The 72,089-nt window shown below is 32.8% G+C and overlaps 2 protein-coding genes across 3 annotated transcripts; one reads left to right on the plus strand and one right to left on the minus strand.

Moving 5' to 3' along the window:
• The first annotated feature begins 5,619 nt into the window (after positions 1–5,619).
• LOC127737053 (protein-glucosylgalactosylhydroxylysine glucosidase-like) lies at positions 5,620–21,598 on the plus strand. Its single transcript, XM_052247586.1, is given in 10 exon segments — positions 5,620–5,628; positions 8,037–8,282; positions 10,530–10,680; positions 11,903–12,142; positions 12,539–12,748; positions 13,271–13,382; positions 13,861–13,979; positions 16,144–16,241; positions 20,057–20,188; positions 21,116–21,598. Coding segments are annotated over 10 exon segments (1,800 nt in total).
• A 28,188-nt stretch (positions 21,599–49,786) lies between these two features.
• On the minus strand, positions 49,787–64,413 carry LOC127698700 (ras-related protein Rab-1A). Of its 2 annotated transcripts, none has more exons than XM_052202326.1 (7): positions 64,240–64,413; positions 61,924–61,996; positions 58,213–58,260; positions 56,848–56,895; positions 53,963–54,058; positions 53,188–53,319; positions 49,787–52,177 (listed from the first exon to the last, which is right to left on the minus strand). In XM_052202326.1, the coding sequence occupies exons 1-7, from the start codon at positions 64,260–64,262 to the stop codon at positions 51,980–51,982; spliced, it is 618 nt and encodes a 205-aa protein (XP_052058286.1). In that variant the 5' UTR covers positions 64,263–64,413; the 3' UTR covers positions 49,787–51,979. The 2 variants fall into 2 exon arrangements, with proteins under 2 accessions (XP_052058286.1, XP_052058287.1); XM_052202327.1 differs by lacking the exon at positions 64,240–64,413 and adding an exon at positions 63,481–63,560.
• Positions 64,414–72,089: the final 7,676 nt, after the last annotated feature.

A 72,089-nucleotide genomic window follows, 5' to 3' on the forward strand; every position in this document is an offset into this window, starting at 1 on the left:
GGTCGGTTATGTCGAGTAAAGTTATTTTATTGGAAATCTCTATTATGAAATGATATCAAACTTTAAGCATTGCAAAATAACTGCTGTAAAGTATGTAGGATGGACTTTGAATATATTTGGTTATTTGTGTTGTTGTCTTATTGACGGCTGCTCTACATTTCTTTGTATTCATGTTCAATTATATAGTTGTTTATAAAACTCTTGCAATCTTAGTAAAGAAAAGGAATTTTGCTAACATAGGATATTGTCGTACTTTATAGAAAGGCGAAAAATACCAAAGGGACAATCAAACTCATAAGTCGAAAAGGGGGCCTCGGTGGCCGAGTGGTCTAAGTAGTTACTACTGTAATCACTAGTCAGTCAACACTGAGGTTGTGAGTTCAAACCCCGCTCGTGCGGGTGCCCCCGACTCCAATCTTAATTGATTAGGATTGTCAGTTTTCCTATCGAAGGTCGGTGGTTTTCTCCGGGCACTCTGGCTTCCTCCACCAATAAAAACTGGTGCTCTGGAAGGGTAAGCACATCCTGTTCCAATTGATTTTACATTAGTTTCATCAGCTTTTAACTACTTGATTTCTTTGTTTCCTTGTAAGTATTCATCTTACAGCTGACTTTATTCAAATTGATGTTCTTTCAGCAAACGATTACGATTTTATTTCAAGTTTTGGTAATACTTTTGAGCTTTTTTGTAAGGTAAATAAACTCTAAATGTTAACAATTTCGCCCTGTCAAACTTTGGGCTATACTATAGCTGCTTAAAATATAACCTAGCTTGTACTTACTCTGAAGTACGACAATAGAAAAGGTCACACAATACGCTACATTTTTAACTATTGGTCAGAGACAACAATTATTATAGTTTACCGATGTTTAAAAATTGTAAAACCATTTTGGCCTATTTATTTTTTTTGTTTCGAGCATCACTTATGAATCTTTTGTAGTATGGCGTACAAAATTTTAATCCTGTTATCTATGATGATTTTTTCTAATGTACCAACCAAGAGGGGCACAACACACAGCGAAATCGCATTTCTCAAAACTATGCAAGTGTAAGTGTCTAATCCTATGCATTCATTACCCACAATGTAAATCCAGCCTCTGTCAAAAGGTCAAAATAGGGAATAGAACACAATTGGTATAAATTTCAAACAGAACGACTAAACTTATGTTGGGGATGCTCACACATCGTATCGGTGTACACAATGATGAAGACCGTAAAACGTAGGTAGCGTCTTCCTTGTAATATAACAAAAAGATGTTGTATGCTATGGCATGGTATTGGTTGCATAAATTTGATATTTTTCATTTAAATGCAATATTTCTTATTTAATTGGTATATTTCTTCATTTAAATGCAATATTTTTTTATTTGAATGGTATATTTTTTCATTTAAATGCAATATTTTTTATTCAGATGGTATAATTTTTCATTCAAATGGTATAATTTTTCATTCAAATGGTATAATTTTCGTTCAAATGCAATATATTTTATTCAATTGGTATAACTTGTCATTTGAATGCAATATTTTTTATTCAATTGGTATAGTATTTTTTTTTATTTATATGCAATAATTGCATTATGGGAAATTCTTTGACGTCATAAGGTCAAATTTGCAACAACGTTTGTGATTGGTCGGAAATTGTTTGGATTTCTCCCCTTTCTTTCTAAACATTGGTGACCAAGAATTAAAAAACGCGTTAGAATATCGCCCCTCTAACTAAATCTAACGTTCGTGCGAGTCCTGCACTGGCTGTTAAAATCTTGTGGTCATAACTAGTATTTCTATTGCAAAATTTCGATGGTCAAAACGTTCGGTCCACTTTTCAAGAAATTTTTTTGAATGAAAAATTATACCATTTGAATGAAAAATTATACCATCTGAATAAAAACTATTGCATTTAAATGAAAAATATATACCATTCAAATAAAAAAATATTGCATTTAAATGAAGAAATATACCAATTAAATAAGAAATATTGCATTTAAATGAAAAATATCAAATTTTTGCAACCAATACCATGCCATAGTATGCTTTACAATGAGATAACTTTCCACCAAAGACCAAAAAACGTTTAAGTTAGAAACTATATGTCGTCGTATGGCTTTAAACAATGAGAAAAAATCCTACCGCATAGCAAGCAATATCTATACTACTAAAGGAAGCATTGAGCAGCAACTCCTCTGAAACGACACAAAGTCGGAAATATTTGTGATATGACGTATAAATGTAGTGTTTTGTACTAAATTTGTCTTTAAAACAATCTTTTTTTTCCACAGAAAACGCCAATTTTTGAGAAAATATCCAAATTTGGTGACCGTTATCTTTCGCGAATGCTCAGTCGACGTACTGCCCGCGAAATCCAAGTGTTGTTCACATATTTGCATATACAGATTGTTTATTTTAATGGAGGTTTTTTTTTATTGCTAATAAGATTCTGCAACTTGAGTATGTCAGCAGATTTGGAGTAGCGTCAACGGTTTCTGAGATACAAGAGGGGTTGATGAACCTCCGTTGATTACTGATGAAGTGTCTTAGAGTTTATATTTCATCCGATTTAGATGGGATTTTTTACATTGTGTTACTAAATTTGATTCCTTTCGGTAATGTCAACGGATTTTACGTAGCTCATACGGTTATTGAGTTAAAAGGGTAAAAAACTACTGAAAATCACACTTTGCCACACTTTTCTTAGGGTATTTAATATTCTTATTTTCCAACCGAGATGAATGGGGTCTTTTGCATTATGTTCCCCATTTTCATCTCTTTAAAGAAATAGAATTAAATACTTTAACCGTATCCAAATCCTTACTGTGTCCACCTTATTACTGTGTCCACACTCTTTCTTTCAACACTTGCCCAATTGTACCGCGATTTCGCGGGCATCTTCTAGTATTATTAGTATTGAATAAATACAACATCGCATGCAGTTTTGTGAGTATAAAACATGTATTTTCATCTTTTATTAGATAATTTTTTTACTCAGGTAAATAAATCAATGATGGATTTCTCTTAGAAGAAATTCAAAGGTCCCAATGAAAAAACTACACAGAGAACAATAGATATTGTATTTATTCAATGTGACAATAGAACTGACAAAAGTTTAAATAGATTGACCAATAGGAGATGAATCTGTGGAAAAGTTTCATTTGGTTCGCAATAAATGTTAGCATGTTTAGCGCACACCCCGATAATTAAATCCGTATATTAATTGAAAATGGACGCGCTTAACTTAATTTCAGTTGAGATATGTAAACGCCATATGATAATATAACATAGTCGGGTACATGGTTAACGTATTAATCTTTGAGACATAGTAATATATTTCAATAATTAGCAGTCGATATTTTACAATCCGACAGAAAAATTTAAGTTGTATCCTTAGTTACATATAGTAGGAAGATGTACTCTTACCTTTAATCAGTTAATTCCTATAATTTGAACAGACTAATATTAACTACAAATTCAGCTTAGACATTACAGTCAATAGATAATAATACATAGTGTCAGCCGATTGCTTTACCGTTGTCTAACTGTTAGCATAAGAGCTGATTTCAACAACTATGTCAATACAGAATAAAAATAACGTCCAGTTTGAAGATTGGCAAAGCTCTTATTAACAAACTATTGTGACAACCGATATGTAAGTTAACATATCATATTTTGCAAGACTTATAGAAGATTGTGGCATGTGTAACCTTATTGTGTGATTATTAAATTTCTCTTAATGGAATTAAATAATCTGTTGCTGGATTACAAAATAGATTTGAGGATTCTATCTAGTAAAATCTATCAAAATCCAGACATATCGATAACGAGAATGGATAACAAGAGTCAGAAGTTACAATGCAATGTATAAAAAAATCTTATAAAAAGTGTGCAAATAGGACCCTCCTGTTAGACGCGCATTATTATTTTTATTATTATTATAATAAGTATTATTATTGTTATTATTATTGTTGTTATTATTGTTATTATTATTATTGATCCATCTGTCTAATTACATGTAAAAAATAAACTTTGCCTCTAGAACGTAATGCTGCTTTCACTTTCACAACTGGTGTACCTTATATGTGATTCATTTGCTTCAAATATTTTGTTGCTTTTGAGGTCTAATTTTCGAACCGAAACTGTTTAAATGGTTACTTTGAATTTTATCTCCATAACAATACCAAACTCCAAGGCAAATTCAAAAAGGGAAAGTCCATAAAAACTGACAAAATCAAACGCTATCAATCAATGGAACGAGTAAAAAAAAAAACTGACAAATTCCTGACTTGTTACGGGTAATTTTTTATTGTATGTCTGTAACGCTTATAGCGTTTCTGGGTAATCGATTTGCTGACGTTAGTCGTCGTTATAAATTTGATTTCGCATGTTGAATATGCCTATGATCTCCATGCCCCTCTCTTATCCTCTATCTTACTAAAACCTGCTTATATTTGGACATACATAGGGGCCTTGACAATTCCTCTACCAAAAACGCTGGCCATATTTTTTATAATATTTTCCACATTGAGTATAGTCTAGTTACTATAAATAACAGTTAACACAGCTTTTACTTTATTCTCAAACGAAAGCCAGTTCAAAAAGTTTCCAATACTATTTTGTGTACTTTTGCGGACTTTTATTACATCAAAATTACAGTATTTACTTTTACATAACGTTTTAGATTTATTTTCCATTAACTTACATTTGCATAAATTTTCTAACCATTGGACTGATTTCCTGCTCCTAGTCGTTTAACTAATTTCAGACAAAAAAAAGTTTTGAGAAAAATCCAAAACCCATAAATCAAAGGATAACATATCATGCCTCAGAATAAGACAATAGGGCACATACTGTATGTTTGGTACCATTATACAAGAATTCATACTTGTAGGCATTCATCTGGCAGGTATCATGCAAGTTCTTCATGAGCTATGGTTCAAATTTCCTATTGCTTTTTATGAAAATAATGTGATTTTATCAATTTTGTTTTTATATCTCACCTTATCACGCCAGATCCAGAAAATCTTTGCATTACAGTGTATTGTGATTAGTACTGCTTAGTGTGTAATGGGGGAGTCAGGTGACATTTAAGTGAAAATTGTTTGAATGCAAACTGAAAATTACGGATGACATTGTGCCTTTCACATATCTAAGTCCGCGTTTTTGAAGAATGTATGCACTCAAAACATTGATAAACATAAATCTTGCTATTATTACATAGTTCTACTACAGGGATAGGACCTACTAAACAAACAGAACAAAGAGACTGGAAATTTTCCCTGCATAAAAAAATCAGGTTCGTTCCTTCAAATATGACAACTTGTAAACAGTAATTATCTTATCGAAAAGTTGTTCATATTTAAATGAGGATTCTGTTATCAATTTGTTGTTGGAATTTGTTTATTTTTGACATAAAGACAAAATACATTAAGCTTTACACGTGTATAGTTTCAAGTATGGTTTTTACGATATTTCCTTTAACATGTATTCTTTTTCATCAACTCCAAATAACAAAAATATAAAATGATGTAACTATAATTTTTGTATCAATTATGCAATATTTAAATCACCGAGGACATATATTCTGTTATCACTTGGAGTCCAAGAAATTTATTCAGTATAGATACACAATGGGAGAGGTAAATATTTTAACAATCTTTGACTTAACTTTTATTTAAACCGTGAATCTTTGGAGATAATTTAAAATTTTCTTTATATAGGTTTTAGCAATACCTTTTCAAGTCTGAGACGAATAACTAATGATTTATTTTTTTTATATCAAAGCAACTCTTAATGTGAATAATGAAAAAAACAGAATAAAATGATTAAAGGTTATTGGGCAAGTAAAACAATTAAACATTATTACAGGGGATCACAACATATCAATATAACATCTGATTTATTTTGATAGTTGCAGGGCTACAACCTAAATCAAAGCAATGTTGATTAATTAAAATCATGATAATTACAAAACTTAATTCGCCGTTTCAAAATCTAATGCATTTCGGGTAATATTTTCAAAAGCGTACACCAAGACGCTGTGGTTGTCTTACAACTTCCAAAACAATTGAAATTCAACCAATGACGTGACGTTGTTTTCATTTTGGGGTACGAACAATGAGATTACCCATGGTCTTTTAGATTCTGAAACGGCGAATTGGCTGTAACAAAATGTAAGACGGCATGACTTGCTTTTGTAAATGCAAGTTTAAAAAATGTCAGTTTCGTTATTTGCAGTTTGTGCTTACCATTTGCTTCTACTTGTTTCAATGTCTGATTGTTGTTGGTTCTTCAAGCTATTCACCATGTGACAGTGACGATGTTTGGTGCCTGGTATCAAGTAGGTATGACATCGGTAATTGCATTAGCATAAATAAATTTAAAAAATCACCTATCCTACAAAAATATCTGCAACAACACATGCATTAATAATTTCATCTTTCACATTATATTAATCGGCTATCCCAAAAGTCCCAACAGTACATATAAAAATATGTCTCTGAACTTTTAAGAACGGGATTACATATTTTCCTTGGTCTTCTAAGTTATTAATTCTTTGCTGTCTTTTTTTTCCAATAAAAATAATCAATCAAATTTTAAACTCTGGTCTTGTCTGCAGTAGTGATATTTATGTCTATTTAGGATTATATATATACCTATTGATAATGTATAATATGTTTGATAGTCAGTGTTGAATAAATCGAAGTTTGTCTAATGTCGGGGCGATTAAAAGCTCGCAATATAGCGTGGGTGCTTGTCCAACATGAAAAATCGTATGGCTAATGTAGAAATCTAATCATCATGTTGTTTACTTACTGTTCATTGCTTTATTGCTGTTTTAGGTACCCTATAGCTACATTCTTCATATTAATGGTTTTGATAACCATTTTATTTTGTATCCTTTACCTACTATCAATTGTTTTCACATCTTCACAATTTACCGTTTCAGAATCTAAAGGATTGTGGGTAATTTCATTGTTCGTATCCAACAATGAAAATTACGTCACGTCATTGGTTGAAATCATATTGTTTAGGACGTTGTAAGCCAATCACGCTTTTGAAAATACTACCCAGAGTTCATTAGATTCTAAAACTGCGAATTAATACCTTTCCGTACAAATCATAGTGTTATATATAGATACAAAAATAAATGTAAATACGAATTGGTATTTTTTATTCGAAAAAAAGTATATATAAAAGAGGCGAAAGATACCAAAGGGATATTCAAACTTATAATTTGAAAATACACTGACAATGCCATGACAAAAAACAAAAAACGACGAAAAGACAAACATATCGAATAAAAATGATTCTATTATTTGTGTCTTCTATAACTTTGATAAATAAGTAATCACCATATCATGTTGACCATTCAGGACAATAGATTTGTAATGTTGTAAAATATAAAGAGAATTTTTAGTGAAACATGAAAATAAAAAGTTTTTACCGCAAAATTGAACTGTGTATCAAGCACACATAGAGCAACACCTACTAGCCACATTCTTGATTTGGTACATGCTCATTAAAATGTTGCGGAGTTAAACTAGTTTTGAGCACTTTATTCACTTCCTTATTATCTCGATTCTTAGAGAAACAAGAGATACAGAAACTATTCTATAACGTGTTACTAACTATGTAGTTACTGCAGTAAACTGAAAGAACGATGTCTTTTCTGAATGATGTCTAACGTGTTACTCACTGTGTAGTTACTGATGTAAACTGAATGAACGATATCTTTTCTGAATGACGTCTAACGTATTACTCACTGTGTAGTTACTGCAGTAAACTGAAAGAACGATATCTTTTCTGAATGACGTCTAACGTATTACTCACTGTGTAGTTACTGTGTTCTGAAAGAACGATGTCTTTTCTGAATGAAAGTGCAATGAAACTGTTAGTAAAAAGTTTTAACATAGAAAGTTAAACAATTGAGTATTGACCTTTGATATTTCTTATTGGATAGTCTATATCATGATCTTTTGTTTGTAAATTTTATCAATATGAAACAAATTTGAATCACTTTGTTGAGTCTAACATTAAACTGTAGTATAATACTAATACCTTTGAACTTATATACCTCAGTTTACCAGATGAGAAATTTATGCCACCTATCGGTAATGGCCATATTGCTACAAATGTCTTGAGTGATACCATATACATGAATGGATTTTACAATGGTTACAGAGAAGATAGCCACAGAGCCAGATTGCAAGCCACTTCAGCTGTTGATGTTCAGTTTGATGACGGTCGTGATTCTAGATATTACGCCCTGGATGTGTTAAATGGTAAACAAGTAGTTATTTTTAGAAGCTATCTTTAATTTTCAGTTATATCAGTATTTATCATAAGTGCCATCAAATAGAGTCAAATATAGCTTTAAACAAAAGTTCGAATGATTTTCTTAGGTTTCTCTAAAATAGTCATTGGTTTTTGAGTTGTGGACAGACGATTTAATGGGTAAGAAAATGATAAAATACGACCATCATAACACTACCTGTCGAACCTAGAGTATATACAGTACTTGAATTCCTTGATGATTAAAATAGTCATAATAACTGGCAAGGTTAACTGGGTTTTTATTATTTATAAAACTTTGATCTTGTACATGTAAGCAAAAGTCAATTTTCAAAATCATTAATTAAATCATCATTTTTTAAAGACTTTTCCACGTGTTTTAATGTTCTCTTTTTTCAAATGAACAGAATTTCGAATTACACGAAAAAAAACTGTTCCTTTTTTATATAATCAAAAGAAGTCTTCTTATTTCATTTCGATATTTCTATTTTTCAGGCATTTTCTATCAGAAAATTTACCACCCAACACAAAATACAAGTATAACCATCATGTATTTTGCTCACCGAAAATATGATACTCTAATGGTTACTCATGTCTCCGTTCAGCAGATTTTACCAACCAATATTAGTTTTATATGCCAAAAAGGTGGTTTCAGCCAGGACGTCGGCAACTTTTCAGAGGTCAAAATTGATAATTCAACCACGTATGTAAGAAATAAAGGATTATGTGATTGTTTGTTTGTTTTTTTTTTTTTCGTTTTCATTTAATTAAATAATGAAACAATGTAGGTATATGTTCAGCTATTTAAAAAGATGAAACAATTTTTACATCTCAAAATGAATATTGATTTAGAGGTATTCCCGTAACAGTGTGGACAACCGTAGTACTTTTGTTATTAATACTACTGAATCATTTACCTTTAACTTGTTTGTCGTCGAATATCGATAACAATGATTTTACGCTCACGCAGTCTGACAGAGGACCTCCAGTGGGGATTTAGATAAACACTTGTTACACATTTCGATACATAAAATGAAATTGTTGATCAAAACATAAAAAAACGCAAGTAAAGAACGTTTAAGTATTCAATATTAATCAAAACACAAAGGTTATTCCTGTACTAGTTTTTCGAATTATTTGAGTCAGGCGTTGAGAACCTTTGGTGACCCCACAGTTTAAATGTCTATAATAAATACGACGTGATAAGTGGGCGTTACAGACGAACGTTCACCTAATTTAACCCAGTTAATGGGAGACTTGAGCGCGCCAAAAAATGGTCTCGTCCACACTGTTAGGAAAACGATACTATAAACGCACACTGTCTACAACATTTTTTAACATGTAAATAGTCACCAAAGCTCTCAGTGTATACTTACATATAGACTGTATTCAAAGCATTTTTTTTTATTTTGTTTTTAAGGAACACTTCCAACTGAAAAATACTTACGTGTTTTAAATTGCGTCGATTGAAACATTTCGAACTTTAGCTTATAGTTCTGAGTAAATACGTAAATGTCGATGTATGCGTGTTAATGAACCCATAGATGTATGGGTTTATACATCTATGATAAGCATAACAATTTACCACTAGCACGGAGATGCAACACTAATAAAAATGCATTGAATTGGCGGAAAATTATATGAAATCGAGTTGAGAAACAAGATATTCCAAATATCTTAACAAAATGAATCACCTAAACGAAAACTCGATGCACTTATTTTATTTGGTTTTGTAGATATTTCACTGTCAACTGTATGAACATGATTATTTATTCAAAGGTAAATCAATAACTTGCATTATGCTTTAAATTTATTCTTTAATATTATACAATTGCATGATAGTTATTGGTCAGGTGAAAACAAAAGACCGGAGACAGATGACTTAGATCCAATGAGATTCCATCATGTTTGGACTAAAAAAGTCAATTTATTAGAGGAACTCATCAATGGTTCATATAGATCAAGCTGGATTTCGATTTCATCTATTGGTAATAATAAAGAGGAAGTGTTCTCATTGTACACAAAGGCCATGGGAATGAGATATGATGATCTGGTCGAACAACATAAACAGGTGAAGAAAGCGATTATTCTTTTTGTCCGCCTTTTAAACATCCATGCAAGTCACGTTTTAGCAGAACCATTTCTTCATTGCATTGTTACGATAATTAAATTCATGCATAATTATTAAGTATAACGTGTTTTTCTATTTTTTCCCATTTTTAGAATAAACTGTAAATTCTTTTAGGAATGGAACAGAATTTGGAAGAATGGCCATATAGAAATCCATGGTGATAATAAAGAGCTCCAAAGGAATATTCATGCAGCCTTCTATAACATATTATCTTCTTTACCACAAAAACAAAATGATCACAATCCGTTTATAGGATTAAGCCCAGGTAAGCAGTAGATATGCTGTGAAGCGCTTTCATATCATAGTGGTTAGGATATTGCAGTCAATAGATTTGCTTTATTTTAGTAGCAGAGGCACTGGAAAAACATAGGGACGATCCAAAGACGATCTTAATCTTCATCAATTTTACTTTGACGCCAACAAATCTTGAATTAATGCCCACTAGCAGACGAGACCTTCTTTATTTTCATGAACAAATAAAGGCAACAGTAGTATACCGGTGTTCAAAAGTCATAAATCGATTGAGAGAAAACAAATCCGGGTTACAAACTAAAACCGAGGGAAACACATCAACTATAAGAGGAAAACAAAGGAACAACAGGAACACTGAAGTGCAACAAAAACAAACGCCAACATACATAGATAGAAACGAACTATTTGATAATAACTGCCATATTCCTGACTTGGTACAGGACATTTTAAGAAAACTTTGTGGGTTGAACCTGAATTTATGGTTAGCCAAACCTCCCGCTTTATGACAATATTAAAAAAAAATATCGCTAAAATGACAACACTACGTGAAAGAAATACAGCACAAACACACGCAAGAACATTCATCACAGAGAAACGCACAAACAAATAATATAATAGTCGACATAACATGCAAACCGCAGAACAACAACGAACATATTCCATCAACGACAAACACCACAGGATATCAAAAACAGTGACGCGCTTACGTAACTAACATTCCAAAAAGAGATGCCATTGAGACAGCAATTTTGAATACCACAAAAAAAAAGAACAGAAAAAAGAGCCAAAATACAGTTATCAACAATAGGTAGGTGCATATACGGTATGACAAGAGTTAAATCGTCCCGTGTCTATAAAAAATGTGAATAAATTTAACAGAGACTATCAAAGATCTGCACTCAAAACCAAATTTCACAGAACACAGAAACGTCAGGACAAAGGCATCAGACCCGGAATAGACACACGAACAAACGGAAGGGCTAAACCATCCTCTAGATATATATATCAACCTTCATCTTCCAATATCGATCAGTGGAACGACAAATGGTACACACGAGAACACACTACAAAAATCTGCACCGGAATAACAGTCAACTGTATACTCAATGGTAACAATAAAATACATAACAAAAAGCACAAGCAAATCAATAATGAACAATTCATTATTTAGCCATGATCAAGTTTATAACGTACCATTCGATAACTTCTCGACTAATATTTTTTTCTAATTTCAGGTGGATTATCTCGTGGTGGTAAAATCAACCCCAATATAACTGGGGGTCCTTCAAATGACTATGCAGGTCACGTGTACTGGGATATGGATACGTGGATAATGCCACCAATTATGATGTTTCATCCAAATTTAGCTCGCTTGATTATAAATTCTAGGATTCGAGTGCTAGATACAGCAAAGGAAAACGCCAAAGGAACTAGGTACTTGGGAGCCCGATTCCCATGGGAACAAGCTGTTACTGGTATTCATAATACACTTAACATTAACAAATAGACATAAGGTTTGATTGCCAAATTTTGTAATGTTCATATATTGTTCCAATATCATAAAAAAAGTTAATTTATGTTAAACCGTAACTACCAGGATAGACAACGTCATGACCAAAAGACAAACAAGACTAAGGAACAAACATTGCTTCACAGATTATTACACAGGGAATTAAAAATTAAGCACAAGAACAATAGTTAAAACAGTAGATGGTATCGTGTGCTTTTATTTATATTACTAACATGTCACGTTTTTCAATTAATCTATTTCCGTACAGAGTTCTTTGCAACTATTGTTTTTAAATGATGCATTAATTGTTGAACCGGAGAATTGAATACAATCATTGAAAATCACTCATGTCATTTAACAGGTATAGAGACGTGTCCATGGGATTTAGCATCAAAATATCAAGTACATGTGACAGCTGATGTTTCATATGCTCTACGACAATATCTTTACGTATCATCTAAAGATGACGCAACTGATATTTTGACCAACGGTTGATCGTCACTTGCCTTAGAGATTGCAAAATTTTGGGAAAGTCGTGTTAATAAAACTGATGACGGGAATGACATATTAGGTGAATAAATGTTCTTGTTTGTTTTAATAGTAAAATATACCCCCGCTATATATTGTAATGTTACATGTATACATGTGCTTCTAGGTTCGAAGTCACAAAACTATTAGAACTTACTAAATTGGTCTCTCTCATGTTCATAAACATCTGGTTTTCTATAGTGAAATCAAAATTCAATTATATGAAGAAAAAACAGACGATGTTTATCATATTTTTCACAGATAAGGTAAAGGCAAAAATCAATGTAAATATGTTTTTTGCCACTATATGTAGGGCAAATTTTCATTATAAAAGATAAGTATGACCAATTTTATATCTTTGATCCATTAAAAATTTCCCAACTCAAAATAGAAATAAGCATGTCAAAGCAAAATCACTAACTACTGGGATTGTAGTATATAAATAGATAACCATATTTTTCCGTTAAAAGTTAAAAATTGGATGTATCAAATACTTTTGTTTATTTCATTTCTTCCACGGGAAAACAAAACTTGTTTATACTAAATTGCTTTTTTATCTTTGCAGGTGTAATGGGACCGGACGAATACCATTACAACATTAACAATTCAGTATTTACTAACTACAACGCAAAGTTAAGTTTGATGCTGCCTTCATTTCTAGACGACAGTTATAAAGGGTAATGTTTACGATTTTGAACTGTCCAGAACATCAACAATAAAAATATTAACTAGCAGGAGTAGGATTAAAAAGTTGTAAAAATGTTCCTATATTGACAGACAGATTGTCATATATAGACATCTTTATGGGGTTGAACCATTTTCATTTATTCTGTTTCCAAGTATTATTCTCACTGCTATATTCAGGTTTCCAAGTATTATTCTCACTGATATATTTTCGTATCCAAGTATTATACTCATTGATATATTCACGTTTCCACGTACTATTCTCGGTGATGTATTCTCATGTCCAAATTGATTCTCACTGATATATTACGTTTCGAAGTATTATTCTCACTGGTATATTACGTTTCGAAGTATTATTCTCACTGATATATCTCGATATTTTCAAAATTGTATGGCTAAATATTAAGTATTCAATCGGTTTTTAGATTTAAAAATGCAATAGATTTAATGCAGTTGTTTAAAATATTTCAGTATTGACTCGAAGCAAAAGAATGAAATTGCAAAGTATAAGGAAACTGCAAGTAAACTCAAAATACTCTTTGACGAGCATGAAAGATTTCATCCTCAGTTTGAGGGATTCAGATTAAAAGGTTTGTAAATTTTATACGAAGATTTTTGTCTCGCCTACTACGAAAGTCGCATAGCGATGCTAATTCAGTGGTGGCAACATCGTTAACTCTTTGCATTAAGCTTTATATGTCAGAAGAGTCATACCTTTTATAAAGATGCCTTATTTTTCGAAGTTTCAGTCTGCCATATGCCTATTATCCTTGATCTAACTTTAAAGGTTCAGTGGCTTCTTGAAAGAAATTTGTGTTTTGTTTTTTTTTTTGGTCCCGTGAATTTCTCTCCTATTATGAGTAATATGATAACTATATTTGGTATATGGGATCCTGCACGATCAACATGTACGCCAACCGTACCCCCTTACTTTGACCTAATTTCATGGATAATCAGAAATCAAAGTTAAAAAGAACAGAGAATGGAAACGGGGAATATGTCAATGGACAACAACTCGACCAAAGAGCAGAAAACAGCCCAAGGCAACAAAAGAGTCTAGATCAATACCGTATCTCAGATAATATAACCAATAGGTCAACTATAATTGATGTATGGAAACACTGTAGGATGTACATGTTGGGCTGGCAGGTTTCATCTGGCATTGACTTCAATTTCATGGTTCTTCGTGGTTTGGTCATTTTCTCGTATACTATGAGGAATAGGACAACTATATTTGGTGTATGCAATGATTGTAGGGTGTACATGTCCGCCTGGTAGCCTTCATCTGACCTTGACTTCATTTTCATGGTGAATATGTCAATGTTTTGTTTTTGTGGCTATTTCTGATTCACAGACTATCTAAGCAATAGGTCAACTATGTTTGACATATGGAATGATTTTCATGTGAACATGTAAGTCTGTCAGAGTCTGACCTTCACCTCATTATTGATAATTCATTGATGAAATACATGTTAAGATTTCATGGTTTGATCTTTTTTTCTCAGATACCATAAATAAAGGCAACAGTAGTATACCGCTGTTCAATAGTCATAATTAGATTAAGCAAAAACAAATCCGGGTAACAAACTAAAACCGAGGGAAACACATCAACTATAAGAGGAAAACAACGGAACAACAGAAACACTGAACTACAACAAAAGCAAACGCCAACATACATAGAAACGGACTATCTGGAAACAACTGCCATTTTCCTGACTTGATACAGGACATTTTAAGAAAAAATGGTGGGTTGAACCTGGTTTTATGGCTAGCCAAACCTCCGGCTAATATGACAATGTTACAAATACCGCTAAAATGACAAAACTACGTGACAGGAATACAGCACAAACAAACGCAAGAACACTCAGAACAGACAAATACATAAATAAATAATATAGTAGTACATAACAACATGTAAACCGCAGGATAACAACGAACACCTGCCATGAATTTACAACAGCACACCAGGACACCACAAACGAAATATAAACTGTGCGTCACATGAATGGATCAATGTCACAAAAAGTGACGTATTTTATGTGACATTTATATTATCACAGGTAAATGGAATTATAGCAAGGTGTACATGGCTGTTTGGCAACTTCATCTGACTTTGACCTCATTTTCATGGTTGTTTTGGTCAACATAAAGTTTTCTTGTTTATGTCTGCTTCTCAGATACTATACGCAGTAGGTCATCTACATTTGGTGTTTGGAATGACTGTATTATATTCATGTCTGTCTGGCTGGTTAATCTGACCTTGGCCTCATTTTAATACTTCATTTATATCCATTAATCTTTCGTGGTTATGTCTGTTTCTCATACACTATAAACAGTTATGGGTTGTCTTAATTTGGTGTACGGAATGATTTTATGACGGATAGGTCTATCTGGCAGGGTTCCTTTGACCTTATTTACATGAATCATTGACCATGTTACGTTTATACGATACTTATAGCAAAACTTTTATCTTAAAGAACTTCAATATAAATTCAATTATGATCAGTAAAGAAGGCAGTGCATTTCAGTGTACGTGTGTACTCTTGTTATAAATTCATTAAATAATTTGATTAAATTCGATAATATAGCAACATTCTTTTTGAAGGTCATGTTGAACAAGTTGATTTAAATTGTTATGTTTTCCCGGAACATTATTTTCATGTGAATTATCTCAAAACAGTCTTCGTTGAACTTATTGATTGTTTGCGTAACAATTTATAAAAAAAATATGTCAAGCTGTTTTTCTTACTTTAGATAAAATAAAGCAATCTGATGTCGTTCTCCTGGGATTTCCGTTGTTAATGCCAATGGACCCTGAAATAAGACAAAACGACCTGGTAGTATATGAAAAAGTAAGATATCTAAAAGGATAATAACTGGAAAGAGCCACAAATTGTTTAATACGTTATAAAAGTATAACAATAAAAATACAATGTAGCAACAAAGTTTAACCAAAACAATTGAAGTAAGACAACACTTTGATTAATATGAGTCAATGGGGTAAAACTTTCAAGACTTCATGTTTTCAAAATACCTGTTATTAGCTAGTTGTATGTATCTTTCCCGCTCAACCGACTCCAAGAAGTTATTTAACTTGGTTAACCCCAGAATCTCGTTCTTATAAAGAAAAGTCCGCAATAACAATATATAAGAAAGGATGTGTAAAAATTTCATTAAATACCAATCAATGGTTGAGAAGGAGTTGCAGATTTGCATAAACGGCAAAGTTCATGTTTTGCAATGGATACACTTTTAAAAAGGTACGAAAAGAAAATGGATTTTCTATTCCAGGAATAGATTATCTTATCTGTATTTTACAAAAAGAATTTTGGTCCGTTGCTCTTCAACTTCGTACTTTATTAAGCCTTTTAACATTTTTAATTCGAGCGTTACTGATAAGTCTTTTGTAGACGAAAATCGCGTCTGGTGTACAAACTTATAAGCCTGTTTGGTACCTTTGGTTTTTTTAGTGTTGTTTAGGTTTTTTTTTTGTTACCGTGACTTGACTTTAGGTGTTGCTGTATACCTTTAACTATTATTCAACCATATTGTAAAATTGAAAATACAATTGGGACATTTAAATTGACCAGTTGGTATTGTTAGAGTTAATAGATAATCACTCGTGCATTTAGAGTCTACCTTGATGCTGGCTCATCACTTGTTCGATTGTAATTGTTGTAGTGTAACTGACATAGGTCTTTCAAAAGTTATCCATGTGTGGCATTAAGGCTTCAATATTGTCTTTGTTAAATAACATAACATGCATACAGTTTGAATTAGTATATATGGTATGAATAAAGCTAGAGTATGACTGCAAGATGCAATTTTATTTCATGTTCTAATATGTGCTAAAACCTGCTGATTAAAAAAAAATTCATTTCCCCATGATTTTATTAGAAAATCCTAAAATAAGTAACTTAAGGTGGTACCAAACACATTGACTCAAATTAATTCGGCTTGTTTGATTTTCATAACATATTTACTTTGACCCTTAGACAAAAATATAAAAATTTCAAAAAACTTGAACCACACACTTTATCGGAAAATTTCATTGGATATGTATCAGTTTAACAAACACTAATTTTGATCATTGAGAAGCTTAATATTTCCTTAACAATAGAACGTGATTAAAACGTTCAGCTGATTTTTACAGAGTTATCTCCCTGTAGTGTTATGTACCACCTTAAAGGAAATACACATTGTAATTGCAATCTTTTTTTCATTGAAATGAATTTATTCCTTGTAATTGGCCATACAATTGTCAAAGAAGCACAACGATTACAAGGAATAAGAAAGATTTTTCTATTACTGCTATTTCAAATTTTAAGATTAAGCAAGCCAGAACAGGAATGTATGTTTTTTTTATTGCAGAGTATTTAAATGCATGTCGTATAATGCACGATATTTCCTCATAATGTTTTTATAGCAAAATACTATGAGTGATAGGATTTCTTTCATATTGTTGAAAAGACATCTTTTATCTCTTTGGCTTTTTCTAATGGGAGATAACTCAAAATATTTTTTTACTCTTGTGGAAATCTTAATTATTTCATAATTTCCATAATTTCCCACAGTTAAATAACACCAGAACAAATGTGTACATTCCCTCCATTTGACATTTGTTCAATACTTATTGACATGAGCCTTGTACAAAGTATTTTTTCATAGTGAAATATCAAAATAATATTTATGAATAAACAATTTTATTTATTTATTGACACTGATATTTGATATCCCATCCAGTTTCACTATTTGAAATAATTTTAAAATATTTTCCTAATTTCATAAACTGTTTGGAATACTTTCATATATTTTTTACTATATCACTAGATTTTTTTCTATATTCACAGTATTCTGTTTAATTTCCCATGATATATATCCCAATTAAACAGGTGCATTTTTTATATTAGATCCAGAAAGTTTGTAATTTTTTTTATTATTTACCAATATCACTTTCCAAATAATTATTCTCACTTTACAAATTTTTTAGAATATTTTATTTATGTTTTTCACTTTTCACTTGATTTTACTATATCCAAAGTATTCAGTTTTGTAATTCATATCCCATGATATATGTCACAGTAAGTTAATATTAGAACCAGCATTTTATAATGATTATTTCCAATATCACATTCAAAATTGTTATCCTCACGTTATGATTTTTTTGGAGAATTTCACTTTTATTTTTCACTTAATTATATTTTTTTCACTTGATTTGACTATATCCACTGTATTCACAATGTATTCGATTCGATTTCCATGATATATATCCCATTTAAACAGATAAATTATCTTCATATTAAATCCAGAATTTTATAATGATTATTATCAAAATCATATTTAAAGCCACAGAAACATGTTGGATGAACTTATTTCTCCTACTTGCATTTCAGTTTTGAAATTTGTTTACCTTTTATATCTAACTAAATCCAATCTTATATAAAGTGAATTCCCTCGAGTGAACATAGAATTTTATGCACAAAAATCCTAGTAGATTTCAAAGAAAAACACTAAAAGGTTTGCTCCAAAATTATTTCAAATTTTACATGTACATCATCATGTGAAAGTCACACACAACACATTTTGAATGAATTATTTCCTCCTTGATACATTCATGACAATCCATTCTTGAAAAAAACAAGTAAGATTTAAAGAAGCAAAATTAAATGGTATCTAAGAAGTGAATTCAAATTAAATTAATTCCCAATAGATTATAATGCACATTGAATCCAATAGATTTCAAACACTGCGAATAATACTAAGACGATAAATTTGAAGGGATATATGAAGAAAAGCATAACATACCCATCTGAAAACTGAAAACACCTGAATAGCTATGTCTTGTTTCACTGACAACTGGACAATACTATGTAAAAGGGTTAAAAATTTAAAGATTCATTTACTTGGTTAAAACAGTTTTAATTTTCATGCATATTAACATGCAGTTAAGAAAAGCTTTTACTGATTTAAACTATTGGGGTCAAAATTAGATTAATCATCTATATTGGGGATTTAAAACAATGAAAACAAATAATATTTTCTTCCCAATCAATTTGTATTATAGACATGATAGAATAACCGTAGGTGAAGAAAAACTTCAAGAAAGCATGCTGTAAGGTTAGGTTAGGTGAATAAAACAAAACAGTACAGGTACCATAAAGGTAGACCCAACTCGAACAATACGAACTGGTCCATGAATTTAAATGTCCCAATTGTATTGTCAATTTTACAATCTGGTTGAACAATAGTTAAGGGTAAACAGCAACACCTATAGTCAAGTCACAGTAGTAAATACTAGAATTGGATGTATATTGTCTTAAATGGAAGAGGAGTTTTTCTAAACATTTCATTGAATTCAGGTCTTTTGATATAGAAATAGGAAAAGTTCTAGATACAAGATGTTTTCTCTCTTATTGGTAAGACAAATTCAACGTTTTGCAAAACCAAAACATCATTCATTCGCGTCAAAGATATAACTAAAATCTGCACAATGCCAGCAGAATGCCAGCAGAATACCATGCAGGCAAAAACAAAATCGTAAATTTCTCTTGGTATTCTTTTTTTAAAGGGGTGTCAGTTTTAGAAAGAATCGATGATAAATATTAAGGAAGAATCGCTATCATAAATATTTGGTCAATCGAAATATTATACGAATAACTCATTTCAGATGACCGATCAATTTGGACCAGATACTGGCACTTGGAGTATGCACACTGTTGGATGGTTGGAACTACAGAATGAACCAAAAGCTCAAGATATGTTCAAAATGTTACTCAGGAATATCAATGGTCCATTTAAGGTATATAACACATACATTTTAAACATAAGAACTACATTTTTATCTTTTAATAATGCATGGCGTGAAAGTTACTCTACACGACTGACAAATCCATTACCTTGCCTGTCGTACCGTCAATGGACTCTGGATATTAGTATCACTCTTTCCCGTTCAGCTAAAGATTGTAAACAACTTGAGGTATTTTCTATAATAGTATGGTATTTTTTTCTTTAATGGCTTCAATTACAAAGTCAATTTCACAATGTTGATGACACACATTATTTTAATTTCAACAAGTTAAAAATAATTCAATAGTTTTTTTTCTTATTTCCATTAAACCAAAATGCTATTTAGGCTTATACATTGCGGCACATTTCAAATTTGCTCAATACGAAAAATTGCAAATATCACATTTTTGTGTGATGTTTGGCATTGCAAGACATCCAGAAACGGATGAATGAAATTGTATCTGAAATATTAATAGATAGATTTATTGTTAGTGTTTTACACCAAAGCGAAATCCTAATTCTTATAAACTTATCTGATTATAATTTTAATTTTGTAAGTGTGATCATTTTTCATTATTAATTATTTCTTGATATAATTATCTTTTTATAATTAAAAGGCTTTAGTTACTTTTTAAAATAAGCTTATTTGTTTTATCCATAACAGTGTAAATCCTATAAATTTTGACGAGACTTCTTGCAGTCTTCTACAAGACTTTTTGTTTCGATTCTCATTTCCAAGTTTTATTTATAGACAAAATTAACCGTTGATGGATTTGACTATTATTTTTAGGTCCCTTTAGTCCTAAAGTTTATCACGTGTTTATGTATTTATTCATCCTCCTTGTCTTTGAGCGTTCGCAATAAAGGTTAATCCAGAAAAAATGTTAAAGTGTTATTTTTAACTTGTATTCAATATAAACATACATGATACACTTTTCAGGTATTCAGTGAGAAACCTTCAAACGCGCCTGATGGACCAAGATGTGTAAATTTTATAACTGGAGCAGGAGGTTTATTGCAGGCTGTCATTTTCGGCTACGGTGAAATACGGATTCGTGAATCACAATTAGATTTTAATCCTCACCTTTTGCCAGGTGTCAATCGTTGGGCAATGAAAGGATTGAAATACAAGGGATTTGAATTTGATGTTTCTGTAAATCAAAGCGATATCCAGGTAACACTGATAAGTGAATCTGACGGAAAATCGGCGTTAACAATACAATCGTCATCTAAAAAAGAATTGAACACACAAATTGGAATGACTAAAACGTTCAAAAGAGGAAAGGTTGTATTTAAGGTGGAAGATTTTCCCCATCGTACACCAACGATAGGCGGTAATACAGTTTCTGGCGAGGACAAATGCGTTGGATTGAAAATAAAACTACTCTTTTTTATTGTAATGTCCTATCATACTTTATCTTGAAATAAACGTCTTTTTATAAGAAATGTTGTTCTTAATAGTTCATGTGTCACATCATTTCGATATTGTATCATGCATGGTCCACACCTCCAGATATATTTGATCTATCTTAGAAAAGCACTTTCATCACTGTTTTTATTGAAAAAAAAAAGATATTTGTTTAAGAAAAAACCACTATTCTAAGACGGCTTTACTTAAAAGTCACATATAAGTCTTTTGTTGACATTTTTTTTGTAGGTTCATAACTGCAAAAGGGGACAACACTTCTGTCCACATTTTACTGAATCTTAATAGCTTTTTCTATTGCCGACAGAACCAACAGGCAATGAAAGACTTGTAAAATCAAATTAAACAATACTAACAACTTCCACCAACAAATGCAAAAATGAATCATGTTTAAAGTCTTCGCTTAAGTTCAGCTGTTAATTTTAACAAGTTTATCAAAATTTAGAATTTTGGCTTTTGAAGTGTCAGTACCATCTTGTCAGATCCAATATTTTTTAAACACTTTGTAATGAAATGTATGTCAAAGAAACGAAAATTCCATTCGATTGCCTTTGTCAGAGTATGGAATGAAGAATAGTAAACTGTGCAAAGATGGGCAACTCTAGAAAAAAATTAAACAGTATTTTTTGTTGCGAAATTAAAAAAATAATAATAATAAGCAGTCAAGATTGGAGCAATATTTATTAATAAAACCAGTTGTGAACAATACCGAATATTATTGCAGTTTTGAATGATCGCCTGCCAATCTTTCATGTTTCTTATCTGTTCGCTCAACATATTTACGTATTTTGTGACGTATTCTAGTTAACCACTGTTTTATAATTCTACATGTCTAGCGATAACTCATTTGCCTTGTTGATAATGTAAGTCAATTTAGAGATAACTGTTTTGTATTTGAAGCTTTGCGGACGTCCATACGTAGTTTTACTGTCGCAAATTTAGTTTACCTGGCGACGCGTAGCGGAGACAGGTAAACGGATATTTGCAACAGTTAAACTACCAATGGACGTCCGCAAAGCTTCAAATACAATACAGTTATCTCTATTCTAATGCAAAATAAACAAATCATTCAATTTTAGTCAGTATTTCAGTGTAAAATTTTCATTAAACAAAAATTCCGCGAAATGATGTTTTCTTCTTTGGCGCCATAACTAGGTGACGTCATAGGTATGCTTCCGGCATCAAACGTAAACACCGGGCGTTTTCTGGCTTCTTGATCGCTTCAGAATGTAATAAAATTTGATAAAAAGAAGATTTCTATGTGCAAAATGTGAGTTTTTTTGCTTATTATTGGGGAAATTACATGTCTATACATTCCGGAATTCAAAATGTCGGCTTCCTTAGTTACAGACAGGGAGGTAGAGAATTTTACGCTTATTGTCATCCAATCAGAAACATTGATACAAAATAAGTGCATTAGAATGTAAGTTTAATGTCAAGATACACTTCGATTTTACGATCTTAACGTTTGTCCTTACAGAGTAATCTTATGAAAATTCAAATTTTCTTTCACTAGATATTTTTGAGTTTTCACATTATGTTCTGTTCTTTAAAAAAAAAGTCAAACACCAAAAATACCGAACTCCAAGGAAAATTCATAACGGAAAGTCCCTTAACAATTGGCAAAATCAAAAGCTCAAACCGCCATTTTCTACATAAGGAAATGCCTGTGCCAAGTAAGGAATATGAGAGTTGTTTTCCATTCGTTTGATGTGTTTGAGCTTTTGATTTTGCCACTTGATAAGGGACTCTCCATTTTGAATTTTTCTTGGAGTTCGGTATTTTTGTTATTTTACTTTTTGATATGTTACGGTGAATAATCCCGAAATGTTATATAATGCTATACAGCTATATTGCATAATAACTCAGCTGCATTTGAATTTCAGAATTGTGGGTCCTCAATGCCCTTCAACTTCGTTTCTTGTTTGGACTCTTTAGTTTTTTTTTATTCGAGCATCACTGATGAGTCTTTTATAGACGAAACACGCGTCTGGCGTACATAATTTTAATCCTGGTATATATGATGAGCTAGGGAAAACGCCAAAGAAACTGGGTACTTGGGTGTCCGATTCCCATGGGAACAAGCTGTTACTGGTATTTATATTACACTTAACATTAACAAATAGATGTAATATTTACTTGACATATAGGTATTGCCTACCAAATTTTGTGATGTTCATATATTGTTCCAATATCATAAGAAAAGTTAATTCATGATTAACCGTTATTACCAGGATAGACAACGTCATGACCAAAAAGACAAACAAGGCTAAAAAAAACAAACATTGGTTCACAGATTATTACAAATGAACTTAAAAATTAAGCACAAGAACTCTAGTTTAAACAATAGATGATATCCGTGTGCTTTTATTTATCTTACAAACATGTCACGTTTTTCAATTAATCTTTTTCCGTACAGAGTTCTATGCAACTATTGTTTTTAAATGATGCATTAATTGTTGACGCGGAGAATGGAATACAATCATTGGGAATCACTCATTTCATTTAACAGGTATAGAGACGTCTCCATGGGATTTAGCATCAACATATTAAGTACACGTGGCAGCTGATGTTTCATATGCTCCACGACAATACCTTTACGTATCATCTAACGATGCTGCAACTGATATTTTGACCAACGTTGGACCTCACTTGCCTTAGAGATTGCAAAATTTTGGGAAAGTCGTGTTGATAAAACTGATAACGGGAATGACATATTAGGTGAAGAAATGTTCTTGTTTGTTTTAGTATTAAAAATACCCCGCCGCCCCCTCTTAAAGCCCCAAACACGCCTAAAAACATATAACAAGAAGAATCTAATCCTTGCCGAACCAAAAAGATACTCGATTGTAAGTGTACATGTAATCATGTGCTTCTAAATTCAAGGAATCCCACAAGAGTTTACTTGATTGGTCTGAAATTCATGTATATTATACATGATTTTCTTAGGTGAATAGTGTTTTCTTAAGTTCATCTCAAAATTAATTCTATTTTTAAGATAACAAGATTTTTTTTAAATCTTATTTCACAAGTTTATGTCAGTGAAAAAATATGGTGCAGCTGAATGCTGATGAAACAAGAAATTAACAAGATTTCCTTTGATGAACATACCTTTTATCCAAATAATTTATATATCAATGTCCGAGAGTTTATGAATATGACACTTTATAGAATTGATGGTAATAAAGTCGAATTATGAATATGTGTAAGTTGAAAATCTGAATATTGAATCAACAAAAAGAAATGGAAATCAGCAGCGATATGAAATAAATTTATATAATTATATGACAAATTTGCGAATGTAAAAAAGTGAGTCAACTCTATTGGCACTCTATTTCTTTTTAAATGGCAAAATTGATAATACCATTAAAAATTAATAATATATATATATATTAATTCTAGTAAATAGTAAGAGACATTTTTAGAACTAGACCTTCTATGAAATAAATTCAAGGTAAATTGGTTTTCCACTATTCTTTCATCATTGGTGCTTAAAAACATATTTTGGAAATACATCCGAAATCAAGTATGACCAATATAATATCTTTGATCCACTAAAAATTTCCCAAGTCAAAATAGATTTAAGCATGTCAAAGCAAAAGCACTGCTTATATTATAACTGGGTTTTAAGCATACAAATAGATAACCAAGTTTTTCCGTTAAAAGAACGAATATTAAAATTCGATGGATCAAATACCTTTGTTGATTTCATTTCTTCAACTGGAAAACAAAACTTGTTTATACTAAATTGCTTTTTTATCTTTGCAGGTGTAATGAGACGAATACCATTACAACATTAACAATTCAGTATTTACTAACTACAACGCAAAGTTAAGTTTGATGCTGTCTTCATTTCTAGACGACAATTATGAAGGATAATGTTTACGATTTTGAACTGTCTAGAACATCAACAATGAAAAATATTAACCAGTAGTAGTAGGATTAAAAAGTTGTTAAAATGTTCCGATATTGAAAGACAAATTGTAATATATAGGCATATTTATAGAATTAAAACAATTTCCTTTGTTCTGTTTCCAAGTATTATTATCACTGCTATATTCAGGTTTCCAAGTATTATTCTCACTGATATATTCTCGTTTCGAAGTTTTATTCTCGCTGATACATTCTCGTTTCCAAGTATTATTCTCACTGATATATCTCGATATTTTCCAAATTGTATAGCTAAATATCAAGTATTCAATCGGTTTTTAGATTTAATAATGGAATAGATTTAATACAGTTGTTTAAAATACTCCAGTATTGACCCGAAGCACAAAAATGAAATTGCAAAGTATAAGAAAACTGCAAGTAAACTCGAAATACTATTTGACGAAGGTGCAAGATTTCATCCTCAATTTGACGGATTCATATCAAAAGTTTGTCAAATCTACTAGAAGATTTTTGTCTCGCCTACGTCGGCATAGAGATGCTTATTCAGCGGTGGCGACAGCGTTAACTCTTTGCATTAAGCTTTATATGTCAGAAGAGTCATACCTTGTATACAGATGCCTAATTTTGCGAAGTTTCCGTCTGCCGCATGCCCATTGTCGTTTATCTAATTTTAATGGTTCAGCGGCTTCTAAAAAGAAATTTATGGTTTTTTTTTTGTCTCGTGAATTTCTCTCCAATTATGAGTAATATGATAACTATATTTAGTATATGGGATCATGCAAGATCAACAGTACGCCAAACAGGACCAAACAGTGCCCCTGACTTTAACCTCATTTCATGGATAATCAGTGATCAAGGTTAAAAAGAATAGAGAATGGAAACGGGGACTGTGTCAAAGAGATAACAACCCGACCAAAGAGCAGAAATCAGCCCAGGGCAACAAATGAGTCTTGGTCAATTCCGTATCTCAGATAATATAAACAATAGGTCAACTATAATTGATGTATCAAAACACTGTAGGATGTACATGTCGAGCTGGCAAGTTTCATCTGGCATTGACTTTATTTTCTTGGTTCATCGTGTTTTCGTGGTTTGGCCTTTTTTTTCATATACTATAAGGTATAGAACAACTATAACTGGTGTATGCGATGATTGTAGGGTGTACATGTCCGCCTGGTAGCTTTCAACTTACCTCAACCTCATGTTATAGTGAATATGTCAATGTTTACTTTTTTGTGGTTATTTCTGATTCACAGACCATCTAAGCAATAGGCCAACTATATTTGATGTATGGAATGATTGTCATGTTAACATAATAGTCTGTCAGGGTCTGACCTTCACCTCATTATTGATGGCTTATTGCTGAACGAAATGTTAAGATTTCATGGTTTGATCTTTTTTCTCAGATACCATAAGCAAAAGGTCAACTATATTTGATGTATGATATTATTGCAGGGTGTACATGGCTACCTGGCAGCGTCATCTGACTTTGACATCATTTTCATGGTTATTTGGTCAACTTAAAGGTTTCTTGGTTAGGTCTGCTTCTCAGATACTATAAGCAGTAGGTCAACTACATTTGGTGTTCGGAATGACTGTATGATATTCGTGTCTGTTTGGCTTGGTCAATCTGACTTTGGCCTCATTTTGATACTTAATTTGTCAATATTAAGCTTTCGTGGTTAGGTCTGTTTCTCATATACTATAAACAATAATTGTTATTTTAATTTGGTGTACGGAATGATTTTATGGCGGATAGGTCTATCTGGCAGGGTTCCTTTGACCTTATTTACATGGATCATTGACAATGTTAAGTTTATACGATACTTATAGTAAAACTTTTATCTTGAAAAATTTTGATATAAATTCAAATGTGATCAGTAAAGAAGGCAGTGCAGTTCAGCGTACGTGTGTACTCTTTTTATAAATTCATTAAATAATTTGATTAAAATCGATAATACAGCAACATTCATTTTGAAGGTCATGTTGAACAAGTTGATTTAAATTGTTGTTTTCCCGGAACATTATTTTCATGTGAATTATCTCAAAACAGTCTTCGTTTAACGTATTGATTGAATGCGTAAAAATTTTAAAAAAAATATGTCAAGATGAATTTCTTACTTTAGATCAAATAAAGCAATCTGATGTCGTTCTCCTTGGATTTCCACTGTTAATGCCAATGGACCCTGAAATAAGACGAAACGACCTGGTAGCATATGAAAAAGTAAGATATCTAAAAGGATAATAACTGGAAAGAGCCACCAATTGTTTAATAATTTATAAAAGTATATCAATGAAAACATTATGTAGCAACAAACAAAACAAATGAAGGACGACAACACTTTAATTAATATGAGTCGATTCAAGGTTTAATGTTTTTAAATGCTTGTTATTAGCTAGGTGTATGTATATGTATGTACTTCCTAATTTTTATGATAAAAACCACGCGATTCAAAGATCAAACTAGAAAAACTTAACATCTTAAAAATGTATGTTTCCTGCTCAACTAACCCCAAGAAGCTATTTAATTTGGGAAATCTTCGGTGTGAGCCAAGGCTCCGTGTTGAAGGCCGTACTTTGACCTATAATGGTTTACTTTTACAAATTGTGACTTGGATGGAGAGTTGTCTCATTGGCACCCATAACACAACTTCTTATATCTAAACCATCAAAACTCATTCTAATAAAAAAAAATAGTCCTCAATGCCAATAGATAAGAAAGAATGTATGTAAATTTCAATATATACCAATCAATGGTTTAGAAGGATTTGCAGATTTGAATATACAGCAAAGGTAATGTTTTACAATGGATACACTTAAAGGTATGAAAACAAAATGGATTTTCTAACACTGGAATAGATTACCTTAGTTGTATTTGACAAAAACCCTCAATGCTCCTCATCTTCGCACTTTATTTGGCCTTTTATCTTTTTTTATTCGAGCGTCACTAATGAGTCTTTCGTAGACGAAAATCGCGTCTGGCGTTCCAAATTATAAGCTTGGTTGGCATCTTTGATTGGGTTATTTTAAGTGTTTGTTTGGGTATTTTTTGGAGTTTTTTAATTATTAAAAACTAAAATTGGATGTATATTGTCACAAATGGAAGAGGTTTTTTTTCTAAACATTTCATTGAATTAAAGTCTTTAGATATAGAAATAGGAAAGGTTGCGGATACATGATGTCTACACTCTTAATGATAAGACAAATTCAACGTTTTGCAAAACTAGAACAGCATTCATTCGCGTCAAATATATAAATATGATCTGCACAATGCCAGCAGAATGCCAGTGGTATTTTTTTTTAAAGGGGTCAGTTTTAGAAAGTTTCGATAATAAATATTAAAGTAGAACCGCTATCATAAATATTTGGTAAATCGAAATATAATACAAATAATTTATTTCAGATGACCGATCAATGTGGGCCAGATACTGGAACTTGGAGTGTGCACACTGTTGGGTGGTTAGACCTACATGATGAACAAAGAGCTCAAGATATGTTCAAAATGTTACTCAGGAATATTAATTGTCCATTTAAGTTATTTAACACATAAACTGCGAGTACTCTCAAATCGTACTTTCTTTTTAATTTGACCTGTTGATACTAATTGTAATGCTTTTTTGTTATTTAATGTTAACATGGATCTTGTCTATATACCAGCTTTGATAATTTGGTATTTTATTTACTACTTATTTTCACTTCTTCGTACTATGAACATCAAAATTATTTCATTTTTCCTTAGATGCTGTTCTTGGACCTGTACATGAAGTTTTATCTAGCACTAATTGTATATTTTTATTGTTGATATTCACCCCATATGTACCAAGTGTTAGATTAGTTTTATTGATATTAAAGAAATTTCTTGGTATTCCTAAACGGAAGATTTTATACACACAGAAGAAAAAGTATACTTAACAACAAAATTAGTTTCATTTACCTGTGTATAATATGACGCAGGTTTCTTCAAAAGTGATGATTTTCTAAAATTGTTTGAAATTTCCCAGTGATATCATACTTTAACTTTGTTTAAACCTGTTTATTTACTTTTGACTTTAATTATTTATCCCTTGTAATTTTTTATTAACTGTGTATTTGCATTCAGGTGTCACAGGTCAAATTTATTCGTTCATTGTGTGTTAATTTACGTTTTTTGATTGAGTTAAGGTTGCACTTTGTAAATACAGCTGTTTCTCAAACCACGCCTCTTTTGGGGAGATATATAATATTCATAGATATGTTAATTTGTTAACGTACCGGTTCCCATTTATGATCTCTGTGTTTCATCTCATAGAGACATCACTTGGGAATGTAACCAGTATAGAAAAACATGGTAGCGCCTAAATTTTAATTCTTAGGAGGTCCAAATATGGAGGTAAGGGTAGTATAGCATTTTAGTACAAGTTTAAACTGTTAGAAGTTCAGGGCATATAAATGTTGAAAATATGCCGCACAGCCCTATATTTTGACCTTTGAATAAAATAGTAGTGCATATAAACTTTCCGTTCTGGGATATTATTTTTTCACGAAACTTCATAGTAAAAGTGTCACAGTTTCAGCCACAAAGGGAGTTCCTATGGGAAATTGCATTGTCTATATTTACAGAATTGCAACCTATATAGGGTTAAAAAATAGAACATACAGATTTTCACAAAATCTGGTTTATCTCAGAGATTTTAAAGAATTTAACTCAAATATGAAGTTTTATAAATATTTCATGAAGATTGAGAAAATCCTGAGCCTTAACTATGATGACTCAGCATAAATTCACAGTTTACAGTATGCATGGTTTACTTAGAGCCCTGAATTCAAAATAAATTCATAATATATGCCTATTTGTAATTTAAATTGTTTAGAAGTGCTTATATTTACTCTTCGCAGTCATTGCAACTCATTGATCCTTCCTAAATATTTTTGTTGGGGTGTTTTTGTCCTGTCGATAACCCAAAAGTAAGCCGTAACACCTAAATGTGCTTTTTTGTGACCGCGGCATTAAAAAGTACAAGCTAGAATTACAAAAAGACCTCAATAAAACTTACAATAGTGTGTTCTATCCTAAATATATACTAAATATTCCACATTGCTAGAAACAGGGAAAATATTTAAGAAATGTGAGGCCCAAGGGACAAAAAACAGAAAAAAAATGCCTACCCCTGGGTCATAAAACAGATAATTTAACTTGTAAATGCCATGATTTTATTATTTTCAAGGTCTTTTATGAAGAAAACAATAACTGTGCTGGGAAGTTATGCAAAAATAAGATGTAAGCAGTCATTTCTATCAAACTTTTATTGAATTTATGCACCAGACTGATATCTTCTTAAATACAACTTTTGCAAATATGGCTTTGTTTAGACACTTCTAGTTCATATATTAACTAACTTATGTTAGATATATGGTCAGGGATGATACTGTTGAGACAAGAATTCTTAACTGACCATTTGAGACAGAAATTATGAACTTTCATTGACAAATAGGCATTCAGTAAGATGTGGACTGGAGACACAGGCAGGATTGGATACTTTGTATAATCTTGAAAGTTGGAATGATTAACTACTAAACAATACACTTATAGTATTACAAAATGCTTTCAATTTGTTATCAGAATAGTTTCAAACAGGTTTTAGACAGTTCATGTCAGAAAACATGCACATAGGGTAAGCTGGCAAAAATTAAAGTCTTGTTTTCAAATTCTTTAAAAAATTGAAACAGGGGTAGGGGTATAAAATGTAGTGTAAAAGGAAACTTAGAGTATATGCAGTGATTTCTTTAAGGCTATAATTCTGATAAATAAGTATTGTTGTGAGAAAAAGTGTTTATAGAGAGTTTTCTATTTGAATAAATGTTTGTATAGGTTGCACTTTGTAAATACAGCTGTTTCTCAAACCACGCCTCTTTTGGGGAGATATATAATATTCATAGATATGTTAATTTGTTAACGTACCGGTTCCCATTTATGATCTCTGTGTTTCATCTCATAGAGACATCACTTGGGAATGTAACCAGTATAAAAAAACATGGTAGCGCCTAAATTTTAATTCTTAGGAGGTCCAAATATGGAGGTAAGGGTAGTATAGCATTTTAGTACAAGTTTAAACTCTTAGAAGTTCAGGGCATATAAATGTTGAAAATATGCCGCACAGCCCTATATTTTGACCTTTGAATAAAATAGTAGTGCATATAAACTTTCCGTTCTGGGATATTATTTTTCACGAAACTTCATAGTAAAAGTGTCACAGTTTCAGCCACAAAGGGAGTTCCTATGGGAAATTGCATTGTCTATATTTACAGAATTGCAACCTTAAGCCTTCCAATTAATATTTTATAGTGTGTTTTTCTATGTTGTGATGTTATACTATTGTTTCAGAAAAGGGAGAAGGTTTGGTACCATTAAAACGTTAAATCCCGCTGCAAATGTTTGCACCTGTCCTAAGTCAGGAATCTGATTACAGTAGTTGTTGTCTGTTTATGTAGTTCATACGTGTTTCTCGTTTCTCGTTTTTATATAGATTAGGCCGTTGGTTTTTCCGTTTGAATGGTTTTACACTAGTAATTTTTTAGGTCCTTTATAGCTTGCTGTTCGGTGTGAGCCAATGCTCCGTGTTGAAGGCCGTACCTTGACCTATAATGGTTTACTTTTATAAATTGTAACTTGGATGGAGAGTTGTCTCATTGGCACTCATACCACATCTTCCTATATCTATAAACAAAAGAACTAAATCTTTTATCTTTTAATAATACAAGGCGTGAAAGTTACTCAACATGACTGACAAATCAATATCGTGTCTGTCGTATGGTCGATGGACTCTGAATATTAGTATCACTCTTTCCCGTTTCCAACTTGAGATCGTAAACAACTTGGGGTATTTTCTGTTTAATTGCTTCAATCACAAAGTCAATTTCACAATGTTGATGACACTCAGTGTTTATTTTCAACAAGTTAAATATAATTCAAAAGATTTGTTTGTACTTACATTAAATCAAAGTGTGACAAATACGAAAAATTGCAAATATCACATGTTTGTGTGAAATTTGGCATCGCAAGACATCCAAACTCTAATTCTTATAACCTTATCTGATTTTAATTTTAATTTTGTAAGTGTGATCCTTTTTCATTATTAATTACTTTTAAAAATTATTATCTTTTCGTGATTTAAAGGATTTAGTTGCTTTTTACATAAGCTTATTTGTTTTACCCATAACAGTGCAAAATCTTATACATTTTGACGAGACTTCGTCTTCTAGACGTTTTGTTTCGTTTCTCATTTCCACGTATTATTTGAAACAAGTCAAATCCCTCGGGCAAAGTTGACCCTAGACGGATTTGACTATTGTTTTTTTTTGTCCCTTTGGTCCTATAGCTCATCACTATTATTTATTATCTATTCATCCTCCTTAGCTTTGGGTGTTCATGATAAAGGTAAATCCGGAAAACCGCTTCGGACGCATTACATTTTTAAAATGTTATTTTTAATATAATATTTATGTACGTTTCGGCAATAAAGTTTATCGACAGGTTGTAGGTATTCATATGGGCACCAATTGCGCCCCTTTAATAGCAGACTTGTTCTTGTACTGTTGTGAATCACAGTTTATGACTAAACTCAGTAAAGACCCGTCTAAATTGCATTTAATTGATAAATTCAACAATACTTACCGTTATCTTTATGATATTTTTTCGTTAAATAATCAAGAATTTTCTAAATATACAGCCGAAATTTACCGAAAGGAACTTACTTTAAATAAATCAGATATAGACGGTAATAACTGTCCTTTCCTAGATTTAAGTATTTCAGTTTTACACGGAAACTCTACACTAAAATTTACGACAAAAGGGACGATTTTTTGTTCCCTATTGTTAATTTTCCTTTTTAGGACGGTGATGTTTCTTTGGCACCATCTTACGGTATTTATATATCACAACTCGTTCGCTATGCCCGTGTCTGTTGTGACGTTTTGGATTTCAATGAACGTAATAAATGTATTACTAATCATTAAGTCAGGGATTTCGTTACCACAAATTACCTAAAACCTTTACTAAATTCTTCCATAGATATAAAGATTTGGTTTTGAAGTTTGGTTGTACCTGTAGAAAACTTATTTCGAACGGGATAGAACATCCTAACTTTTACGGAGATGTTGTTTACCAAGCCCGGAAATTTAGAAACGATCCGGGTAATGTTAATTATCGATCCTTTAAATAAACTTTTTCTAATAGGTAACCGATTCAACACTGTAATTAGATCTTTGAATATTGTTTTTATTTGTATTAATATTAATTTTGCTATCAGTAAATTAAAATCAAACTAAATATTATTGTATAAACATCTGTCGATACCTGTATCTTGGCATTCCACAAGGTCATGTTTTTCTCTGACTGTTAATAACGTCTTTGTACTAAATCCATTGGATGTGTACTATTGATATTTTAGTCTTATATGCACGAGTTTCTTTTTTAGTTGTTATTGGCTTTGAACTAGATGTCAGTAACTGCGAGTACTCTCAGATCTGTACTTAGTGTCTTTTTGTTGTGTGGGGATGTATAAGTACCCTGCCACGTCCACTTTGTGTTTTTGTTAGATGTATTTCTACTTGTATCCATCTGATGAGTTAAACCTTTTTCAACTGCTTTTTATAGTTTGTTCTTATGTTGTACTGTTACACCACTGTCCCAGGTTAGGGGAGGGTTGGCGCCTTCAAACTAGTTTAACCCCGCCACGTTCTGTATGCGCCTGACCTAAGTCAGGAGCCTGTAATTCAGTGCTTAATTGTCATTTGTTGCTGTGTAACATATTTGTTTTTTGTTCATTATTTTGTACATAAATCAGGCCGTTAGTTTTTTCGTTTGAATTGTTTTACATTAGTCTTTTCGGGGCCTTTTATAGCTTACTATGCGGTATGGGCTTTGCTCATTGTTGAAGGCCGTACGGTGACCTATAGTTGTTACTTTCTGTGTCATTTGGTCTCTTGTGCAGATTTGTCTCATTGGCAATCATACCACATCTTCTTATTTTTATATGATACACTTTTCAGGTATTCAGGGTTTAACAATTCAGTCGTCATCTAAAAAGGAATTGAACACACAAACTGGCATGACTAATACGTTCAAAAGAGGAAAGGTAGTATTTAAGGTGGAAGATTTTCCACATCGTAAACCGACAGCTTCTGGCGTGGACAAATGCGTTTGATTGAAAATAAAACTACTCTTTTATTGTTATGTGCTATTATATTTTTCTTAAATACATACTGTTGTTCGTAATATTCATGAGTTGTCATGGCTGCAAGGATCATGATCATTCCTATATTGTATCATGATCCACCCCTCGATATGTCTTTGATCTCTGTAGGAAAAGCACGTTCACCACAGTATTATCGAAAAAATAATCATTTGTCTGAGAACAAATGTAGGAAACAAACCACTATTCCATGATAGCTATAATATCTAAAAGTTGCATATTAGTCTTGTGTTGACTTTCCTTTTAGGTCATAACGATAAAAGGTGAGAGCATTTACCTTCTACAGTTTATCAAATTCGAAATAACTAATGCTGCCAGAAGCAACATGCATGAAAGGGAGAAAAAACAAAAACAATACTATAAACTTCCAAGAAATGCAACATGGCCCATGTTAAAAGCCTTGGCTTCAGCTCAAACGGTAGTTTTTACAAGTAGTGCAAACGATATAGTTAAGGCTTTTTTCACATATAATGAAGTGGCAGTGCCACCTTACCAGATTTAATATATTTTTCAACATTCAGTAATATTAAAAACTTATTTCAAAGAGACGGACGGAAATATTATTTGATTGCCTTTTCAGAGTAGAGAATGAAGAATGGTAAAATGTGCAAGAATTGCACAACGATGGACAACTCTCAATAAATAAGTCAGTATTTTTCTTTAGGAAATAAAAAATAAATAAAATAGTAAGCTGTCAAGATTGAAGCAATACCAGTTGTGAACAGTACCGAATAGTATTACAGTTTGAAAGATAACCTGTCAAGCTTTCAGGTTTCTTATATGTTTGCTCTACATTAGTACTCACAACAGAGACGTATTTTGGTAAACCACTGTTTTATCACTCTACGTGGCTAGTGATAGCTCATTTGTCTTGTTGAAATTTTAAGTCAACTTTAGGTTCTACGTCAAGCTTCCCTACGATTTTACTATCATAACTATTGTCCTGACAGTTATCTGATGATGCCATGCCTTGATTACAGATAGGTCTTCTTGCTTTAGATGATCTATATTCCTATTCATCTCACTAATAACATCTATGTAGCCGTTTGGGGTCCAGATAATGTTTGTCAGAGAAAATTTTGATTACCTGTATGGCATTGTACAGGTTATCAGTTATGCAGTACTTAAGAACAATCAGAAGTGCTATTATTTCTGGTTGTAGTCTGTGGATCCTCTTTGTGCCTATGTAGACGCACTGCAGGTTTGAGGTTTTCAGCATGAATAATTGCTCCTGCTCAACAAGGTTCTAGGTTACCTAAACAGTGTCAATCAGTAAACGATATTCCATGCAGAATAGAATTAAGTTCTTTGGATTGTCAAGTGGCCAATGTTATACAAAACTAAATTTAAATATAAATTTAATAAACAAAACAAAAGTAAAGTAAATTCAACATAAATGAAATAATGAAATGAATACATGCAAATGTAACTAAATAAACACACACAAAACAGAACTAAATATAATGTTATGAAATAAACAAAATGAAATTAAACAATTACAGTCCGCACACCTCCATCCACTCAGCACACTTCCCGGTAAAGGTTGAACGTTGCACGTACTGTAGAATAACTTTGGGTTGTTCCCCTTGAAATTCTTTTAATATAAAACGGACAGAAAATAACTATTTTCGCACATTTTTGGTTGATTCTAAATTGATGAAAAGAACACTAGATTTTATACTTTTACTGCAATGATAACTTCAATGAGCAATGACGACTTGAAACTGCATAATACTGCAGGGACTGCTCGATTCGTTTAACATATATTTAAACGGACTTCTTTGTATATTTATAACGGATATTTTCACCGACTCCAGGCGTTGTAATTGATATCAGCAAACATCGAGTTGTAACCATATTACTAATAATACCCTTTGTATCTCCGACACCATATATCACCGACCAGTCGACGGTATTTACTACGTGCTGTACGCACATCCAAAACCTGGCCTAAAAACCCCTGCAAAATAAATATTGAACCCAAAAATTACTTACTTTATCTATACATTTGCATGATACAGCAATTATTCCGACATTCTGGACCGCGAGTAAGAAATATCATCTCGACGGCAAAATAGACCTCAATTGAACGATATAAATAAGTAAAAATGTCTTACCTGAGTGTTGTAATAATAAGCTTTGGGATATCCATGTCCTAAACTGACAATTATAATACCCAACTGCTACTTTTACCAACTCTAGACTCCGCACAAGCGTGTGCTTTATTCAATGGCCATGTGTCGACTGATTTCAAACTCACCTGTGAAATTTCAATAGGTGCCTAATCACGTGATACACATGAAAGGTCTGCTTGACTATATAGTCCGGTGTTAACGAAAATAAGCCCTAACATAAAATATAGTCCTAAGTGAAATAGATATATATAAATAAATAAATGGGGTTTGTTACAAACGTCCCTTTCCTGAAGACTAAAGCACATTTTAGTCCAACCAGACTAACAAACTCCAAAACAAATCTGAAATAAACAATATCAGGTATATATGACAATATATGTACCTATCAACCTATATAAAATAAAAAAAAACGTAAAACTTTAGTAGCATTCTAGTAACACTCAGGGGTCATCTAAATATCATCACATCTAGATAATACATCTGCAACAATGTTCGTCCTGGCTGCAATGTAACAAATAGTAAAATTAAATTCCTGAAGTATTAAATTCCAACGGAGTAACCGTTGGCTACTGGTTTTCATCCTCTGTAACCACTGTAAAGGAGCATGATCAGTACAAATAGTAAACTCTTTACCCTCAAGATAATTCCTTAACATCTTTACCGCCCAAACTATGGCAAAACACTCTTTTTCTACCACTGCATAGTTACACTCAGCTCCAGAAAGTTTCTTGCTGATAAACATGATTGGACGCCTTCCGTCGTCAAACTCCTGTTCCAATACAGCACCTAGACCCTTCCCTGACGCATCAGTCTGCAAAATAAACTTTTTAGAAAAATCTGGACTCCGTAAAACAGAGTCACTACAAATACAATCTTTAAGTTTATCAAAAGATTTTTGTGTTGTATCTGACCACTTAACTTTATTTGGTGCATTTTTCTTTGTTAGGTCAGTTAACGGGACGGATATGTCTGAAAACTGTGGTATAAATTTTCGGTAAAAACCTATCAGTCCGAGAAATGATCTAACCTGTTTCTTAGTTGCAGGTTCTGGAAACTTCCGTATAGCAGAAACCTTGTCCTGGACAGGTTTGATATTGCCACTTCCTGCAATATGACCTAAAAATTTTAGCTCACCATAGCCGAATGAACACTTGCTCAGTTTGGCAACGAGCCTTGCCTGTCTCAACGAATCAAATACTGCTCTCAAATGCTCAATATGATGTTCCCAAGTATCGCTAAATATACCAATATCGTCAATGAACGAAACAGCGAAATCTTCGTATCCTGCAAGGACTTTGTCCATCATACGGACGAAAGTAGCACCTGAATTCATCATTCCAAACGGAGTGACGGTAAATTGATAATGTCCGAACGGTGTAATGAATGCACTCTTCTGTCGGCTATCTTTGTCGAGCGGTACTTGCCAGTAGCCCTTGGTCAAATCAATTTTACTTATATACTTTGCTCTGCTGACTTTATTCAATACTTCGTCCATTCTCGGCATTAAAATCGGGTCAAAAATTGTCTTTTTGTTTAAATCTCGATAATCGACACAAAAACGAAGTGTGTTGTCTTTTTTCTTGATAAGTACTATCGGAAATGCATATGGACTATCAGACGGCTCAACTATACCGGCATCTAACATATCATCAATCTCTTGTTTGACTTTATCTCTGAGTGCGTATGGTAACGGATATGAACGCTTGTATATCGGTTCATCTGTCTTTGTAACTACTCTATGTTCTATAATATTTGTTACCTTAGGTACGTCACTAAAGATGTCATCGTATTCATTCAGTAGTTCTTTTAACTGTTGGTTTTCTTCGTCTGTTAACTCTGGTGATATTTTGACGTCATCTGCACTTTCTTTTCTTTTCAACACAGGAGTTATAGCTGTAGACATCTCATTATCATCTGTACTGTCATCTGTGCTAAGACCTGAAATTAAATTTAAGCACGCAGCAATATCTGTTGGAACACTATTATCAATATTATTATCTACCCTTTCATGCCATAACTTCAACATATTCACATGAAATACTTTGTCCTTTCCTCTGACCCTAATTTTATAGTCAACAGGACTAACTTTGTCAGTTACTACAAACGGTCCTTTCCAACTTGCTATCAGTTTTGATGTATGTGTAGGTAGTAATATTAGCACCTTCTGGCCAACTTCTAACTTTCTGTCTCTAGATTTTCGGTCATAGTACAATTTTTGTCTCTGTTTTGCTTTCTTTTCATTTTCATTTGCATACTCAGCCATTGTTCTCATCTTTTCTCTTGTTTCTAACAAATAACTCAATACAGAGTTTTGACATGTACTTGGCTCTTCCCATTCCTCTTTAAGTACTGCAAGAGGACCTCTAATGTGTCGACCGTATAACAATTCAAATGGTGAAAAACTAGTGCTCTCATTTGGCACCTCTCTGTATGCAAATAATAAGTAGGGGATATATTCATCCCATGTTTGTGGCTTTAATCGTGCATATGCTTTCAGCATTTTCTTCAAAACGCCATTGAACTTTTCACAAAGTCCATTACACATTGCATGATAAGGACTAGTACGTAACTTACTTATTTGTAATAGTCTACATACCTCAACCATCAGTTCTGACATAAAGTTACTGCCTTGGTCTGTTAACAGCTCCTTTTGGTATGCCAACCCTAGAAAATAAACTTATAAGAGCATTTGCAACTGTACCAGCTTCCTGGTCTTTCAAAGGAATCGCCTCTGGATATTTAGTGGCGTAATCAACGCAAACTAAAGCATAACGGTTCTTGCTATCAGTCATAGGTAAAGGGCCAATAAAATCAAGAGCAATGCGCTGGAATGGCTCATCAATAGGTGGTATGCTTATCAATGGAGCTCTTGGTACTCTACCTTTAGATGTACCTATCTGACAATCAGGACAAGACCTGCAGTACTCTGCAATATCATTAAAAATACCTGGCCAGAAAAAGTGTTGCATGATTCTGTCTCTTGTCTTCTTGTTCCCCAGATGACCTGCTAATGGTATGTCGTGTCCCAATGAAAGAACAGTCTCTCTCAGCTGTCGTGGTAATACAATCTGCTGGATAACTTCTCCGCTTGGCTTCGTATACACTCTATAAAGTAAATCTGAATAATACATAAAATACGATTCATGATTTTGATGGTCTTCACCTACATATGATCGTACCTTATTCAAGGCCTCATCTGTCTTCTGTAACTCTATAAGCTGCTTCCTGTCACAAATCTTAAATTCACTAGTAATCTCTGAAAAATCTATAGAATGAGATATAGGTGTATCGCAACTACGCTGAACTGCTGTCCTGTCTATCATCCTATCTTCTACATCTTGCTTCTTCCTTTGTGATCTAGTCTCAATTGCATGACAAGGGACAGCATCATCTGAAACAAAAATATCTTCACCTCGTGTCACATGTACTTCATCCATACTATGTGGTACTGATGTGTTCACATAGTTTCCAACTATAAGATCTGCGAACGGTGTATCTAAAATCAATGCAATAATATCCCCTGAAATATAAGGAGTAGAAACATTAATGTACACCTCTTGACACTGCTTCACCGTACCGTCTGCTAAGCAAATATCTCTAGTCTGACCTGTTAAGAAATCTGCATTAGTAAACTTGCTATGAACAAACACAGTAGAACAACCTGTATCTCTCAAAACAGAGACTTTGTCACTGTTAATCTCACCTTCAACTATATCAAGTCCATGTACCTGTACCTTGTTGCCATTGCATGAAACTCCAGGCAATTTAACAGTTACGCCACTAATATAATCATCCACTTTATGGTCCTGCTGAGCTTGTATGCACAAACCAAACTTACCTGTCTTAAACGTTTCCCCTGTTGATTGGTTTGTCCTTGCAGGACAATTTGTTGATATATGGCTTATGTTTTTACAAATAAAACAAGTCCTAGTCTCTGTGTTTGGTTTCTTTTTGGGAATTCTTACCTTGATGTTTAGACTGCTCTGTATAATCTGAATGTTGTTTGGAACTTACCTGTTCACTCTTGTGAGCTTGTTGAAACGCCTCTGCTTTATCTACCAATTCGTCGACCGTTTTTGGTTTTTGTTCCTTGATCCAAAGTTTCAGCTCTTTACTACAACTTACCATCAACTGTTCTCTAGTAACTAAATCAACAAATTTATCAAAATCAGTGCCTATCGCTTCACGCTCTATCCAATGCCTAAGAAACCCTACCAGTCTTACTGCAAATTCCTTAAATGACTCATCAGAAAATTGACCAGCACTATGAACTTTTCTCTGTATGCCTCGGCAGTAAGCTCATATCTAGATAAGATAGCAGTTTTAATTTTATCATAATCTCTACTGTCCTCTTCTGACAATCTAGAAAATGCCTCTAAAGCTTTCCCACAAAGTAAAGGGACTAATCTGAGGGCCCACTCTGGCTTGGGTATTTTATGTAAACCCACTAACTTCTCAAATGACCATAAAAAAACATCCGGGTCGTCACCTTCCTTAAACTTGGGAAGTTTTGACTTCAAATTTGACTTGCCCTGGGGTTGCACTACCCCCTGTGTCAGCTCTTTGTCCCTAAGCTCTAACTCTTTTAATCGTACCTCTCTTTCCATCTCTACCTTTCTCATCTCTCTCTCTGTCGCTCGCTCTTCCCTCTCTGTAGCCTGCATGTTTCTTAACAGTTCCAAACATGTCTCCACCTTCTCTCCCTTCTCTAGTAAATCTGCAACCCAAGCGGGTAATCCACTTGTCATGCTGCACAATACAAATAATAATAAATCAAAGTAAATGTAAATGATAACAAAAATAATAATCACAAAATTCAAATAAAATGTTCAACAAAAATGTTCCCTCTTGTATGTTTGACAATGTTCCTAATATAACAATTGACACAGTGACAATCCCACCGCTGCCACCATTGTAAAGAATTAAGTTCTTTGGATTGTCAAGTGGCTAATGTTATACAAAACTAAATTTAAATATAAATTTAATAAACAAAACAAAAGTAAAGTAAATTCAACATAAATGAAATAATGAAATGAATACATGCAAATGTAACTAAATAAACACACACAAAACAGAACTAAATATAATGTTATGAAATAAACAAAATGAAATTAAACAATTACAGTCCGCACACCTCCATCCACTCAGCACACTTCCCGGTAAAGGTTGAACGTTGCACGTACTGTAGAATAACTTTGGGTTGTTCCCCTTGAATTTCTTTTAATATAAAACGGACAGAAAATAACTATTTTCGCACATTTTTGGTTGATTCTAAATTGATGAAAAGAACACTAGATTTTATACTTTTACTGCAATGATAACTTCAATGAGCAATGACGACTTGAAACTGCATAATACTGCACGGACTGCTCGATTCGTTTAACATATATTTAAACGGACTTCTTTGTATATTTATAACGGATATTTTCACCGACTCCAGGCGTTGTAATTGATATCAGCAAACATCGAGTTGTAACCATATTACTAATAATACCCTTTGTATCTCCGACACCATATATCACCGACCAGTCGACGGTATTTACTACGTGCTGTACGCACACCAAAACCTGGCCTAAAAACCCCTGCAAAATAAATATTGAACCCAAAAATTACTTACTTTATCTATACATTTGCATGATACAGCAATTATTCCGACATTCTAGACCGCGAGTAAGAAATATCATCTCGACGGCAAAATAGACCTCAATTGAACGATATAAATAAGTAAAAATGTCTTACCTGAGTGTTGTAATAATAAGCCTTGGGATATCCATGTCCTAAACTGACAATTATAATACCCAACTGCTACTTTTACCAACTCTAGACTCCGCACAAGCGTGTGCTTTATTCAATGGCCATGTGTCGACTGATTTCAAACTCACCTGTGAAATTTCAATAGGTGCCTAATCACGTGATACACATGAAAGGTCTGCTTGACTATATAGTCCGGTGTAAACGAAAATAAGCCCTAACATAAAATATAGTCCTAAGTGAAATAGATATATATAAATAAATAAATGGAGTTTGTTACAGTCTTGTTGCAATCCCCCATAAGCTCTTGAATGGTTTCCTGGCAAAGTTTCGTGTTGCTCTGCTGTCCTTGATTTGGAGTTTCCTAATAGTCTCCAATATAATGGTCTTGTTCGAGTCAATTGATCTCCACTCTTATAATGCTGTGTTGCATTGAATAGTCTTTTCTGTTAACGTTTATTCCCAAAGATGTGCAAATTACATTCCAATGAATTAGGGAACGACCATTTAACTTCAAGGGGGAGGGTTATAGTTTTTTCCTAAAAAAATATTCTGATCCCCAATTTGATGAGAAAAAAAAAGTGTGGTCAAGCAGATGACAAAAAAATATATTCTGATTCAAGATTTACCCCATACCTTATAGTGTTAAATTTTGAAAAAAATTATTTGATTGATAGCGTCGAAAAACCAAAAAAAATATGTTCGCGATTTGCGCGAAAACAAATTTCTGAATCAGAGAAAAAACCATAACCCCCCCCCCCCCCCCCCCCCCTTTGAAGTTTAATGGTTGCTCCCTTATACCTTGCTGCTTCTTCTTCTCTCAGTAAGCGGCCACCTTCAACTGGTTGACTATCCTGTCACATTTTTAGAGAAAGCGCATGAAAATTTTGTTCAATAAACAAAAACAAACACTGGGTGCAATTCATATCATGTGCAAGTAAAAATCTGTCGTTTAAGTTTTATGCCAGAGCTAAGCATTGAAAGATTCACGATTCGGGGCAGAGACAGTACAGTTAGGCAAGGTGTTCCACTCTCTGATCGTTGTTGGATAGATTGACATCTTTCGGAAAGTTCGTTTTTGCATGATGGAATTCTAAATTATTTTTCGTTGTTATCTCTGGAATTGCGCTCATTTGGTATCAGTTTACTAGATGTATCAATTTTCACATCGTTGTTATGAATCTTAAATATCATTATCAATCGGCTCTATTTTCTTCGTTCATATGTACATATATGGTTGTCTATTCATGCATGCATCTAACTGATGAAGTGTTCTCAAATCTGTTAGTTGTGATGATGCATATTGGTCGCATTAAAAGTTTCAACGGGCAGGACATCTTTTTACGTCACGTTTCAGTCATTACACCTGAACGAATGTGCCTGGTCAGCTCTTGTTAATCAAACAGCCACTAGACGTACAGCTATCGCTCAATGATATGCTCTTATGCTGATCGCAGTGATCATAAAAGGCAGTCGTTTTTAAATAACCACCAACAAATATAGCTAGTAAACCATGCGTCATGAACTTGATCATCTTCGGTCTGTAAAAACGTCGCTAAATACAAATAACATGCAGCACAGGCAGCAAATTGTACTAAAATAAAGTAAATAATCGTCCGACTTTTAGAGTATTAAGTTTCTGTGTAGGATGTTGAAAACTGTTCATCATAAAGCATGAATTTTGAAAGCCAGTTAACCTGTTTAGTTATCGATCATGAAGTTATTAAAGAGTAACGTGCTTTTCCTGTATCTTTTGGTAGAATTTAGAAGGGGAAGGTTTAGACCTTGAAATAAACCGGTGAAACAGGGATATGTCTCGACTGTATAAAAAGGCAAACAAAAAGTATAACAAAAAAACTGAACTCCAAGTCAAATTCAACAAGCATTCTGAGAGTATTGCATGGCAATACATAGTCCCCTTCCGGATAAAAATTCATTATACTGGAACAAAAAGCTAACTTGTTCTATAACTTGTTATGGTGTAAACGAAAAGAAAATATCAAGTCAATATCTTCAAGCATGACTAAAAACAATGTGGAAAACTGATTAAATGAGTGAATTTTTCAAGTCCAAGGACCATAACTCTGCACAAAATTATCAGACCGAAACAAAATTTTTAACTTGATCTGTATAACTTGTCATGATAAAACTATATACCAATTATCAATCAATATCTTCAAGCATGATGAAATAAAATGCTCCGGAGGGCGCAGCTTGATACGACCGCAGAGGTCGAACCCTGAACAGTTGGGGCAAGTATGGACACAACATTCAAGCTTGATACAGCTCTGAATTTGGATTGTGATTAAATATTTGACACAGCATAGCTTTCTGACATAGAATGAATGTGGTCTAAGAACTTAAGAATTTTAAATTGGACATTCACCTATTATGGTCCAATATCCAAAATCTAAATACATGGTTAGATTCAGCATATCAAAGAACCCCAAGAATTCAATTTTTGATGAAATCAAACAATGTTTAATTTTGGACCCTTTTGACCTCAATGTGGACAAAGTTGATAATGGGGCCCAAAAATCAAAAATCTAAATACATGGTTAGATTCAGCATATCAAAGAACCCCATATATTCAATTTTTGTTGAAATCAAACAAAGTTTAATTTTGGACCCCGATTTGGACCAACTTGAAAACTGGGCCCATAATCAAAAATCTAAATACATGTTTAGATTCAGCATATCAAAGAACCCTAAGAATTCAATTTTTGTTAAATTCAAACTAAGTTTAATTTTGGACCCTTTGGACCTTAATGTAGACCAATTTGAAAACGGAACCAAAAATTAAGAATCTAAATACACGGTTAGATTCGGCATATCAAAGAACCCCAATAATTCAATTTTTGATGAAATCAAACAAAGTTTAATTTTGGACCCTTTGGACCTCAATGTGGACCAATTTAAAAACGGGGCCCAAATTCCAAAAACTTAATACACGGTTAGAATCAGCATATAAAAGAACCCCAAGAATTCAAGAATAAAACCCCATTGAAATTGGTCAAGAAATAAGCAATTTATACGAAGTATCTTCTTTTGCACAATACTGTGCAATTGAATATTGTTTGCTATTGCGCAATACTGTACAATTGACAATTTCTTGCTATTGCCAAATATTGTGCTATTGGATATTTCTTGCTATTGCACAATACTGTGCAATAGAAAATTCTTGCTATTGTGCAATACTGTGCAATTGAAAATTTCTTGCTATTGTACAATACTTATTATATAATAATTTACACATCCTGTTTGGTGTGTATCTCCTACCATATCATTATTATTTGCTTTTAAATATAAAACAGAAATAACCAACTTAAAATGGATAAATTTTAAAAGAAAAAAAAAGAAAAAAAGAAAAAAAGGAAAAAAAAAAATCACCCCCCCCCCCCAAATTTTTTGAACCCCCTTATGATTCATCACCCCCAAACTCAATCCCAGCCTTCCCTTTGTGGTATGGTACCTTGCAGTACAATTTCAGTGAGATCCATACACTTGAACACAAGTTATTGTCTGGAAACTAGAAAAATGCTTATTTTTGGCCCCTTTTTGGGGCAATTACCCCCAAACTCAATTCCAGCTTTCCCTTTGTGATATGGAAACTCGTAGTACAATTTCAGAAAGATCCATACACTTACACACAAGTTATTATCATGAAACTAGAAAAATGCTTGTTTTTTTTTCCCTTTTTTTGGTCCCTAATTCCTAATATTTTGAGGCAATTACCCCCAAAATCAATCCCAGCATTCCCTGTGTGATATGGAACCTTGTGGTGCAATTTTAGAGAGATCCATACACTTGAACACAAGTTATTGTCTGGAAACTAGAAAAATGCTTATCTTTGGCCCCTTATTCCTAAACGTTTTGGGCAATTACCCCCAAACTCAATTCCAGCTTTCCCTTTGTGATATGGAACCTTGTAGTACAATTTCAGAAAGATCCATACACTTACACACAAGTTATTGTCATAGAACTAGAAAAATGAGGCAATTACCCCCAAAATCAATCCCAGCATTCCCTGTGTGATATGGAACCTTGTGGTACAATGTCAGAGAGATCCATACACTAACACACAAGTTATGTCTGGAAGTTACAAAAATGCTTATTTTTGGCCCCTTTTTGGCCCCTAATTCCTTAACTGTTGGTACCATAACCCCAAAAATCAATCCCAACCTTCCTTTTGTGGTATTGAATCTTATGGTAAAATTTCATAGAGATCCATTCACTTAAACTAAAGTTAGAGTGCGAAAACCAATGTGTCTTCGGACGACGCCGGACGACGACAACGACGACGACGACGTCATACCAATATACGACCGCAAAATTTTTTTGCGGTCGTATAAAAAGGTGTGGAATACACTTTAACATCAGATATGATTAATAGTTCTCTAAAATTAGATATGATGTAATACAGTGTATATCTATTTTCAAATTATAATCAAATATAATTAATAGATCCAAATATTTTTTCTTTTATTTGTCACAAACTAATATAGATTTGTAACTTATCTATAAAATGTCAACAATTTTTATCTACACAATGTAATGTTATATATACATTAATAAAAATAGATTATTATCTAATTAAAGGATTTCACTTCATAATTTTTTATATATATATATATATAGAGAGAGCAGTCAGAAAATTAGTTTATACAAAATAACAAACAAACCTGCCAAAGAATTCTTCAAATAATTTACCAAAGAATATCTTTTTAAAAATGAGTTATCTCCCTTTGTACAGAAATATGGTTTAACATAGTTAGATATGGTCCAGAGTTATGGTCCATAACTCTGGACTAAATCATCAGACCGGAACAAAATTCGAACTTATCTATAACTTGTCATGGCAAAACTATATACCAAATATCAAATCAATATCTTCAAGAATGTAGAAAAAAAGTGTGGAAAACTGATTTGCCGGACTGACGGATGGACAGACGGACGGATGGAGAGACAGACTGACGGACGGAGAGACAGACGGACAGAGGGCAAACCTAAAGTCCCATTCGACTTTGTCGGTTGGGGAATAAAATGGGGAAGTCTATAAAAACTGACAAAATCAAACGCTATCAATCAACGGAACAAGTGAAAAACTGCTATATTCCTGACTTGGTACAGGCATATTCCCCAAAAAATGGTGGGTTAAACCTAGATGTATAGCTGGCCCACATGTATAGCAGTACTTTAATATATAACCTATGCAAACATTCGAAGTCAATGAACCATGACTGAGGTGCTGGGCCAAATAACCTCCGTGGGAATAAGAAATACCATTGCTAACACAACTGCATATCAAACCTCATTGACTAATCATAAGTGGTCCCCTTTAACCGTAATAAACACAAACTTTAACAAGTAAACTATGAAAGAGTCAAAGTCAAAAGAATATGACTGAGTGGTAAAAGCCAAATAATCTCCATGAATAAGAGATGTGCAAAATGCTAATACAACTGCATACAAAATATCGTTTACTTCCTATTAAATGTACTGCTTACACTGAACTTATCACACTTTACATGTAAATCAATTCAATTATTTCATATTTTTCATGTCGGGGCCTTTTATAGCCGACTATACTGTATGGGCTTTTCTCATAGTTGAAGGCTGTACAGTTGCCTATAATTGCTTACATCTGCTTTATTTGAATTTTGGTGGATAGTTGTCTCATTGGCAATCATACCACATGTCTCCTTTTTTTATACAAGAAAAAGTAAGTCAATATATCATGACCAAAGGGAACGGGGTCAAATAGTCTCCATGGAAATGATATGTAACAATGCTAATACAATTGTATACCAAATATCATTAAATAGCACCACTGGATTCTCTTCAACCTAATACATTGTAGACACCGCTGTTGCTAGAAATAGCACTCCTGGTCTTGCCTACGTGGAGGCAAGATAAAAATTAACCCCCATCACATATCCATGACTTCTGCAGTCCATTATCACGTAACAATATTTTTTTGTCATTTGGAGAATTTGTTTTTGTTGGCAGATCCTTGGATGTCAGCTATAGGTCACCGTACGGCCTTCAACAATGAACAAAACCCATATCTCATAGTCAGCTATAAAAGGCCCCAAAATGACAAATGTAAAACAAATTCAAACAAGAAAACTTATGGTCTGATTTATGTACAAAACAATGAACGAAAAAAAAAATTAATGTGTATACAGCAACAAACAACAACTACAAGTACAGGCTTCTGACTTGGGACACGCACATACAGAATGTGGCACACAAGACCATATGCTGGCCTCTAGATGTTTTTTTCTTGTGTTGTGTTTCTTTTTAACAGACATATATCTCACATTTCATTTTAATTTTATTTGAACATTCCAAAGACATGTCAGCACGACTGCAAGGGAAGATCTATTCCGTTTGAAACTGAAATACAATGATAGTAATGCAACAGCATACAATATCAAAATGTTCTATGACATTTAGTCCTTCTTATCAGATGAAACTGTTCAAAAATTTCAGAAGCCTCATTCACTAGATACATATATGTGAATGAATGCTAATGAAACAAAGGGGTCAATATCCCTAAAGCGCCCAAAATTGAGGAACTCAATAGTGCTTAAACAAAAAAAGCTCTGTGCAGTGTTATTGGACATTTTTCAATTTTTATTGACTGAGCTCAACCATTTATGCTGATTTGGAGAGCAGAGAACCATAGAATAAAGGTGATTATTAAATGTATGCAAAGAAAACTGTTTTCAAAGAAATTATTGTGTGAAAAAAAAAGGATTTTTTATTTACCTCAAGAAGCTGCTTCATAAAAGATTTTGGGGGTGTGCTAAATTACAGAATATTGAATCTCACTTTGTACCCCGAAAATTTAACCACATTTGTGAAAATGTCTTGGCTTCAAACCAGCCCATCATTCATTTCCAAGTTTACGATATGGGCAGAGGAATTGAGGAATAGGCTACCATTACTGCTTACCTGAAATGAATTGCTTATCTTGACCCAAATACCAAATACATCAATAGTGTGTCAAAAAGACATATACTTGAACAAATCAAAGCATAAAGCTTTAGATTAAAAGTTGGAGACCATTCATGTTGAAAAAGTATCCCCAAGTCTCACTGTATGAAGGCAAGACATAATGTGCTATCTCTGAAAAACACTACACAGGCAATTGAAAATATACAAAACAAAAGTGAATTTGAGAGATTTAATCGTCTGACTGAAAAGTATATTTCCATAGATGTCCTTATATACATATCATTGACACACAAGCCTGCTTGTCTGACATACAGTAACTGACTATATGAAAATTGGTGCAATCATACATAAATGTAAGTTTCACTGTCTAGTTTACCTACCTTCACATAAAATATAAAGTTACACGTTAGTCTAAAATATTTACTTTTGGAAACAAGTATTGTGTGTAATGAAAAAGACATAAGCTGACATTTATTTCCTAACCTAAAATACTAGTTGAAAGTGATCAATAGTTGGAAATTAATCATAAAGAAAATAATAATTAAGGCTTTAAATTTTTTAAGAATCAAAATGTGTGTGAATTCAAGCCTTTTTCAATTAACCTTAACAAATGTGTAGTCCTTTAATTCAATTATGTTGATATGCTGTACATCATGATACATTAAATGTCTTAATCTTAGAAAGTAAATCACAATTTTAATTCATAACAAGCAATGAATCTGTAAAGCATGGAATAAGAAACACAGTAAGTTAGCATGCTGACAGTCTTAAAACATATTTTTGGCTCTTAAAATGTTGAATGGTCATATAATATTTTCATCTTCCATGTATCAGTACTTTCTTTGACAGAAAAAAAATCCATTATCTAACAACCTTGTTTTACATTAAATGACTTGTCAAAAATTAAAGGACTGTATGAGTATGTAAAAAAGCATTGTTAGATAAATAGGTAAACATATATTTACAATATTAATTTAATTCTCTAGCATTTTACAATCAACCTGACATCATGAAAAGATTTATAAGTTCTATAGAATTTCTTATTTTACTGCTGAGGCATGGTACATCTCCTTTAATCTGCTACAATATAATATAAAATACATTTTTTTTATTTTATTTAACAGACAATCCCCATATGAATCTGACTTAGTTCATACTTTCTTTTCACAAAAATTATCAAATTGTATTGTATGGCCATTCATGAAACACTTACCAAGATTAAGACAGTTTAAATATATATTACTAGACAAATCTATAATGTTTCTCTAATTTTAATGGAGTTATGAGAGTAAACAACAGTAAACACACAAAAAATTATGCAAATAAAATAAGAATTATTTCTTCTGGGTTGCATTTATTTTAAACAAATAAAATTATCTAGGTTTTGAAATCAGCGTGATAATATATGTATAAGAATTTTTCATTCTACTTGACCCTATTTCTTAATGTTTCACAATGTTACAATCATACCAAAATAAATTCATATCATTCAATTATCATATCCCCCTCTTCATAAACAAGTAGTGTGTATATGCTGACCTGTGATAAGTGAATTACAACATGTCGGTTTTAATAAATGAAGTTGCTCATGTTATCAAGAGGAAAAACTTCGAAATTAAAACAAAGTAATAATAAACCATTGTTGTATGGTTTACTGAAATTAAGTCATCAGTAGTTGACTCTCCGTTAGGATATTGCTATAAGATGTAGTAAAGGTAAAAAGCAACAAATAACACAAACATCCAATCTCTCATTCACTTATTTACATATATTTATACAATAATAAGCAAAAACATAAATATTTAACAATTTTATAATTTATAAGTGAATAAAATCATGATGTGTATAAACAAATGTCCAACACAGATTATTTTTCTGTGTCTTCATGACAAATATGGAACCAGTATCAATGTTGAATTAAATAACTTAAATATCAATCTCCCCTTAGCTCAAGCAGCCATTAATAGGCCAATATCAAGGTTCATTGATCAGAATTAATTAATCTAATTTTACATTTCACATTTTGGCAAAGAAAATTGATAATCTAAGAAATTTTTGTTGTTTAAAGACAATTTTATAGCGAGATGTTTTCTAAATATATGTAAAATAATTGCTTAAAGCTTTCTTCAAAATTACGAGACTGAAAAGAAATACAGAGTTATTTCTTTTTGAACCTTAAAACCTTGTTACATTTAGTTTTCTTTGTAAAAGCACTTGCTTGATACAAATTCCCTCAAAAGGTAACTGTATGTTTACCCCTACTTATAAATTAATTCTCAAGTCAAAATTTGAACCACATTAATCACATATATACCAGTCTTTTGTCAAATTTTGACTATGAGTAAAGCAAGGGCTTAACTCTGTTATCCCAATTGGTCTCAAATCAAAAGTCAGGTACATTTAGTCTATTAACAGCATCCTCCACCTCCTTGTTTTACAGGAGTACTTGGATTTATTTTTACATTAGATTTGTTGTCAGCTGCAGCTGTAACTGGACCCATTCTATTTTTAATTTCTGCCGCCATCGTCATAAATGCTTGTTCAACGTTCGTAGCATTTTTTGCACTTGTTTCTAGGAAAGGTACTCCTAAAGAATCTGCATATTCCTGCAAAAAATAAAGAATTTTTTTTTTACTAACTTGCAAAGTATATTAACAAGCATTCTGAGAATATTGCATGGCAATACATAGTCCCCTACCGGTTAAGAATTCATTGTACTGGAACAAAATGCTAACTTGATCTATAACTTTGCATGGTGTAAACTATATAACAAATATCAAGTCAATATCTTCAAGCATGACGAAAAAAAGTGTGGAAAACTGATTATTTGAGTGAATTTTCTAAGTCCAAGGTATTTAACTCTGCACAAAATCATCAGACTGGAACATAATTTGAACTTGATCTGTAACTTGTCATGATAAAAGTATATACCAAATTTCAAATCAACACCTTCAAGCACGAAGAAAAAAAGTGTGGAAAACTGATTTGCCGGATTGACGGATGGACATACAGACGGACGGAGTGCAAACCTAAAGTCCCCTTCGACTTCGTCAGTAGCGAACTAAAAACTGGCTTGCCCACCAGGCTTTTCTGCGTAACTGTTTCACAACAATAATGAAATACCATGATTTGAAAGAAAACTAAACATTAAACTATTTTAGCAACATTTTGTTCTAGCAGATTTAAAAGATCAACATTTTTGTTTTGACAGATCAAGATTCAATTTAGGAATAAGTTGAAGGATGACAGATGTGCAACAGAATGCAAACTGATGGCAATGCCTCACAAAATTAGGTCTTAATAATATTTCTAATGGCAGTTCAATGCATGGAGTCTAAAGAAACAGTTAACCATGTTTGTTTAGAAACAATGGTACAAAGTTGTATTTTGAAACCATAACTGATTCTTGAAAAATTCTTAAAACATACCCAAATTATTTCACAGTGAATGTTGGTGATTGTGGGATGTTCAACCTAAAATAACTATCTGTATATTCAATACGACAGGGTTGTACACTCTAAATACCAGCAAACACCTGGTTTCAATTAGATTCACTCGACACCAACACTGGTGATTTTTGATTCAATCACGCAACCCATCACTTTTAATTACTTACTTTAGCTGTTGTATAATCTACTACTTTCTTGGTTTCCAAATCAGATTTATTTCCTACTAGTAATTTATTTACATTTTCACTAGCATATCTGTCGATTTCTTGTAACCACTGTTTTACATTGTTAAAAGATTCCTGAAAAGAAATTGTACAAAACCATTGAAAAAGCAACCCATAATTAAAATGTTTACGAATACATCATAATGTCAATTGAAATTCAATTTACATGAACTCTGTATCAGAGTACAAAATATACTATAAGGTAATATTGTGTAATATTTCTATTGATTATTGTCAATTCCACATGTATGCTTATTTTCCTTGCCTTCAGTATTTTTTATCACTATGATCAACTTTAATAACTGGTACTTGTGAGGTATAAGTGTTCAATCTTACATGTTTTAACATCACTAATTTGACCATTCTGTGTTTGTCTTGTTAACTGATATTCTAGACTTTAATGATACACAAAGACATTCCTGATAGAATGACAACAATCTTCTAGAAAGTCTTGACAGAAATCTTTAAGAATGTCAGCTTCCAGTTATATATACTATCAATAAAGGGCTCACACTTCTTCAAAATCATAAGGAGATGTTCTAATTGTGACTATTGATAACTTCTGTTTCCGCCTTCAAAACTACTGTGTTAGTGCTATTCTATGTATATTTTGTGATTTTAAGTTCTTCACAGAATTTGAACATTTTGCATAAATTCTGAATGTGGCAACACTTAGTATTGAAGAAATACAAACAGATATTTCAATATCATCACTTACTTGATCTGTCACATCATACACTACAATAATACCATGTGCTCCTCTGTAATAACTTGATGTTATTGTTCTAAATCTTTCTTGACCAGCTGTGTCCCACTAAAAACGATAGCATTATTTATTGTAGAAACAATTTCATAAAGGTAAAATTTATTTTACTTCACTGTTGTTGCAATATTTCATTATGAATGCACCTGTATGTAAGTTATATAGTAATGTATATAGGTGCAATAATTAAGAAATAGAACAATTTTCTAATATTACCATAGACTACAGCAGTTGAGAATACTGATGGTTGTTATTTCATGGGGAGGGTCAATTCTCAATTGATTTTTATTCATTATTTGTTTGTTTCTTTGTTCGGAGGGGGTTCCATAAGTTTATGTTTTCCTGATTAAAGTATTTAAATGCATTCTGCAAACTATGAAATCGAAAATGTACAAAGACCAGACCATCTATCATTAAATTGTAGATTAAAGTCAAAAACTTTATTAGAAATTTGAGCTGCATCAGATAGAAATCGACCTTATGCAAATGAATATTTTGGGTTTAAAAAATCCCTATGCAAAGTGTAAAACTGTTTGAAAATTTAACTGATATAAGAACCCTACAAAAACAAACCAAAATTCCTCTTTTATTTTGTATTTGAATGTTCCAAAATCAATTAAGGTCTTATACATGTACATGTATACGTGCACTTGCATAAGGTCCATTTCTATCCGATGCAGCTCATTTGTTTTATGGCCTACATGCTAAAATTCATAGAATTTATAAGAAGCACTGTTAACATTTTTCAGTCATCCAATAAATAGATATACTAACACACCAGCAAGGTCCTTGCTTCAGAAAACATGATTAGAGGACAGACATATCATTGGACCATATATAAAATTATATAGTTCAAAATTTCAGGTTTCTACAAAGTACATAAAATTGAGAATGGAAACAGGGAATGTGTCAGAGACAACAACCCGACCAAAGAGCAGAAAACAGTCTAAGGCCACCAATGGGTCTTCAACACAGCGAGAAAATCCCACACCCGGAGGAGTGCTTCAGGTGGCCCCTAAACAAAAATGTGTACTAGCTCAGCGAAAAATGGACGTCACACTTAACTCTGAAACATATAAATGAACCAAAATGTATTTTAAAGCATAACAAGAATGTGTCCATAGTACACGGATGCCCCACCATTTTCCATGTTCAGTGGACCGTGAAATTGGGATCAAAACTCTAATTTGGCATTAAAATTAGAAAGATCATATCATAGGGAACAGTTTCAAGTTGATTGGACTTCAACTTCATCAAAAACTAAAAAAAACTTTAACCTGAAGAGGGACAGAGGGATGAACGGACAGACAAACATAATGCCCTAGGTGCAGGGCTCACACTACTTCAGAATCATAGGAAGAAGTGACTTCTCTCTTTGAAACTGATAAGGAGAAGTTCGTCCCAATACTTTAGGCCAAAAATTTGCTTTCCAGTACGATTTGATGGCATTCATTTGGTTTAAAAGTCCAAACATATGTTAGGGCCAAACTTGAATCCGTATTTTTCAATCCTAAAATCGATGTCAGATAAGAAAACTTGCAGCGATTTTTAACCCCCCACCCCCAAACTATATGAATTAAGTTTTTTATCCGACATCGATCTTTTGATGACGTCCCTTATGTATAAAAACAATTTCTAATTTCTTTCACTAGGAAAAAAAATCATTTCTTTTTACAAATTAAGTTTTTTTCGTACTAGTTTTCATAACATCTGAATTAAACTTACAAAACTACTTAAATTATCAGTCATTCACAAATCTCTGCAACAATCATAATGACAACAGATTCATTACATTTACCTTCAATTAATTATTTGTAATATTTCACTAAATATACATTTACATTTATTATGTTGTTTTCCGAGCCCAGAAATTTAGATATGATCCGAGGAAACTTACCAATCCTTTAAATAAACTTATTCTAAAAGGTTACAAATTCAACACTATAATTAGATCTTTAAATGTTGTTCTTATTGGTATAAATATTGATTTTGTTATACGTAAATTAAAACCAAACAAATATTATTGTTTTTATACATAAATACATGCACATTCACAGTTCAACAATCTGTTGATACCTGTATTTTGGCATTGCACAAGATCATGTTTTTCTCAAGACTGTTAATATGTTTTTACACTAAATCCATTGGATGTTGGATGTGTACTGAATGATACTTTAATTGAAATTTTCATTACTTTTTATTGGTTTTGAACTAGCTGTCAGCATGGTCAGTAAATGCAAGTACTCTCAGATCTGTACTTAGTGTCTTTTTTGTTGTGGGGATAAATAAATACCCTGCCACTTCCAGTCTGTGTTTTTGTTACTCGTTTTTCTTCTTTGTATCGATCTGATGAGTTGAGCCCTTTTCAACTGACTTTTATAGTTTGTTCATGAGTTGTGCTGTGACAACACTGTCCTAGGTTAGAGGGAGGGTTTGGTGCCGGAAAACATGTTTAAAGCCCGCCACATTCTGTATGTGCCTGTCCAGTCAGTAGCCTGTAATTGAGTGGTTTGTTGCTGTATATCATATTCGTTTTTTGTTCATTATTTTGCACATAAATCAGGCCGATAGTTTGCTTGTTTGAATTGTTTTACATTTGTCATCTCGGGGCCTTTTATAGATGACTATGCGGTATGGGTTTTGCTAATTGTTGTAGGCCATACGTTGACCTAAAATTGTTATCTTCTATGTCATTTGGTCTCTGGTGGAGAGTTGTTTCATTGGCAATCATACCACATCTTCTTATTTTTATATGATATACTGGTATGTCCTTTAGGTTGAACTTATATAATGAAGTACACAGTAAATGTATGTCCTATAAATGACTTAATTGTACTTACTATTTGTAATTTTATAGTTTTCCCATCTAATTCTATAGTTCGAATTTTCTGAAAATAAAAAAATTACCATTAAATTACAAAAATCTTTATATTCAGTTTTGCTCTGTGGAGTTGCTTTATTTTTAGCCACATTTAACTATAAATCCTTGATCCAGCTCTTGACTGCTGATTCAGGTTGCTTCCTTAAATCAATTCAAAGATTGCATGGTCCACCTAGAATTATGCCTTCACATCAAATATAGAACTGCATCACAATAATTATAAGTTCCCTGGACATGCTAGATGTAAAGATTATTTAATTAAAACTGAAATATCTTGTGCGTCTATTCAACATGTTCATATGCATAAATTTGAATTTGAAATCAAATGGGAAAACTTATGGAACTGACTGAGTAACACAGTACAGCTTTTTCTGTTTTTTAATACTTTAGATATAGTTTGTTCAGTGCCATGAGTACATGTATTGATTTTTGAATAAGAAATATTTGATGATGGATTCTAATTGGCATCAATTTACTAATCAAACATATGCCCATGAAGAAAATATACATGAACAGATAATAATCACAGAATACCTTTTAAATCAACCAGATGCTCTAACTATGCTATGCTACATCATGTATTTTTACAATTCTGTCAAAGATTTTTTAAGATTTTGTCTGAATCTTGCATTTCATTTTTTTAAATAATCTACTGTAAACATAGGTTGATCTCTTGTGGATATTTGTCTCATTGGCAATCATACCACATCTTTTCACTTTTATTCGAAAATTATAACCAGTAGGACTTGAATTGGTAGCTATTAAATCTTAAATGGTGGCTGTGTTGTACAAAATCAAGCCGAGGTTTTTACTCATAACATAACATTATACATTTTATAGCTATCCCTGAAAATAGATGCATTTTCAAAATTTAAATTGTACCCTTGACAATTATCCCCTTTATGTATTTGAATGATTTGAAGAAAAAAAGGTATACCTGTATAGAGGGGTATTCCCTAAATAAGGGGTTTACTTAACCAGTTCATGGAATTTCAACAGTCTTCTTTTATGAGACGGTCTCAAAATCTAATCTGTGTATGTATGTACCATAATTTAGAAGGATTAAGACAGTCTTCTTTTACAATGTTTTAAGAGACTAATTGGCTTTGAAAAATTATTTTCAAACTACATCAAAATAATGTATAATTGGTATACAAATGTAGTATATAAACCATTCCTGGAAAGAAGTGTTGATAACTTAATTCATATCCAATCCTGATCACCAGATCAACACTGGCATATGGTCATGTATGTACAAATGTATTTTAAACATAATTTAAGTGTCTTTATACATGTATAACATGTTTATGGTCTTGATACTTACAAAATCTACTCCTATAGTACTTATATAACTTTCTGTGTATGTGTCATCCTGAAATACAGAAAAAAATATTTTTGCAAACTAACAGTAAATCTATCAAAACAAGCATTCTGAGAGTATTGCATGGCAATACATAGTCCCCTACAGTTAAAAATTCATTGTACTGGAACAAAATGCTAACTTGATCTATAACTTGTCATGGTGCAAACTATATAACAAATATCAAGTCAATATCTTCAAGCATGATGAAAAAAAGTGTGGAAAACTGATTATTTAAGTGAATTTTCTAAGTCCAAGGACCATAACTCTGCACAAAATCATCAGACTGGAACAAAATTCGAACTTGATCTGTTACTTGTCATGATATAACTATATACCAATCATCAAATCAATATCTTCAAGCATGACGAAAAAAAGTGTGGAAAACTGATTATTTGAGTGAATTTTCAAAGTCCAAGGACCAAAACTCTGCATAAAATCATCAGACTGGAACAAAATTTTAACTTGATCTGTAACTTGTCATGATAGAACTATATACCAATTATCAAATCAATATCTTCAAGCATGACGAAAAATAGTGCAGAAAACTGATTATTTGAGTGAATTTTCTGAGTCCAAGGACCATAACTCTGCACAAAATCATCAGACCGGAACAAAATTTGAACTTGATCTGTAACTTGTCATGATAAAACAATATACTAAATATCAAATCAATATCTTCAAGCATGAAGAAAAAAGTGGAAAACTGATTTGCCAGACTGACGGATGGACAGACAGACAGAATGCAAACCTAAAGTCCTCTTCAACTTCGTCGGTAGGGGACTAACAAGTAAGTACACAAATATTTGACAAAAGTATGACAATATGGATTCATTTCTTTTTTGTTTACCAATTTTTATACAAATCCTCAATTATATTCTAAGGTGATATAAAGAAAGATATTCTCATGGAAGTTGGGAACACCATGGTCCATGGACAATATACATCTGTTTGACATGTAAAAATAAATTTTCAAGAAAGCAGACAATATTCAAAAACTAAATGGCAAATCCATACTAGAAACAGACGTGAGCTTTCATTTTTGGTCTTAGACAAGGTATGATAAAAATATGGTCAAGTGGTGCTTAAATTATATCTGAAAACTGAAAAGTCTGACAAATAATGATTTAATAAATTGCTTCCCGGAGTGCAGCTGGATATGCATGCAGAGGTCCAACCCTGAACAGTTGAGGCAAAAATGGACACAATATTCAAGCTTGATACAGGTCTGAATTTGGATTGTCAGTGTTTTCCATTTGGCATTTAAGCCGGGTGTGCCGACCTCCTTCTTTTGAAAGCCGACCACCTTTTCATTTTAGGAGGTGGTCGGCTTTTTTTCAAATTTTGGATTTTTTTTGGTTCCACACCATAAAAAATTAAATACTAATCGCGCCTCACTGATTGTTTTCATTGACAAAAATGGCGGATCGTCAAATTTCAATGTTTTCTTTTATTAATCGGGGGAAGAGACAGGCAGATGACTATGGTGATAAGGAAATTTCTAAAATAAGTCAACTAAAACGGATAGTTGTATTGAAATTGTTGAAATGGAATAAAAAGTATCAAAACAACGGAAAAGGCAGAGAAGCGATCGCGAAGATAAACAGGTTGGGAAAAGTTTACGGGAACCTGTATGATTTTACATAATGGCGGACAAATTTGCATACAAGTGTAAATACGTCTATCCCCCAAATGAGTGATATCCCTTAAACGAGGGACTGTCTCTCTGGCAAGAGGTTATGTTAATTCTGTTGAAGAAAAGAAAAGAGAAAAACTTAGATTTTTTAACCCAAAAGGGGAAAAAATCGTTATATTCAGACAAATTTTCTTAAAGGAGGTCCCACTATTTTTAATGATTAAGAAGATATAAGTCCAGGAATATTACAAAATTTTTTGACATGTTTTGACCATATAATACCAAATAGATGTATAGTTCTTTGGGAAAATTTTCTGTAAATAAAATAAATATGTGCTCATTTATATCGCATTAAATGTACCCCTCATAAAAGAGATAGTCATTACATTGAGAGGTTACCCCTCATTTGATAAATATGAACAGGACTTTAAATGGCTAATCGTCACAAAAGGAGGATATTACTGCTTTGTGTTCCAAAAATACAGCACTAAAGCGAGGAACACGACAGAAACTTGGATCGATAAGCTATGCATATGCAGGAAGAGGGAGTCCTACAAAAGCCATATCCGAGATCCGCAAAATTTGTCAAATGAATGGCTAGCAGTGATAGCAGAAGAACAGTTCAATTTTATCAAATGTGTATACAATACTAATCCTTATTTTTGTGACCCCCTCCAACAGTAAAAAACCCGGTTGGAAATGTTAAAACAAAAAAAAACACCCGGTTGCAAGTAATTTTTTCGCAAACACCCACCTGACCTTAGTGAAAAATGGAGAACACTGATTGTATTAAATATTTGACATATTATAGGTTTCTGAATAAATGTAGTCATAGAACTTGAAATTGGTTATATGAATTGAATTTATATTCAATTAAAGATTTCTTGCTGTTGTGCAATACACTGTGCTGTTGCGCAATACTTAGTAAATCTGTTGTCAGACTATAAACAATTAAAGTTCAATTAATTCTCAATGTCATATTAGAAATTTATGAAAATGTAAAGGGAGCTTACATCAATAGATATAAACAATTCACCAAAGTTACATGAGAATTGGTGACAGCATTTTTGAGTTATTGTCCGAAAACTGGAAAATCCCCCCTTTATTAATGAATAAAACCCCATAACTCAGAAATGTAAAATGTAAAATTTATAAAATTCTAAACGGAGCTTACATCAATAGATATAAACAATTCATCAAAGTTTCCTAAGAACTGCTGAAAGCATTTTTGATTTTTTGTCCGAAAACTGGAAAATCCCCCTTTTTTTATGAATAAAACCCTGCAACTCAGAAACGTAAAATCTAAAAGAAAGGGAGCTCATTTCAATAGATACAAACAATTCACCACAATTTCTTGCAAGTTGGTGAAAGCATTCTTGAGTTATTGTCCGAAAACTGGAAAATCCCCATTTTTTTAATGAATAAAACCCCATAACCATGATAACTCAGAAACATAAAATCTAAAATTTATAAAAAACGAAAGGGAGCTCAAGTCAATAGATATAAACAATTCTCAAAAGTTTTATGCAAATTGGTTAAAGCGTTTTTGAGTTAATGTCCGACAAGTTGACGACGAACAACGGTATACCATAATACGTCCCGTAAACGGGCGTATAAAAACTGATAGCATGAAGACAACTACATGGGTATATTCAATCTTTCCAAGTCTTAAATCATTCTTTGCAATTACATGTAGGTTGGCAGAGTGACATATAAAATTGAGAATGGAAATGGGGAATGTGTCATAGATACAACAACCCTACCAAAGAGCAAAAACAACCGAAGGCCACCAATGGCAATAAAATATACATGTTTTTTGTGTATAATCAAATACTGATTTACATTTTTTGTACTTGAAGTCTGCACCATAAACCACTAGTCTGATGCCCCTGACTAGTCAAATTTAATTTGGACTAGTAAATATTTGCAAAACTTTAAGACACGTTTTATTTTGAAAAATGTCGGAATATTGGTCTTTGGACTAGAAGTTAAAAAAGATTTTGGTGAAGACTGTTTACTGAACATTGTTTAACACTTACTGCAAATCTGAGTAATAAACAAGACTTTCCTACACCAGAGTCACCAATCAGTAACAGTTTAAACAGGTAGTCACTGAAAAAAAATCAAAGAAAATTCAATTGCATAAAAAAAAGGTTAACATTTATAAAAAAAAATTAAATCAGTCAACATTGCAATAGTTCCTGAACTTCCATAATCAAACGTTTGAGCCCGTCTGTTTTCGTACAGACAAAAAGGGTTATTGTTCTATCAATGTTTGGTAATTCGTCAAATCATTGGACACACGTTTTCTGTTTTACCTTTTCCAATTGTTGTCAGAAATTGTCACTTTAGAACTAATTTAAGTAATTCTAGTGTCACAGTGGCGGGTTAAATTTGCTGTAGGCTTATGAAAATGAAAACAACTGCAATACGTTAAAGGACTTGAACATTTATCTGATAAGGCCAAGAAAAGTTGTTAGTTCACGACTCCCTGATCGACAACATAGTATGAGTCTGGCCATAGTGTTTTGTGAGGATTTCTTCAATAACCTTTCGACAACCAATCATTTGTTATAACCGCCGACTTATTTAATCAAAATTTGTGACAGAATTGACCATATAAGGTTTATTTTGTTCGTTGACAAATTGCAATTGGCTAAAACAGTTATAAAATTCCAGAACAAGACTCTGTCTAAACCATGATTTTAAACCATCTTGAAACTATAGTTTCAAAATTTTTACAAATATCAAAATTCGGACCTACAGACATTACAGACCCATTGATTTTTTAAAAGGAAGCCCTAAGCCATGTAAGCTTATATTAACATACTTACTTTCATGTCTAAAAATTACTTTCTTTCTTTTGTATTGTAATTTAATTTTCTTACGTGTTTCCATGTGGAGCAGGATCTGCTTACCCTTCCGGAGCATTTGAGATCACCCTCAGTTTTTTGTGGGGTTCGTGTTGCTTAGTCTTTAGTTTTCTATGTTGTGTCATCTGTACTATTATTTGTCTGATTGTCTTTTTATTTTTGGCCATGACGTTGTCAGTTTGTTTTCGATCTATGAGTTTGACTGTCCCTCTGGTATCTTTTGTCCCTCTTTTTTTCCACCATTATCATGATAATAGGATATACATGTATTATAAAAATTAAGTCATAATTTCGAAAAAAATGGTGAACCACTAAAACTTTGCTCTCTGTCAGTTCGGTGTCTGACAGGAAAAAATGGAGTCATTTTCATGTTGATCTTTTAAATTGCAAAAATTGAGAATTTTAAGCAATGGTTGTCACACAAAACAACAAAGTTTTGGTCTATTTTTTTTCATTTAGATACGTTTCTTACCATAAAGATCATGTTATTGTTAACAGTACTCTGAAAAAACATGAATTATGCATTAAACTACTCTAAGATGTACATATATGACATACATTTCAAAATAACGATATCCTGATCCGTCCCATTCAAGTGAAGGAAATCCTCCCATTTTTAGCTACAATTTGCTTCACCTTTTATTCAATTTTAATGTTATGAAATCATCTACACATGCATATATCCACTTAAACTTTTAACAAACACATTCAATAAATATATACCTGATATCCAAATTACACATAGTTCTGAATACAAAGTAGTCTAATTATTACAACATAATGTACACTGTCAATTTATATATGTTTTAATTGATCTAAATATCACACATGAAATATTTTTGTTGTGTGGAAGATCTGACATGGAACCACAAATGAGTTCATGTCTATAAATAGTATTTTTTGTTTACATTTGTCATTCATTGAAAATTTAAACTAGTTACTATCAATATTGTAACATTTATAAATAAATTCTTAAGTGTAGCTGAAGGTGAAGTTTGAAAAAATTTACACACATAAGTGCATGAACAAAATCGGAGAGAAGAAGTTCAAATTGTTTATGTCCACTTCTTTGACATACATGTAGATGGACATACTGGTCTGCCAAACCTCAAAATATAATTAACTGAAATTTTTTCGTGACAGTATTTGTATAGAAGAACTTTGTCCCATCGTGTATTTAACAGTTTTACATTGTAATCATGAGGGTATGCCCCAAGATATTCTTTCTTAAAGTCTTGATTTGTTTTGGTTTGGACTTTAACCCCCAGAAATGGTCACCGATGAATCGATATTTTGTCAGTATAAACTGTTTGTTTGACAGAAACGAGAACACAAGTGGTATTCAGTAATTCTTGTTGTACACAGATGTATACGAGGGGCGTTCATTCGATCAGCTGTGTTTGGGGAATGAAAAACACGATTCGTCTCTTGATGACGTATGACAACCTTTTTCATAAATAAGGGTTCGGGAGAAATACTTACTATTCGGGGTTCATTGTGCTCATAATATGGTACGATAAATGGATTTAGATATTTTCTTTTCAGTCAATAAATGATAATAAAGTTATTTAACACACGGTAACAGGTTTGACTTGTAAACCTTGAATCAAAATGGCTTCCTTCTTCCGCTTTGCGACTGCTCAGTGAAGGGGTGGGCACAGTTGCATATGACGTCATTGCCCAACGTGGCATCACGAGGTCGATACTTCCGGTCCAAACAAAATATTTTCCCTTAGAAGAATATATATCAACATCTTTAAATTAAAATTATAGCTAAGCAGGAATTATCAGAATTATCATATCAAGATTAATATTATTTTAGAAGGTATTATCAGTGAAAACATAAAAAAAATCAACATTTGAATTTCCAAAATAAATGTAATTTTATAATTAAATGATAAATTAATAGTTCGATTTTATTTACGATGATTATTAAAAGTAGAGGGAGAAGAAAAAAAATGCCCATTTCCCCAATAATATTGGCTAAAAGATTGTGCAAACTTCAAGTTTTCTGATATTTTTTTTAATGGAAAAAGGGGGAGGGGGTAATTTGGTAAAATTTGCTGTATGATTATATCTGTATCTGTATGTTACTAAGTACAGGATCCGATCGTGGATATATGCGCACTGGAAGGAGAGCTCGTTGGTTAGTCTAACTGTTGGAGGGCAGCCGTGAATCCCTCAACTGTCTTTTGGCATGCGCTGTTCTGTCCAGATGGTTCCACCGCACTATTGTTTTCGGAAAAAAAAGAGTTCTTACGGATGTCTGTTTATAAGCCAAGAAACTTACTGATGAATTATTCACTTGCAAGTGTATAATTCGACCTCATTAAATTCGTATCCATGCGACCTTCAATTTAACCCCTTAGCTGGAGATGGGTTACGCATGTATTCAGCTATTTAAAAAAAAAGGAAAAGAATTTCAACATTGAAAGTGCAACAAGGGTGAACCATTTTGTTGACTGATTCGATCCACAATATATTATTCTTATACAGGTAAAAACGATGACTAATATGTTTTTTAAACTACAATATGAAATAAAACAGACCTAGACAAATTCAATTGCACGTGGTTGCTATCTACTTATATTTATATTTATATCGGATTAATTGACCGTTGGCAGTCTTCGGAGGTCATCTCGATTGTTAACTAGATGATGTCTAGACAAATATACACATGACATGTTGATACATATTATCGAGTCCATGCATTGTTAATTATTTATTTTAGACTTTTTGTAATTTGGATATACGTTTTAGTATGTTATAAATAAAATATGAGAATTTGAGTCAATTCGGTTAACATTAATTTGACAGCTAATGCCCTTTAATTTGTTTCTGATTTCTTTTGGGTAGTTTGTTGGTTCAATAGCCGGCACCAATCCCTCAACCACTTTGTACAACATAGTTAGCCTCTGATGTTTTCTCCGTTCCTGGAGGGGTTGTAGTTCCAGCTTGGAAAACATATTTGTTACGCATCCTGTTTCTCTGGATTTGTATATAGACGTGCATGATGAAACGTGCACCTCTTTTCTATACGCTTTCTATCTTTTCTATTTCCCTTATGGTAAATGGGTCCCAAATGACAGCACCATATTCTAGTACCGACCTTACCATGGCTAAGTAGGCTACTTTTTATTGCACTCTTGGGGGCATTGGCGTAAGTTTCTTCTCAGGAAACCTAGTGTACAGCTTGCCTTTCTTGTGATTTTCCCTATGTGGCTGGTCCACTTCAGGACATCGGATATATTAAGACTTATGTATGGATTTGTTTGGACTTGCTCTAATATGTGGTTGTCTAGTTGGTAGAAGTGTGTTGAATTTTGTTTAAAGCTCATTATATAACATTCTTTTGCATTAAATGTCATTCCCCAATTTAATGCCCATACTTCTAGAGCTTTCAGATCTTCTTGGAGAAATTGTGGTCTTTCTTGGTGTTGATTTCTCGATAGAGTAGGCACTCGTCTGCAAATAATCGAACTTGGGATTTTATACTTTCCGGTAGGTCGTTGATGTGGCATAGGAAAAGCAGCGGTCCTAGTACTATGCATTGTGGTACACCAGAGTCTACGTGGGCATATTCTGAGTGCTCACCTTCAACAACAACAAGTATTGATCGTTTTTGCAGGAATAACGCTAACCAATTTTTCAGATTTCCATCTATTCCATAACTGTTTAGCTTTGCAAGAAGTTTGTCGTTTGACACGGTATCGAATGCCTTTGAAATGTCTAGTATGGCCATATCAAGTTGAATGCTGTTGTCAAAGCTCTTTAGTAGATCTTCTGTTGTGACTAAGAGCTGTGTTGTACATGAGTAACCTGATCTGAATCCGTGATTTAAATTTGTCAGTATGTTGTGCTTTTCCAGGTGTTTGAGCATGTGTTTGCAGATACTGTGTTCCAACAACTTACAGGATACACAGGTCAGTGAGACTGGTATATGTAAATTTCTGTTGCGTGGACTTCTCCCTTCTAAAATACTGGAGCTATGTTTGCCAATCTTCAGATAGGATGCCGGTATCTATTGATTTTTGAAAGATGGCAGTCACGGATACTAGGTGCGAGTTCTTCTGCGCAGTTTTTTTAGGACGGTGTGTAATTTGTGTACGCCTTCCGATGTTACGTCCAATTTTGAAATATATGAAGTTGTTCTCTTTTTCAGCGATGGTATTTGTGAATTTGGAACTAATTTTGTGAATACGGATTGGAACTGGTTGTTTGAAAATTTCTGCCTTTTCTTTGCTGTCGTTTGAAAGACCTCCATTTGACTTGAGCGGTGCTATACCAATGTTGTCTTGTTTCTTTGCTTTCATATAGTTCCAGAATGGTTTAGAACAATTTTTTTTTTCGAATCCTGCATTTATGATGTCATTTATGTAATTCCATTCTGCTTATCTGAATTGGCCTTTGCAGTCATTTTGGAATTGTTTACATTCTTAGTAGCTTCAAGTTTGTTTTGCATGTTTATGTAGTTTTGCTTTCCTTTTGAGCATTTTGTGTGTTTTCCTGTTTAACCATGGAACTGAGTGCTTTTTCTTGATCATTTTTGATGGCACATTGATGTCAATCGATGCTTGTAATCTATTCTTGAAGGTTTGCCAGGTTTTGTCTATTGCCATTTCATTTATATGATTACAGATGTCCTTTGTTATTATATTGATGTCAGTTTTTATCTGATCCAAATTTGCTCTTCCAAAGATGTATCGTTTCTGTGGGCGTTACTTACAGTAGTATGGTTTTATTAATGAGTCTGTATTAACGATATCATGGTTTGAAATTCCTGGTACAGTTGCCAGTTGATTTAATAAGGGACGGGTTGTTTGTGAATACCAGATCCAACAGATTTCCCTCTCTTGTTGGTTTGTCGTGGATTTGGACAAGACCGTGTTCAATAGATAGGTCCATTAGTGCCTGTTGTACTTCTTTATCTGGAGCTCCTGTTTTTATTTCCATGTTGGTCCAGTCAATGTCTGGGCAGTTGAAAGCACCAGCAATAATAATATGTTTAGGTTTTCCTGTTGTTATCTTTTCTAGGGAAAGTTTCAGATTTGTTAGGTCTTTCATATTTCTACGAGGCATGTAATATGATGCGATGTAGAGGTCTTTGCTGTTTTTCAATTCAATTTTGGACCTTTCAATTTCGCAGTCTGTGACGGGTTTAATGAATTCAGTTGAAATGATATCTTCATGTATTACTAAGAACACTCCGCCCCCAAGAGTGCTTCTGTCATTTCTGTAGATTTTAAAGTTTTCTGGGAAAACTTCAGATGATTTAATTGCATCTTTCTTCAATGGCTTCCCTGCTTTTATTCCTTTGAGCATCGATTCAGTACCACATATGTCTGGTTTGATGTAATTTATGGAAGCAGATAGTTCAGCTTTTTTGTCCATGATACTACAGCAGTTTATCGTCATTATACGTAGGTTGCCTTTGGGTTGTAATTAGACTGATTCCCTGTCCTTTATCTGTTTGGCTCTGAGATACCCATATGTTGCAAGGGAGAGGACCAGCCTAGGTTGTAATTTAAGTACATTTGAACTAGTGTAGTTGGTACTTTGTGTAAGGTTGCTACTCTTTTAATTGTTTCTACTTTGTCTATTCCTTTCAATGGATTTCGGCCTACTATTTTGCACTGGACTGAAAACTGATGAATTGAAATCGTTATCTATTGAAAAATCGGTTCTTGAGAGTGATGAGAACATGTTGGTTTTATAAAGTTCAAAACTGTGGTAGGTAAACGAGTCTACATTATAGATTTGCAGCACATCCACTGCACATTTGATCGATGAAGTATATAATTCATAGTCCTGACTACAGAGTTCAATCCTTGATCTGTGATGATAAATATTGCAATCATCGCAGCACACTCCTTCGCATGACCATGTGACAGGCCTGTCACCCAAGTCGCAAGGATGTATGGTGATATTTCTGTTTTGAGGGCCAGGATTTTATTGGATATCTCCTGCTATTAGTAAAACTAGATCTTCTTTATAAGTATACATTTGAGCGCTGTGAGTTGTTTTTATCAGCTTTAGACAACATTGATCTTTTCAGATTGTTTGTCCATGTTTGTGTATAGATGTATAGTGGTAACATATTTGGTTTCCATACATGACTTTTATGTGAGCATGTTGGATGTTTACTCTTGTATATGGTGGCAGATATAATTACCAAAACTAATAGTGTTTTCATTTAATGTTCCCTTTCCCTTTGCTATTTGAGGTGGATACGGGTTCAGTTTAGCGTGGATAAGCCCACACTGGCTGATATGTGTACTGCTCCTTTGGATACGCATTCAGTTTAGCGTGGATAAACCCACACTGACTGGTAAGTGTATTTACTCCTGTATATGCTGTATTATTGGTGACAGTTAAGCATGGGTAGACCCACACTGACTGAAAAAGGGAAGATATGGCTTTTTTCTGGATAGGTCAGAGAAGACACTCAGAGAATGTTTCTGGTTAGGTAAAAAAATATTCATGCTAGTTACTACTGTATCATGAGCAGGAGACAACAAAATACAGAAAATGAACATTTTATTATTATTCGCCACAAAAGGATATATATTTAAATACATATATATAGTTGATTTTGAGAATTGTATAGTAAGACTTACTATGGAAATCCTTCATTTTGTTGATTTGTTGTTGCTTAACTTCCAACGGAAAATATTCCATGCATATTCCGAACTTTAAGACGCTATAGGAAATAAGAAAAGTAGCACTAAGAAGTTAAGCCAGTTTTGGTCAGTTTTTGGTGTTTCCGAATATTGTTATAAAAAAAAACAGATGTATTCCGGGGTCAGTCATTCCATGCTGCAACCCATCAACAAATAGAACCAAAATAATATGCCCAACTAGAGGTAAATATAGTTATTACAGAAAAGTATCAATAATGTCAAGCTCCAAATTACCCGAGGCCGTGACATGCCTAGAAAAATGTTGATTAAAGAGTTAAGGGGAAATTCCCGGTTATTTGTTTCAATCAAAGGGTCCCCGTAAGATCTTCAAGCTGTTAAAGCAACTAGGGAATATTAAAAAAAATCTATATGATCTGGCCGGGAATAGCACCTAAACTATATATTTTTTATGTCCCAGATATAATATACTTCCAACAAGTTGTCAATATGTTTACCTCTTTCGAGTGCTCTTTCATTAAAATGAAAATGCTATTCATCATTCATGGCTGTATATTGTTAATGAAGACAGTCAACATTGCAAATTTCACACATTTTAGTAAAATTTTAGAGAAAGTGATCGTTTTCCAAACTACGATCGATGAAAAAAAATGAACCTGAACGACAATCCATAGCTTAACTTCCAATTGAAATTTAGTTACGGTTAGGAATGTCCTTCTTATACAGTATTATTAATAAAATTTTGCCCAACTGATCTATCAAAATTTCAGTACCGCCCGTGTCAACCAAATCTAATGGAGGAAAGTGAAAGATCTGATTTTAATCAAATTTAGTTTTGGTCCATCTTTAGTCATTTATAAACTTTCCACCTGTTCAGAAATACGCTAAAGTTTCGTTTAAACCCTAAAATTAACATTTATATCTACGACGCTGTGAATTTTATCCCCCCTACCATTTGTTTGTATTGTTACGATATGATGGAACTAATTTTTTTGTAGTATTTTCACACAGTCTAGGATTACATTTTTTACACATCCAAAACTTTGTCAAAACTTCGTAAAATGTAGATACATTCTGTGATTAATGATTGATTGATTGTTCAATTTGTTGTTTGCTTTTTACGTTCAATGGGTGTGGTTAAAGACTACAGGTTAACTGTAAAACCTTCACATCACGTTTTGGTCATTAATTTAGAAATCAAAAGAAGTGTTTCTGAAACTATTTCTAGAATTGGAAACAAACTTCAAGTACTCGCAAAGCGGTTTGTGTTCGAACCGACCCACATGCAGCGACTAAAAATGCATATACACGTATAAGCGGTAGTGCTACACGGAAGTTTTTACAAAAGTGGAATTCTAAATTCTAAATTCAAGGCCGTGCGCTCCAAAGGGGGTCGTTATAGACAAACATATCAGTACCTTTCAGCTTAAGGCCTCCTCTGAACATTGAGAGACATCTACTATGTATTGGCTTTACACATAACCTACACATAAACCCGTCAAAAATCGTTTCATATCGGCTTTTAGTAAGTTTTCTACAACTAATCTTTCTGTGATTTTAACTCATTCCCTTACTACAATTAAAGAACTTAATACTATTAATTTTTGTAATAAAGCTTTTTGAAAATAACTGAATTAATTTAGTTTTGGAGTGTTAACAGATCTTGGGAGGTTCAAGATAAATTATGTGCTTTTGATGGCCCTTTTAATTCGGTTGAGGTTAGGATATTTTTACTCTCTACACTACACTAACACACAATCTTACCAAACATAAGTTTTTGTCTTATTTAGGTTAAATTGTCCAATAAAAAAATCTGATTGCAAGTTTATTTGCTTCAACTTATATAAAGCCTTCTTCTTTTATGAGAGAGGTAAATATGCTTGATATAGATTAGACCGTTGTTTTTCCCGTTTGAATGGTTTTACACTAGTAATTTTTTGGGGCCCTTTATAGCTTACTGTTCGGTGTGAGCCAAGGCTCCGTGTTGAAGACCGTACTGTGACCTATAATGGTTTACTTTTATAAATTTTGACTTGGATGCAGAGTTGTCTCATTGGCACTCATACCACATCTTCTTATATCTATTGATATATACTTACTGGAACTGTGCTAGGATGATTAAAGTTTAAATTGTGTTATATTTCCTATTTTGGTAATTGGAAATTCAAAATTTACAAAAGAGGAAATATAACAATTGTTCTACTTTACAACATGTATGTACGTTTTCGTACGTTGATCGATAGACTGCAGGTATTCTTATGGAAACCATTTGCACCCCTTTAGAAGCAGACTTGTTCCTGTATCGTTATGAATCACAGCTAATTATATGGCCGGACTCAGTAAAGGTCCGTCTAAATTCCACTTAGGCTAATTGCTAAATTTAGCACCACCTATCGTAAGTGGGCGTTACCTTTATATTTTTATATTTATAATCTGCAATAATTTCTATAATTACACTGCTTCCTTTAAATAAATCTGACATAAAAAAACAACAATAATTGTCCTTTTCTAGATTTGCATATTCAAGTTACACCCGGGAAAGTTTAAACCAAAAAAATAACGACGAAAAATACAATATTTTCATTCTTCATCGTAATTTTCTATTTTGGACGGTGATGTTCTTTGGCCTTTGTTCGGTGTATATGTAACCCAACTCGTCTCCATGCCCATGTCGTTTGATATTTAGATATAAAA

This window comes from Mytilus californianus, unplaced genomic scaffold (genome assembly GCF_021869535.1).
Source record: "Mytilus californianus isolate M0D057914Y unplaced genomic scaffold, xbMytCali1.0.p SCAF_4, whole genome shotgun sequence".
Lineage (NCBI taxonomy): Eukaryota > Metazoa > Mollusca > Bivalvia > Mytilida > Mytilidae > Mytilus > Mytilus californianus.

Coding starts and splice junctions, on each gene's coding strand:
- LOC127698700 (XM_052202326.1), bottom strand. CDS start 64,262: ATGAGCACAATGAACCCCGAATA. Junction 54,059..56,847: donor AAACTATAAAATTACAAATA/GTAAGTACAATT, acceptor TATCGTTTTTAG/TGGGACACAGCTGGTCAAGA. Junction 52,178..53,187: donor TAGATTATACAACAGCTAAA/GTAAGTAATTAA, acceptor TATTTTTTGCAG/GAATATGCAGATTCTTTAGG.